This window comes from Saccostrea cucullata, unplaced genomic scaffold (assembly GCF_032062105.1).
Source record: "Saccostrea cucullata isolate Sc308-1 unplaced genomic scaffold, CSIRO_AGI_Scuc_v1 ctg3936, whole genome shotgun sequence".
Classification (NCBI taxonomy): Eukaryota; Metazoa; Mollusca; class Bivalvia; order Ostreida; family Ostreidae; genus Saccostrea; species Saccostrea cuccullata.
This window is the reverse complement of record NW_026919176.1, coordinates 3,812-70,772: the sequence shown is the minus strand read 5'-3', so window position 1 is coordinate 70,772 and position 66,961 is coordinate 3,812. Positions and strand designations below refer to the sequence as shown.

General features: G+C 34.9%; 4 protein-coding genes across 4 annotated transcripts; 1 reads left to right on the top strand and 3 right to left on the bottom strand.

Moving 5' to 3' along the window:
- Positions 1–7,742: 7,742 nt before the first annotated feature.
- LOC134281516 (toll-like receptor 4) lies at positions 7,743–12,398 on the bottom strand. Its single transcript, XM_062763975.1, has 2 exons — positions 12,240–12,398; positions 7,743–10,514 (listed from the first exon to the last, which is right to left on the bottom strand). Exon 2 carries the CDS (start codon positions 10,505–10,507, stop codon positions 8,177–8,179), a length of 2,331 nt encoding a protein of 776 aa, XP_062619959.1. The 5' UTR covers positions 10,508–10,514; positions 12,240–12,398; the 3' UTR covers positions 7,743–8,176.
- A 14,080-nt stretch (positions 12,399–26,478) lies between these two features.
- On the bottom strand, positions 26,479–28,112 carry LOC134281503 (toll-like receptor 4). Its single transcript, XM_062763966.1, has one exon. It carries the CDS (start codon positions 27,956–27,958, stop codon positions 26,618–26,620), a length of 1,341 nt encoding a protein of 446 aa, XP_062619950.1. The 5' UTR covers positions 27,959–28,112; the 3' UTR covers positions 26,479–26,617.
- Positions 28,113–37,785: 9,673 nt separating this feature from the next.
- Positions 37,786–40,755, bottom strand: LOC134281585 (uncharacterized). Its single transcript, XM_062764025.1, has 3 exons — positions 40,720–40,755; positions 38,877–39,434; positions 37,786–37,850 (listed from the first exon to the last, which is right to left on the bottom strand). The coding sequence occupies exons 2-3, from the start codon at positions 39,190–39,192 to the stop codon at positions 37,786–37,788; spliced, it is 381 nt and encodes a 126-aa protein (XP_062620009.1). The 5' UTR covers positions 39,193–39,434; positions 40,720–40,755.
- A 9,138-nt stretch (positions 40,756–49,893) lies between these two features.
- Positions 49,894–58,283, top strand: LOC134281493 (uncharacterized metal-dependent hydrolase HI_0081-like). Its single transcript, XM_062763959.1, has 2 exons — positions 49,894–49,924; positions 57,218–58,283. Exon 2 carries the CDS (start codon positions 57,249–57,251, stop codon positions 57,699–57,701), a length of 453 nt encoding a protein of 150 aa, XP_062619943.1. The 5' UTR covers positions 49,894–49,924; positions 57,218–57,248; the 3' UTR covers positions 57,702–58,283.
- Positions 58,284–66,961: the final 8,678 nt, after the last annotated feature.

Sequence of the window (66,961 nt, the reverse complement as noted above, 5' to 3'; positions counted from 1 at the left end):
TTAACAAGCATATCAACTTTTTTGATATAGACGAAGCGCACCACCTAAAAATAAAAAAAAAACATAATAAACAGAATAAAATGAAGAATGTTTACAGCATATTCTAAAACATTCTAAAGCAACATGAGCTGCAACTTAGATGTCGGAAATTCTTGTTGAAAAAGTGTAAGTAACTAATTTAATAATAGAAAATAAGAACATTTATAAACTTCTGTCGTTCGTATTTGCGATGGAAGAACTATTTATGTGCTTAGATTGAAGCAAAAATACATTATTGTTGTCCTGTACAAATATTGATTTCTTATATAATACGATACATTCCAATGCACAGAAATCAATTTTTGAAACAATATAATACTTTCTTTAGACTTACTTATTATAAAGGTTTAATTACACACATATTTATCGTACCAGCACATTTTAACAGCAAAATAAATTTCTCAAAAATGCAGCTCATATTGCTTTAAGATTTTGTATTGATGTTATACCTACATATCGTACTTCTATTCATTAAACTATTTATCTTATTAGAAATAACCTGTTTATTGTAACAATCCCTATTATTAAAAATCAATATATTTTCTGTCTTTATATTATATTCATATCATTATCAACATCACTTACTCTTTATTTTACATTAAAGTTCTCATAATATATTCTTTTAAATAGCTACAAACTTTACTTTGTTTCTGTTGTTAAATCCATTGTTTACTTTATTATATGTTTTGATCATTATTACAGGTGAATTTTAACAGACGGGAAATCCCCCCAAATGTCCTAAATGTGAAATTCAAACATCGCGTCAATAAGGCTAATTCTATGTAAAACGCATCTCATTATTAAATAAGATGTTATCGACTAAGCTTGCACCAATTATGCCCAAGTTTTCATTCTATATATAGTCATCCGGTTTCTATTGGAGATCAGATATTTATCTTGCTGCAGAAGGATTTGCCACTCTAAATGTATATAGCTTTTGTGAACTAACTTTGTTAATGATTGGACAGTTTTCTGCAATTTTATTTTGACAGTTACAAAACATGAATGCAGCTACAAGGGTTGTCCCAGAAAAACGTGAACGTTTTGAATATTTCATAAGCTACCGGACCAAATTTATTCATTCAGGCACAATGTTGGAAAATGATCTTTTCGTCAATTTGGCTTAATGATTTAAGGTTGTGACATAACATGCATCAAGAAACAACATTTAAAGGATATTAAATATCGGTAGTCTATTAGTTAGATATTGCCAAAAACGGCAACCTCGGGCGATAATGCGGCGCACCAATTTTTAACTCTGTGGTACATTGTATGCCCAGCAGGCACACAACGTTGTTTAAACGTTGAATATTAGTTGAAGTTGGGTTTAGACGTTGATAAATCTAGATACAATATTGATTCAACGTTGGCTTTTCAACGTTGAAAATTTAACGTTGAATCAACATTGAATTCAAATTGAGTTAAATTGCCAACATTGATTCAACGTCGGATCTTCGCTGAGCGGGACATTATCCTTTTTTTCGCTGATAGATAATTTGGATGATAGTGTCGGAACTGTAACACTGTCGGACCATAACGAGGTCGGACTTGACAAAGTCGCACTACCGTATGTCATTACTAACTATTATAACTAACAAGGATGGTAAATATAGAAATTTTACACATTCAATGATAAATATGAATTCAGTACGAATTTGCCAGAGTACGTAAGAGGATACGCAGTAGGACATCTGGAAAATATTCAAAAAGACAGCGTAACACAACCCTCAGGACTCAACACCAAGGTTTAATGATAAAAATACTCTTTAAAGAAAACATTTCGGCATGTCAGAGTACTAGTATCATTGAAGAGACATAATTTGTCGAAATGCATATCTGGTGCATCAAAAGTGATACCGTATAAGATTTGCATCTTACCTTGGAATGGTTTCATGTTCTGGACTATTTCATGACCACATATGAAAATACAAAACGTTTGTAAATACTCGGGTTTTGTAACATGATTAATTCATAAAATGTATTTTGGTGAAAATTATTGTAAAATAATTAATTATTGATAAAAAATTAAACACCTACTGTTTACAATATATATATATATATATATATATATATATATATATATATATATATATATATATATATATATATATATATATATATATATATATATATATATATATATATATATATATATATATATATATATATATATATATATATATATATATATATATATATATATATATATATATATATATATATATATATATATATATATATATATATATATATATATATATTTCATATAGTGATATATAGGGGGTCCTGACCCTCTGCTAAAAATTTCACTTTTAAATAAAGTTTTGAAATAAACAACAATAACATTAGAGACACATGGAAATTAGTTTGAAATATAAAGCGCTGCTTTTTTTCAGAAATGATTTTTATGTGCAGATCATGAAATGAAGAAATTGAACACAGAGAATAGAAAGAGTAACGATTTATTACCACAATATTAAATATATAATATATGAGGTGCATATGAAAATAAAACTGACTATTATACCTATTTAAATCATGTTAGAAAACATCATGGAGCGATGTTTCTTAAGTCCGAAAATCACAATGTTGTATGTGGTTGTAAGAAAAAAATATATCTGTGGTGAGGAGTTATCTTTCTTCTAAATATTTCTTCATGTGAAAAAAAGTCATTCTAATTAAGATACTGTATTAAGTACTTGAAATATTAAACAATTTTTAAAATGGTACTTAAAAAGATACAACTTATTCAATTTATAAGGCATTTGATGTTGGATTTAAATGTTTTATTGTTAAATATAATAAAAAAAATTTACAAAGAAATTTGCAAAAGAAATATTAAGTAATGTTTCCATCATATGTTTGATCTCATCAAAGTGACTACTCCGAGGTCTCAGAAAACTGATTAAGAAAACTGCGAGTAGTATTCTTTAAAGTTATCTGTCTTATCAGAAGGTCGCTATCCCTTCAACAATTATGAAGGCATTTTAGCAACTGTGCAATAAAACAGTTGACATTTAAAGAAAGCATATTATTATTATATGACACCTCCTTTCCAAAATAAATAATTGAATAAATGTTGAATCAACTGTTTTTTTTTTTCAACATATAATCAACGTTGATTATCAATGTTGATTCAATGTTAAGACTTTCACATTGATACAAATTTTCAAAATTTAACATAAAATCAATGTTGAATCAACATAGAAAAACAACGTTGATTCAAAGTTTATTCAATGTTGTGTGCCTGCTGGGATGACCCCTTTTCATACAGGATAAGAGCTGGGAACCAGGAAACGACACAAATATATGAATCGAAAACTGGTTTATACACAGTAGAAGAGTTTCAAAGATTAATTATCGAGTTATACTATGGAAGAAGAGTTTAGTAGACCTACAAAAATCACAACTAAAAGGTCTAGAGATGGACGTCATAAATGGAGATCACCGCAAACTATGCGAGTTGTTTAATTTATGATTAGAAAATTGCCTATTAAAAGAATAATTCCTTGATTTGTAGCATTTGTGAAGCGTAAAACTCGATAACTGAAAGAAAATCAAATGCAGTGACAAATTTATGCTTCGATTTTTTTTTAAAGGCACGTTTCCTGAACAAATCAGAAAAAAACAATTATAAACTCCTTACGAAGAATAGATTTATGCAAAAAATACTCGTAATGATTCTTTGTGATATTTAATCTTCCAATGTCTGTTGTTTCTTATAGACATTAAAGTATCCGCTTATAACATGTGCTTTTAATTTCTGAAGTTTCTTAATTTACTCTTTTTACTCTTACTCTTTAACTCGACCGCATAATCAGACTTGTATTATTTTTTTAATAATGACAGCAAGTTTATAGAATGACTAATGAATCAAAAAATTAAAGTTTTCGCCATCAATCCGTATCAGTTACTGTATGCGAAATATTCTATATTCATATAATAAATCCGTGAATTTGAATAATTTTTCAATATCTCCATGTTTTATTTGGAAATTTGAGAATGGACTACGATAGGTTTAAATACATATACAATAGTACATGGTCATTTCAGTAATTACGAGTAGTACTTGTCATTCAATTATTTTAATTAGCACGCTTTACATTAATTCAAATCAACAGATAATAACCTGTATTTGTTAAAAGGCTTATAAATAGCCAACGCTACATGTTTCATCAATCAAATCACGTGGGACATGAGTTTTGATTATGCATGCGTAACTAATGTTACCACGCACGGTGTGTGCATTACCTGCATGTATTATCATGTATATTCTAGTTTTTATCGACATTTTGATTTTAAAGAATCATTCAAATAACTATCGAACTTACTGAAGATTTGGAAGGATATTATTTCATCGACCTTCATTAACACATTTATTACCGTCCAGTAATTTTTCGCCGCGATGTATTGAAGATCTTGGGGTGTACATGCACTCATCGTAATAGAGTTATTTGACGTTTATAGTCAAGGACTTTTGATAACTGCACCTGTTTAAATTAATCGTCAATTATTTATTAAGTCTAACTATTTCATATTAACCTACCCTGTTGTTCGTGAAATAAAGACATAACAGTGAAGAATGTCGTTTACATGTAGCTATGGATTAAACGGATATAGACAAGGGAGGTAAATTCTATAACATAAGAATTCCGCGAATTCAAGAAACCGCGATCGTGTCCGATGAGGGAAAACCGTGAAAATTACAACCCGTGAAATTAATCCCCTATACAGTAATGCGATTTCTTATATAAATGTTTTAAATTTGATGTAGTTTTTCTCTGAATTCTTTGATCCACGCGTCGGCCGCAGAGGATCTTTACACACGCGCTGACCTAGTTAGAAGTCTGACCATCATTTACGTGATAGCCAAGAAGACTATATATATGAGAACATAAGTACTGCGCACATGCATATTTCGAAGAACCCCCACCACCTAGGCGATGTGTGTCTGACTCTCTATGATTTCTCTGCAGCTTGTTTTCTTTCTCAATAATAATCAAGATCGTTATTTACATCTCGATCTATATTTAGAAAAAATCGCACCATCATCAAACTGACAAGTCGGTAATCCTCGGGTGGCCTCGCACTTTTTGTATGGTGCATAGTGGAGTCAGTCGAGGATTGCCGATTGATAAATGGCAGCTTACACTGGGGCTTCACATCCGGAAATCAAACTTAATGTGTCATGATGACAAAAAACACTAGCGGTGTTGCACCGAAAGCTATTTTGAATGATTCGTCGATCAAAGATAAAGAATATTATCTATAGAGATATTTCATTGAAATTTCTTTGAATTAGGTTACAAATGTTGATTATGACGTATACCAGTCTTTAAACTTTATCATATTACTTTTATCTGAAATTTAGAATTTAACCTTATACCTGACACAAAATTAAGGCTGAATTACTGTTGACATCTTTTTAAAAAATTGTTTACATTGTTGAAATTCTATAAGAACGAAACGAAAAAAAAATCAGAAATGAACAAAACACACCATGATACGTAATCTTGTGCTAATTCATGTTTTTCCTTTAAATTCTTTATAGAAAAGAAACTATGTCATCACCTGCAAGTCGGATGAATCTACTTTTCAAAGCCAACCGCTTGAATTTAAAAGTATTGATTAAAACGTTACTTATTCTACAGATAGATAGATTTCAGTAGACCCTAATTAAGAAGACGTATTTCCCGTTGGCCTTCATATTGGGGGTCAGCATGCTCATATTCCTTCATTATTCAACCAACTTCAACGTTTTATACTGGCAATTGTGGGATGTGAAGCATTGATTTTCTTGGACATATACGTTAGAGCCTCTTTTCTTTCATAAAGACCCCCCCCCCCAAAAAAAAAAAATTATGCTACACCCTCATATATTTGGTAGGACAGAAAGGGAAAATTACCAGGTTGACCACCAAGATGGCGGCCAAGAGGAAATAACTTTTGTTTATTTGGGTCTACTGAATACTATCTATATAGAATTCTCCGATCTGACAATATCAATGTAGACTTATTAAAACTGGAAAGACTTTTGAAATGTATGAAGATAACAAATGGTATTAAAACTCATGTTCATTAAACAATACAAAATAGGAGCATAGTAAACATGAACCTACAAATAAATCAGAAGTGGGATAAGGTTTCATGGAAGTGTGAGTATCCCTTGCCAACTGGCCACACTCGCCGTGTGCTCCGTGCCATGATCGGGAAATAACGGACAATCCGTCGACATTTCAGTATATAGATAATGATCCAACACTAATTTTGAAAACGTAAGTCAGCAATTGTCTTAATGATGAATTATATTTGTTGACAAGGTCATTGTATCGACCATATTACTTTCTAACTGCAGAAATATATCTCCCTGAAAATATTAACAAACCGGAGAGCTACAGTGCCACCCATTGAAAAAACTGTATCTTTATTGCGCATAAAAATGTGAAGTTTCCCAATTCATTTGTCTTTTTTTTTAAACTGCTCACATATTACTTATGATGTGTTGCTAACATATTCGTTAACTATTTTCTCAGCAAAACAATCTTTACAACCCTTGTAAATGGCCTTTTTGGGCCATACATTGCAGAAGTCGAAAATTAAGATAATTTGGTACAACGCGCTTTATGCAGATATCAAATGTGAGAGAACTTGACAGTGTTCAAGTGCATATTTACATATCGAGCTTTAAATTTGTTTAGATGAGGTGTGAATTTGCACATGTTAATTCAAAATGAGTGCAACTTTTTGTGCGTTATAAATAACCAGTTTTTTTCTATAGGTGGCACTGTACCTCTCTGGTCATCCATCCCAATTTTTTTTTCAAACCAAAGAGCTACAGATCTGCAGCTAAGATTTTAAGATACGATGACTTTAAAGGAGACTGCTGATATTATTATTTCAGCAATTTGTCTTGCATTAATTCTCTTCATTTAGAAACTGGTTTCACATTTAGGTGCTCTAGCATATCGAATCAACTACATGTAAGAGCTAAAAACACAGTATGATATCAGTAACGATCAACTCTATCAATGATTTGGATAAAATCATTACTGATTTGTCACGTGCTCATAATATAATTACATTCTTCAAGTAAATTTTATTTAATCAGAAAACCTTGTAATTGGAAATAACCCGTTTTATGTTTAGACTTGTCACATGGTATGGCACGTAATTTTGGTTAATATATTTGCAGTATAGAAGACATTTAAAAATTATTCTGAATATCAAGGAGGAGACTAACCAAATCACTGAGCTAACTTAGCTTAGTTTATAGATATCAGACATCCCCCTATCATATTATTGTATTTTGTTAAAAATGGTGTGTTCCCATATTTGTATCTTTTGCCATTTTGCATTTTACAATTCAATACTGTCAGACTCGCATATACGGAACTCACTTGGACTAAGTTTTATTTCTCTATAACCAAGATTTTAAATATTCACAAGAACTATGTGAAATGTTGTATGTTGAGCCCATTTAAAATTCTTCATAATTGAGAACTGAAGAACCTAGTTTAAGTGTAAATGAACTTTTTTTTCTTTATTCAATTGTATTATATCTACGACGTAAAGAAAGTATATAGATGTGAAAAAATTTTACTTTTATCATATTAGAAACTAGTTACATTTAGTTGTAATATACTTACAATAAAAAATAACAGATTTAGAGATAATTCAAAATCATTTTAACACATATCCTCAAACATATAAACATTTACATTGATTTCAAGGAAGGCTTTATTGGTTTTCCATTCTCCTAATTAATACACACTTTACTATGTGTTGAGCATATTGCAAATGATATAAAATGCTTGAAAAAATAAATTGTGAACACCGTCAATTAGCACCAAATTTACGATTATAAAACAATATATTTTATAGAAATATATTAAGCATCTACCCGACAATATGTAATACACGGTAAAATCATAAATTCATAAAAAGAGAAACTAAAATCTATAGGCATTAGATTAAAATAGAACTGATTAATGTAAAATAAAGTTTCCGCTGACAAATCTTGCAGAAAAGAATCAACCAGGTTCAGAATAAGTACTAAAAATCTGTGCTGTTTAAGCTGTTTAATGCAATTTTCAAAAACATCAACTCGAGTTTTAGCTTGAAATATCCGTCCTTGTCCTTAGGATAAAAATTCATCATTGATACTATTACAAAGTCTCCTCCAGAAAATTGAATCCGCGTGTTCATCGTTAGGAAATTCAATGTACGACCTCTGATTGATAAGGTCCATGATACTCAAGGGTATTTTATCTACAGGAACAGCATCATAAAATACCAAAAGGAGAACGCCTTCATTTTCTCGAGAATAGATGTCTTCCATCTTTGCAATATGTAGCTCATACATACACCAACTGGATTTGATGAAGTTTGGAGACAATATAGCAATGGTCTTTTTACTTTTATTGACGGCAGTGATAATATTTTCGCATATATCATATCCCGGAACAAAATCTCGATGGTGAATACATAAACGTATCCCATTATTTTCTTCTAATTCCAACATCATTTTCTGAACAAACGGAAAATCGTCATCGGCATAGGAAACAAAGGCATCATATTTAAAATCTGATTGGCTTTCACTTCTCACAGCTTTATATCCATGGTATCGACTTTTAGTCATAAAGTAAAAATAACGAAGTTTCCATCTATATCTGTATAGCAGCCCACACAAAAGGATGACAAAGAACAGGAGAATGATGAATGACAAAATAATGATCAAATACGTGTAGGAATTGCATTCTTTTTCTAGTTTTTGCATATAGTCTTTAATTTTTGAAAACATTATTGGTTTGCCCTGGGATGAAGTCGCGCAGGAATACTTTTCAAATGACTTAAAACTGATTTTCTTAGTGTCATGCCTTTTAATCATCCACTGTAGAAATGACAGTGTTTTACAATTACATGAAATCGGGTTTCTTAATAGATTTAATGTAAAACTGACTTTATCTGCCTGTTGGTCAACATCTTTCATGTTTGTTTCGGAAAGAAATTCGATTTGGTTTCCAGATACATCAAGAAATTGTAAGTTCTTTAAAGTCGAAATACTAAAATCTATAGTGCTAAGCGTATTATCAGCCAGTACTAAATCCTTTATGCTTCGAAGTCCTTTAAAAATCTGATTTGGCAGATGTGTAATTCTGTTTGCTCTCAGCTCTAAATGAGTCAAGTTTTTCAGACTTGCAAATATTTCACCTTCCGTATCCGGTGATAAACTAAAACCCAACAAATTATCACTTAGGTATAATTCTGAAAGATTACCAAGATGCTTAAAGAAACTTTTGGAAACTGAAGAACAGAAATTGTTTGACATATTCAGTACTCGAAGTCTTTCCATTCCTAGTACAGGACCTGTCCATGAATATAAAATGTTGTCCTGTATGTATAACTCTTCCAGCTTGTTTTCATTCGATTTCAACCTTGGAATCTCAAAGCGCAATGCACTTTTGTTGTAAAAAACCGTTTTTATATTTGGTGGTAATGGTTGGACTTCATTTTTGCTATTTAATAATTCGTTTCGTTGACTAGATCTTGTAAAATTTCCTCCAGTTTTATTTTTGTATCTCACCAACAACTTTGCCGTCTCATTTGTCTTATGCACGCGACCATATGAATAATCTTGGGTGTTTATTAAATATTCTTTTCTTCTTTCATCTCGACATATTTTGTTGCTGATAATAATATCAATGGGACTGTGGGAAAGATATTGTAAACTTGCGTTTATCCATTCCAGATCCTTTAATGCTCCAAGGTGTAAAACGTATAAACCAAATGTAAGTCGGTTTTCAGCTATTGATATTCTCTTAACTGTTTTAGGGAAATAATCAGAAGTTCCGTTTTCCAATAATTCAATTCTGTTGCTTGACAAATGAATTTCTGTTAGATTTGTATTATTTAGATACCTTATATCATCTTTTTTTATTTCAGTACCCAGTCCAAATGTGCAGTGGATTTTGTTCAATGAAAGGGTCGAAATTGTTGAAAATTGAAGACCGTATGCCAAAAATGGCAAAATTCGAAAAGTCAACTCTGTATTTTCAGATAAGTCCAACGTTTTAATATTGATCAAATCTGCAAAAACATTTATACTTAGTTTGTTAGTTAACCGAAACTTGTTTGAATTTAATTTCAAAACTGTAAGCTTGAACAGTCCTTTGAATGAAAAGTTTCTAAATGCACTTATGGAGTTATGGGAGAGGTCCAGATGAGTTAAGTTATCTGGTATTTTTTTCCTGTCAGGGAGCTGTGTTAGATTGTTATGACTGAGATCTATTCGTGTTACATTCGCCCAGAAATCGGGTGACAGTTTTAAGCCCAGATTCGAGCAGTCAGCATGAATATTATTAGAAAAGTTGAAACATCTACACCTTTTTTCAAATGGACAGCGCTCCACATTTTCCCCGATCTGTATCAGAACACTCAAAACTGCTACTGCGAAAAACCTCAGTTCCATTTCCAAGCTGAAATAAAACATAACAATTGAAACCCTACATTAAGATTGAATAAAGTTATTTGTTTTATTAATAAAAATACGTCTTGGTCAAGAATTATACGATCATGACAAGGAGCACACGGAGGGTGTGACCGCTCGGCAGGAGATGCTAACTCCCCCATGGCACCTCATTTCACCTCTGATGATTTGGAGGTCGGTGTTTTCTCTGCTCCTGTTTCTCTATTGTTTTATGGTCTTTTGATCTTGAATACTGTTCGTTATCTCCATATGTTTAATAAGCACTAAATACGATGCTGTTTTTAAAATAAAGTCAAATATAGTATGTTACAAAGTGAAAATTTGTATTTTAAACTTAGTAATTAAATACCGTAGAAGGAGAATGTTTAGCAAGTTTAAATATTGGTATTAACAGCTAGGGTTCTGAGATCACTAAAATTAAATACCGCTAAAAACTTATTGCGTTTTAGTTGTAAAAGCCTGCATTTGAAAATCGCAAAATTACTTCTCGCTAAAATATAAAATACTGTAAACATGGAAATTTTGACGATGTGCTAATTTTGACTATATTGACGATTTTTCTTTCCTCGTTAAAATTTACACTCGTCAAACTTCAAATTATATACATTGTATATACAGTGTATAGCGTAACAACAGCTATTGACCATTGTACAACTTTACCACTAAATTTTCACGACTTCCACCTATTCAAACTAGACCAAAGTTACAGTTATTTTCCTTTGTAATTAATTATGAAAAACAGTGATATATAATCACACTTTTTAAAAAATCATTGAATCTAAGCTAGTGTATCCAATATTTGCATCTGTAACTTAGCGTAATTATCACGCCATGCTTGACCAAGTTTGTAACCTCGGGCAATTAATCGCTTAAACATTGTTTACAATTATTTACATTTATAAATAGGAAAAAATGAAAACATTTTGGTGTGTACCCTTTCAATTTTAAAGCATGCAGTGAATTTGAAAATATTGGCCTTTGTAGAACAGGTGACGGTAGAAAGCTGCAAAAGAAATTTTAAAAGATCTTGTGGCCTTGATTTCTTACAGCCTTTATACATTTTGGTGTGTACTTTCAATTTTAAAGAAGGTTTTGGTTTCGAGTACGCGACTTGTATTTCTTAGGTCACTTCCGAAGGTTTCATGAGTACAAAACTTCCTGCTCCGTGAATCTAGGGAGAATGCTCTATCTTCTGTGCAATAGCTCAAACAAACGACAGTACATTATTTAGAAGTTCAAGGTTACGTTAACATGCTTGACTGAAGACAAAAGTTGTAAAAAAAAATCACAATATTTGCAAATGCACACAATGAATTTGAAACAAAGTGTCAGTGTAGTATTTTTTTGTGTGTCAATGCCTTAAATTAGAATTTTTGATTATACTAAAATATGAATGCAGCGATTTTGTAACTTCAGCGATATCTTGATCTAAATTCGTTCATTCTTTGCCTGCAGACTTTTCAGTTCCTGATTGAAACGGTGTATTTCGTTTATTAATGTACTTAATAAATTATGCCATCGATTTAATTATTGCACTTTATTAATCATGTACCATAAATACAACAGCTACACAAATATTTAGGCCGTTAAATAACCAACAAGAAAAAATTATTCAAATTATTCTTTAACTTTACAAAAGTAAATAAATAAATAAAATGAATGCAAGATTCAAATAATCATAAAAACTAAGAGTATTAAATATATGTGTACTAACCCTCCCCCTTGAGTCTTCTTTCACATTTATATTTTTGCATCAATTAAAATGTTATACTGACAAACGATTTGAAGGATCAATCCACCAAATCTTATGTAGAAAGTATATCAAAAGTCACTATTATATAATAGACCAGAAGAACAGCAGAAAGAAGATGATCATAACGGCAACTACCTTAAGCTTAAAATGTACTGCGTACCGAATTTCGGTTCATAAGCTTATTTTTCATTGGGTCGACATAAACTCATTAAAAATCAAATGACCCACTTTATAGAATGTTTTATTCACAATTTGGGGGGAAAGGAGGGTTTGTGAAGAAAACCATGGCAATAACTTGATTAAAGTTTATAGAAAAGTTATTTTTTAAGATACACAGGTAAACGTGATGAGACTTTTAAAACTCTTTTAAGCTTTAAACATTAATTTTACAATATCTATTCTGAATAAATTTAATGTCGCATAACTTTTATGATTATGTAAAGTTTTATTAATCACACAGTACACTGAAAATGCATTGAAGTATCTTGTGAGATGAACATTATGAATTAATTCTCTATCCTTTCAATAGAAAATTTTCATTCATATAATGATTTTTGCAGGTACTTTTAAATGAGATCTGTAAGAATATATACTGAAACGCAAAAGAAATGCAACATCCCATTTTAGTGGGTAATTATTACAAATAGTAAAGAATTTTATAATTAAAAAGTATGGATAGTTTCATTTTTATTTTTGTTATTTTTTTAATGGTCGAACAATTTTCATTCCAATACCGGAAGTTAAGTTTGATTCTGCTAAACAGAAATAAAACAAACTGTATGTTTAACAAAACATTTGGCAATATTATGGAGTACCAAGGGTTTGTCACTGTTCATTTATGCAGCAATATCACGTAAAATAAATTAATATTTCGTTTCCCGTAGAGATGAAAATGCTTCCTGAAAATGACTTTAGTACGCATTTCCATTGCTTTAGCTTGAAAATCTCAAAATATAGGTAATGTAGGGTTTCTGATGCAAAAATTAACTACATTACGCCTCATCAGGGATATAATTATATATTATATGCATTAATGACAGTGTCTCAATAGTTTCTTATGTGTTATATGCATTAATGACAGTTCAAGTGTTTCTTCACTGCGCTAGGTTAGAGAAAATTCGATCTTATCTTCTGAAAAATGGGTATTTGAAAATGGCTTCCTCAGATTTCGATAGAGTTGAAACTTTTGCATCGTAGAAATTATATAAGCTGCAATTGTTATGTTGGGCAGTCTTGCACGCTTTATTTGAATGGCTGGGAAGTGGTGTTTTAACAGTGATGTGTTACGTGTACTGTATTTTCTAAAATTAAAAGATAATGAATTAACATTTTTATCAAATTTCTGATGTATTTTCTAAAATTAAAAGATAATGAATTAATGTTTTTATCAAATTTCTGATTTTTTAAAAAATAAGTTTAGCCTTACAGTATTAATTTTTGAAAATCATTGGATAAAAAATCCATATATTTGTAGATTACTGCATATTTCGTTTCTGTTGCGTTTCAGTATACAACTTCTCATTCTGAATTTTGAGTCAATCAATCTTTACAATATAGATTTCACATACGATTTAACCCAACAGAAATAACTATATATTTTTTCTGTCAAATCTGTTTAGGATGATATAAACTGCGGTAATGCTTTACAGCTGATCTTTTCTTTTGGTAAAGGTTAGCTAAAAGGCTAGGTTACGTTTTCCTATAAAATTGTGCTGGCCATATACACCGATTGCATAAAAAAGATCATACGCCTTATTTCAAACATCAATATAAAGAAAATATTGTTCCATTTCAGTTCCTTTCACAATTTCTTTTGAAATTTTAGACATTTAAAAGCAGACTTTTACTGCAATAATCTAGAATTTTGCAGAAAATGGGTGAATTAGAAATACTTTAGCAAATCAAAAAATTAAATTATAGTCCAAACTTTTGAAAAAAAAAAAACTTCTTTACTTTTTTTTTACCCAGTGTTAAATCTGAATATTCTTTTTCTTTCAGAGGTACTGAATTGCTTTTCATCATATTAAATAAGGTTTTCGTGTTTGTTCCAGTATCTCTTATCATGGATATGTTCTTATTGATAGAAATCTGAGTGAAATTGATAGTTTAAACCTTTTAGATCGAGTAGGGTAGTTTCTTGGAGTACGTCATGGAAAAAAAATTTACAGTCTTTTTGTCCAGTTCCGAATGTGGATCAGTTCCGAATAATTATTAATTTAAGAGCCGATTATCAATACATTAAAAGTGTAAACATACCTTGATATGAGGACTTATTAATGAGTGTTTGGTTTATATGAGGCATTGTGTTCGATATAGTAATTGAAACATTTTGCACACATTTACAATGCAGCAAATCTGAATCCCTCCGACGTGTATGTTTGCAAAATACCTCTGTATAGACGTCAATTTTTCACATTAACCAGCATTGCAGGTATCAAAAGTAAATTTGATGTGTATTTTAACAAATACCAAAATCTTGTTAGAAATAAATAATTAGAACATTGGATGATATCGGAATTTTCTAACATTGTCATTTTACTAGTTCTGCCTACCCATAATAGACACTATAATATGTTCTTTCTTATTTTTTTTCAATGCAATCGTGACTGTTATTATACGAGGGGTGATCAAGAAGTTCGCGAACTAATTGAATGGCTTTTAAAATATTTTTCAACTTGATATTTTGAGTTTAGTCCTTTCCAAAATAGGTCTCTCTAGCTTTTATGCTTTTTTCTCATCTGTCTGCCCAAGCCCGAAACAAGTGATCCAAGCCATCACGTGACAAGACTCTTAACCTTAGCATCTTGTTCACAGCAGTACCAAGATCTTCCCGGGGCCCATATATCTCTCCCTGTAGGTTATATTTCAAAACTAGAAATTGCCAAAAGCCGGTGAGTTGGGTTTTCTATAGTGTCCATCATAACCCGACTTTTATGGCTAGGTGCGTTATCTTGGTGCACAGTGAATCCAGCTTGTATCAGATCTGGGCGCTTTCTCTTTACTGCTCTCATTAAATCTAATTTGATAACCCGTGCATAGTAGTCTCTAGTAACTGGAATTTTAGGTGGTACCATGTACATCATATGTAATAATTCTATTCATGAAGAAACGTCCTTCTTTTTCATAGGTTTAATTATGTTCGACCCGTACACATTCACCCTCATCCTCATTTGTTCTCACTGGCAGAAGGAAATGAGGGGTCCACCTTGCACAACCTTACTGCATTTTAAGGGTACTTACCACAAACAAAAAATGGATGCACCGGTTGATGTATATTTTTTGACTGATTTTGATTTGAAATTACATAAATAATAAATTTCTGAAATAAAAAGAAATCGTAGGTTTTCCTCCGTGCTTAGATATAAGATTTTGTTTTGCCTTCTATATAATTCCATACAAAGTTTTGCGCAATTTTTTAACTTTATGACAAAATCTTACATAAATCTCCCATTCTACTTGGTAAACATTATTCAAGTTACCAATTTGAATATAAATCTATTAGAAATAATGCTGATTTCTGAAAAAAAGTTTGTTTGTGTTATTTATCCTTAAGCTTATTCGTTCAAATATTTTGAAGTGTAATTTCAAATGACATGCTCAGATAATATGCTATATCCCTAATCGTAATTTTTCGATGTTTCAACATATATTTTCAACCTCCAACACGTTTGCCTCACTACTAACGTTCAGCGGGCACCCAGATCGATCATCATCTTTCACCAATTCCCTTCCTTCAATAAAACGTTTCATCCACTGACTCATTGTACTTTTTGCAAACCCACTATCCTCATAAACTTTATGTAAATCATTGTATATAACCATAAAAGATTTACCTAGTTTTACATATAACTTTATCATGGTTCTCAGCTCAAGTAAGATTGACTCATCCATTTTCGTCACATTCGTCTCTATATTGACTTTATTTTTAGATCACGACGTCATAATTATGACACATTTTTCAACAAAACTGATACTATACATGACTTGTGTGGGACTATATATAGGCCAAGGGTATGTGAAGATTTAATGTCTCATTACTATTTCCACGGCATCAGATAACGTATGTTTCTACCAACGCTAGGGATTATAAATACATGTAATTGAAACATCGCTTCAATCCATCATCGAATTCAATGATCAACGGGTAAACTCTATGAAAATTTCTTTCCTTCTATATTTAGTATTTATAGTGGAGACTTTTTAATTCGAACTCAGAAAATTTCTCAGAAATTATTAGAACGATTTGCACTGGAACACAAACGTCCGGGTCAAAAAGACTAAAAAGATTATTAAAATACTGGTTTCAATGAATCTATTTTCATTTCACAGCTTTTTTTATTATTCAACATTTTCAGGGTTTCATAAATCATTGAAGGACTACTTTTAGATACATTCAGAAAGAAAGAGCATGTGCAGAAATACGAGTTTTTATGAAAATCATCCTTAGGGTAAAAGGAAGAAATTTTTCACTCATTCTATGAAAACAGACGTTTTTTACTACAAATTTGCGAAAAAAAAAAATAAACTTTTTTATATTTCATACACACCTATCTAGTTATTTTTTTCAAATAATTTTTACTCGGTGCACCTTCTCATTGTGTACACAATATGGTTTTTTTTCCTCCGAATAATAACTTTGTGATGCAAAGTTTTTTTTTTAATTTGATGCTTCGTACATTTCTTTAAAAAAAACAGAGCTGAAACTACTCTACGTGAAGATGGATACATATAATGACCACATAGGAATGTGGAGTTGAATATTTGAAATGTGTGTTTTTCAATTTTCCTTCATGAATCTTTGAATTGTGAAACTGTGTCTTCTTAGGCATAGACAGAAAGAAAGCCCATAATGCATTGACCAAGTCTATAACATGAAGTAGACTTTTGCAAGTCCAATATGCATGAACCACATAACATCGAAAGATGCTGGGAGATTCATCATTGTTAGAATGTTTATGAAATAGAATATGAAATTTGAATATCTGTTATGACAGTTTCTTTGCCATTTTACAAAAAACAGAATGGTATAATTTTTTTCAAATCTGTTAAAGTAAGGTTTTAACAAGGGAAAACGTTAACATAAAAAATCGACAACATGAAAAATACAAAGTGGGGGAGGGCAATATGAAATGAGTCCATACACACAAACTCGTACTTTACCATGATATTTGAAGATAATGAACAGTTTTCTTATACTCAAACGTACATTGAGTTAAATCGAGAACAGAAAGCTTGGTTCAGGTGTAATAGAGACTATTACAGAAAAAAAATCATATTTGAAAGATTCTGGGACCGAGGAATTTACTTGACTGTACTCGTAGTTCATTTAGTCAGTGCATGTATAATGATCATGAGTTCTTTTATTATAATTATTTTTAGTAAATTTACATTAAATACTTAACTTGGTATGACTTTCAAATACTGTAGAATTACTTTTTTCCGCGTTGTATTATTTTACGCTATGTACACGGTCACAAATTTTCCGCGGAAATTTATCCAAGCGTACTTAATATAAATGCAAGGCATATAGTGACAGTCTGAGAAATCCGCGTAATTTTCAACCCGCGGATTAAACAGAAATTGAGATTCCGCGAAATTATGACCCCGTGGAAAAAAGTACGTCTACAGTATGTTCGGGTAGTAATGAAAATGGTTTTCTAGAAATACGAACGTTTTTCTGATGAATGATCTTTCAAATATGAATATACAAAATTATTTGACCTCAGTTTTCCAATTTGCACAAAAGAAAACGTTAACTTTGTGAAATGTTTAAAGGTAATAATCTACAAGAGAGGAATTTGATAGTCAAATGCTCGTCAGTGTTTAAAAGGTTAAACCTAATAGGTGCTTTGATCGATGAGTACCAAAAACAATAGATAGTCAATTTCTTTTGATTTATGTCATGAATCAGCCATGAATCTTTCACAATTCTAACGAATGAAAAGATTTCAAAATTGTGTTAAAGACACAGTGCAAATCCCGATGAAACACAATCCCCTTCTTGCAATCAAAGCTTAAGTGATTCTCGATTGATTATTGATTTGGTTCTGAATATTAACTGCACTGACAACCTATATATAACTGATATCAAGCAAAAAGCGGATAAATACAAATTGAATGCTGATGTTATGCTAGGAAAATAAATACTACAGTAAAAATGGAGATATGTTATTTGCTTGTACTGAACATAATTTCTACCAAATTTTGTGGCGCAAATGGCCTAAGCCAATCAGATTTACACAAATATATATAACGGCTTCCAGATCCCTTGGCTCCGCCAATGGAACATGGCAAGAAAATATTAAATACCACGTTAAATTTCTATATATTCTCCATTAATAGTTCGAGTGAAAGACTCAAATTCTATCTCTGACAATGGGAACAGTGATCAACTGGGTAGACAAACGGTTAAAATGGAATGCATTTGAATACAATAACATTACAAACATTACTCTACCGTCAGGGAAAGTATGGTTTCCGAGATCAATTTGTATTCATAATGAGGTTTTGAATGACCATTGCTTTTCTTAAGACTCAACGTCAATTGTATCATCTGGTGGAGCAGTTGTTATGTCAGTTTCTCACAGTATTTTAGTATCATACAGGATTTGGAATATTATCCCTTTGTTAAACAAATATGTACGGTTATATATTGAAATCGTTTCCCAGGTATTGTAAAGCTTTGTTTCCAGTTAATGCAAAATGATATCTAGGGATATTTTACGAAACACATAGAACGATCACTTACAAACGCTACAGCAGCTTTACAAGATATTTTTGGTATTGGACAAGACAAAAAACAGGCATTGCTCATTTTTCGCCTTACAAGAAAACCGTTGTTTGCAGTGTGCTCACACCTTATAATTGTATGGATTTTATCTGCATTAAATGTAGTATGCTTCTTGATTTCCGCAAAATCAGGAGAAAAATGAGTACCTGTATGGCTATTTTCCTAACCTTTGCTGTCTTTTTGACTATGATAAAGCACTTTATGCCACAGACATCTGATGAAGTCTCGTACTTCTCGTCTACTTATTCACGCAGTTAACAGTCAGTGGAATGGTTGTAATACTGGAAGCCATTGTTTTACATGTTTATTATCAAACAGAGATTCCAGCGGAAGTGAAAGCGAAACGATGACAAAGCTTGAGAAATCTGATATTAGTAACAAGGAAATAAATCTAAACAGAGCAATTTATTTTTGTTCAAGTCGCAAATTAGATAAAATATTTGGGATGTTAGTTATTTTTATTAATCTTTCGTTTCTAGCTGCATACCTCTTGTGTTCAGTATTTCTTTAGAAATTATATTTCTGCAGATAATTGTGGTTAAGAAATGATGTATTTAATTTGAAATTATTGCATATTTTGTCTTAAAATATAAAGTTCTATTTGAAGTTAGGGATATAGGCAGTGAACACAATGTTTTTGTTTTATTCCGTATTTGAAATAAATGAAAATTAACAGTCAAAGGACGTGTTTATTAAAAGATAATTTGGCACTTTTTGTTAAGATAATTGTATGTTTGGATTTTTTATGGCCTAATCAGCCATTTATCAAATCAAAATCTTTTCAAATACTTATAATAAAATAAATATGCTTTGTAAGAGATTGCATACGAACACCATTTAAATATTCTTACTGAGAGTTATTTTATTAATCTGGATTAGTTATTGAGAGGATTATTATCGACATTAACTCTAATAGACTCTTCTTTTAAGGTTAAATTATTAAACGTGTGCTCGATTGTTCATGGTGTCGACTTATTTCTACTTTCATATTTATTTTATGCTAATAGTATAGTCCATTATGTTTTAAACGATTTTAATTCTCAAAAAACAATTGAATAATCGCTTTCAATGCTCAGTTCAAAAATTAAGATCTGAATAACAATGTAACATGGAAATGACTGAAACCGTATGCGTTTATTTTTTTCAAATCAAGAAAATTTAGTTCAACTGAATCAACTATGTGTACTTAGATTATTGCTCCTTATATGTCCTCGGGGTATACGTGAGTCGCCATTAAGCTCTATCCCCGTCAGTTGTAAATATTTTTATTTTTTTATCATAAATTGCGAAACCTATTTCATTTATTTTTGGTATATAGTATGAATGAGTGTAACCGAGAAAAACTGTGAAACTTTTATGGCATTTGCTCACCATATGATGTTAAGACCCATGTAAAGTCAATCAATATTTATAATTATCATATTTCCTCACGGGGTTATAGAATTCAAACCAAGACATTTTTTTTGTGAACAAGGACGGTTAGTGAAATGATTCAGGACTATATAGGAAGAGATCTATTAATGAAGCAATATTTTTACTTTACCTCGAGAGAAGAACCTAAATTCAATTTGATTTTTTACATTATTTTCTTAAATTTACATGTATCACTGTGATTGTTTGTTAGTTCTTTTGTATAAATTCTATTTCGAAAGTGCTCACCAGGGTTGAAATGCTAAGCAACTACTTGGCAGACTGCAAATTTAGACCTATACTCGGTAATCGGGCCAATGTATACCTTTAAACACCAATTATTATCAAAATTACTTAGTCTTTATATTCTCATTATAGTTATCATAATATTTTCAATATGAATAGCTGCAAAATTTGAACAGATGATAAATATACTTTGCATCGTCTGTAAATTCATTTTTCTTACTTTATGATATGTTTTGATCATTATTAAAGGTGAATTTTTACAGACGGGAAATCCCCCCAAATTTCCTAAATGTGTAATCAAACATTGTGTCAATAAAGCTATTTCTATGTAAAACGCATCTCATGATTAAATAGATGTTATCGACTTAGCTTGCACCAAATGCCCTAGTTTTCATTCTATAGCCATCCGGTGTCTATTGGAGATTGGATATCAATCATGCTGCAGAAGGATTTTCCACTCTTTATAAATATAAATTTTGTGTTCTAACTTGGTTAATAATTGCACAGCTTTCTACAATTTTTATTTTTACAGTAAAAAAGCATGAACGCTGCTATTTAGAATTTATTCTTTTTATCTGAAATTTTGGATGTATGTTAAAAAAAAACATGAATACAACTATTACTATTAATACTTTTTATTTGTTATTTCGAAATAAGGTTACCTGATACAAAATTGAGGCTAAATTAATATTGATATCTTGTAAAAACATTGTTTACATTGTTGAAGTTTTAGGAGAACAAAACGAAATAGGATTGATACAAAATACCATGGTTCATAAGCTATTTCATGCTTGTTTAATTCTTTCATTATAGAAAAGAAATTATGTCATCACCTGGAAGTCGGATAAAATAACTTTTCAAAGCCAACCGCTAAAATTTAGAAGTACAATATAAAACGTAACTTTTCATGACTAATTTACGCCAACTTCGTATTTTTCGATCTGGCAATACCAATGTACACACACTAAAACTGGAACGACTTTTGAAATACATGGAGATAACAAACGATTTTCAAGCTCAAATTTTCATTAAATAATACAAAATAGGATCAAAGTGAGCATCCCCTGCCGACTGGCCACACCCACTGTTGGCTCTTTGTCATTATTGGGTAATGACGGAAAATTCATCGACATTTCAGTATATAGATAATGGTCCAACAATAAGTTTGAAAAAGTTAGTCAGCAATTGACTTAATGATGAATTATATATACTGACAAGGTCATTGTTTCGACCATAGAATTTACCAACTTCAGAACTGTGGCTCTCCGGAAAAAAATATTAACAGACCGGACAGCTACAGTGCCACCCATTGAAAAAAGGAGTAAATTTATTGCACATAAAAATGTGAGCAATTTTCGGATTTATTTCTTCTTTTTTTCAAACTGCTCAAATATTACTAGCCGTGCGTCGTTAACATATTCTTACAACTTATTCTTGAAATATTTCCTCAGCAAAACATTTTTTCAAGCATTGTAAATGACCCTATTATGCCTTACATTGAAAAGTCGAGAGAGAAAAAAAATGCCCATTTACACTGCCATTTTCGACGGTAAGATAGTTCGGATCAACGCGCATTATGCAGCCATCACATGCGAGGGAATTAGATAGAGGTCAAAGGCATATTTAGATATCGAGCTTTTGTTCAGTTGAGATTAGAATATTTGCACAATTTAAACCGATATAAAGTGCAACTTTTGTGCGTTACAAATAATCAGGTTTTTTCTATGGGTGGCACTGTAGTTCTCTGATCCATCCATCCCAATTTTTTTTCAGACCAGTGAGCTACAGATCGGCAGCTAAAAGCTTACGAAATAAGATAAGTGATGACTTTATAGAAGATTGGTGATATTCTTGTTTCTGCAATTTGTCTGTCAATAATTAACCTCGTTTTAGAAATTGGCCATATGTAGAGCATGCTTTTACGTATCGAACTCACTAAGAGCTATAACGAAGTACCGTATGATACCAGTAATGATCAACTTTAATTAGATTTGGGAAATATCATGTGCACGTGGTCATGATATTATAAACGACATTTATCACGTAAATTTATTATTCAATCAAAAAAGCTAATAATTGAAAATTATCTGATTTTCTGTTTGGACTTGTTTAGACTTGTTGTCACGTGGTATGACAGCCATGTAATTTTAGTTAAATATATTTGCCGTATTGAAGATATTTGTAAAAAATCTAACTATAAGGATAAAACCATTTAAATCACTGAGTTAACTCAGTTTAGTTTATAGATATCTGACATGCTCCTACCTCATAATTGTATTTTGTACGCGGCCGCAAAGAGGCGGTCGGTTATCTGATTTGAAAGTTTGAAGTCGTCGTGCATTTCTGCGGAGTTAAAACAATTTAAATAAAAATATTTAGCATTCATATTATAGAATATTAAACAAAGATTGTCTAAATGTTTAACAAAAAGAACAATAACTATAAAATATATTTTTTTATAAATAATGGGGTAAATGTTTCATCCAATCCTGATTGACAAACTCTGACATGAATGAAGTTCGGAGAAAATTAGCATGAGTGTTAAGCATAGTCTAAAGCAGTGACCACCGTTGTATATCAACAATTTTACTTTCTCCTTTTTAACCACTTCTGTGCCACAGGGCCGATTTTGGGCCGATCACACAGTTGCGTAGAGTGCCACGGGGCCGATTTTGGGCCGATTTTATTGAAATGAATTGTGACTTTGTATTTCTTTTACTTCTATTCAACGTAAATAATTATTGAACTTTTATATCTTCTTATTGCATAACATTAAAGTTTTTATGGCTTATTAGTAGAATATCATGAAAATTTCAGGCAAATATATGGATAAACAAAGTAATACTAGTTTCATTCCAGCGATGACGCCATGATTTTTCGAAATAAATTAGTTGTAGCTTATAGTATCGGTATTATTACTATTGAATATGCTCAATGAACACGATTTCATTTCAAATGTATATTTTCATAATATTATAAATTCAGTATATTAAGGTAATACTCGTCTATTTAGCAGCAACGGTTAGAATCAACGTCATTTTACGTACATGACGTCATAATAACAAGTACATGTACGTGCAAGCCAAACCTTCAGAAAACGTTCCGAGTTTACAGATTACCACTAACTCTTGAGGCATTTAAATTGATTGACTGATTGTTTAATTCCGTGATTTAATATTGTCATGTTTATTTATTTTATTTTGTTGCGTATGAACAAATTAAAATTTATTTCCTGTTTCGTTTTGTTTCCTGTGTTCGATGTATTTTTTGTAAATTTTCTAAATGCAGATTTTACATGCTGCTACTCAACTAAAAGCACCTGATAATTAAACATATTGAATAGATATTGAAAAGATAACCAAAGCTAATAAGTTTAAATGTTTGTTTTTGCTTTAATTGTATTCCGAAATTTTAATTTTAATCAATATTTCTTTTTTATTTGTTCCGTATTGACTTTATTTATTACATACCTGTATAACTTTCCATATTTCATAATTTTTTTAACAAAACACATGAATTCAATGTATTACAGTGAAAGGGGTAATCATGATCAGTTTGATATGACCATTTTTCTTCCAGAATTTTAATGGAAAATAAATGACGCAATTTTATTGAAATTTCTAATGAGAAAAAACACATATATCGCAAATGAATGTGACAATCGATTTTCGAAAAAAGATTTTTTTTTTATTTATTTTGTTACAATGCTATTGATCTTTCTATTTTCATTGTGTAGGATATATCCTAAATATATTCCTTACACTAGTGTGTCAATTTGAACAGGAGTACAGATTATTTAGATTTTTGCTAGGAAAGTAAAAATTGCGTCTCCCTCTGATGATGACTATACAAAATCAAGTTTACGTGATCAAATAATACAAAATGTTGTCATATATATTTCTGATTTTGTTGTATTTATTTAAGGAATGTTTTTAAGTTTTGTGTGAGTTATGAGAAATATGCTTACGGACAAGTCTGTGTGATTCATACACCAATAATTCACACTAAACTTAAAAACATTTCTTATATTTATATTTTACATGTTTGGAAGAAACTAATATATACTCAATATTTGAATTTCTCGCTGCCCTATATCGTTGCATTTTTACTAACGTCGCTGCAGCCTCATTGTGACGTCACGTTTACGCACGTTTCTCTGTGTATATTTCTACGCGTGAGTATACACGAAAATGGTTTTCATATCAATTTCACAGTTGGCTTAGCAGAAAAACACAGCGAATGTAAATATTTTAAAACGGCGTGTACATTTACACATTTCTAATGGAAAATTAAAAAAAATATTATGAAATATTGATTTCTTAAAAGCTCAGAATCTTACGAAATTTTTTTCCTGGAGACTAGGATAAAGCGCGTTTTACAAAGTGACAAGCATTTTCCTGCCGCATCTCAACACCAAAACAAAAAGAAATGTAGTGTTGGTTCTAGAGGGAATTGGAGGGGGGTTAACATCCTCTGAGAGAGAGCGAGCAGGCCCAGATATTTGTTGCATTTTTATTAAAGTAAAACTGTCTATAGTTAAAGCTTACACTTTAGTTTTGTACTTTTTATGTAAAAACTACTTAAAGATCAAACCACCAGAATTCGTTTGTACCAAACTGATTGTTGAGACGCAGAGGACTATGGATAGTTTGCTTAAACATGTAATATTGTACATGTATTATACATGAAGAAAATCAGCAATGTCGCATGCAAGTGTTTCATGTTACGGGGATATTTTAACAGATAAATATAAGAAATTTTAATATTAACAGATCACGCAAATTTCAGTTCCTATTTATTTTATGAAAGGAATTTTTATTGGTTTGCGGCCGATTTTTGACGCTTGTGTCAGTTTACTGTAAATGTATTATATTTAGCATGTACGATAATTGGCGGAAATCGATTTTTGAGCAAGTTGGCGTAGATTTGATTTAGTGCATTTCTTCATATTCTTATTTATGTGTTTATGTACAAGACATTTAGTGTTGTACTTGATTTAGCGGTTGCTGGATTCCGCCAAAGCCGCTAAAAAGAATACACGGCCAAATGTAATACATTTACAGTATGTTTCTTGTAAGTGGTGTGTTCCCATATTTACATTTTATAATTTATCACTGTCAGGCCTGATTTTAAAGAACTCAGCTTGACTACGATTTATTTCTCTTTATAACCAAGATTCTAAATATTTGCACACAAGAACTAAGTGAATGGTGTATTTGGGCCTATCAAAAATTCTTTATAAACAGGTGGTTCCTTTAATTGAGAGCTTTAAAACCTAGATTAACTGCATTTTTGATTTTTGTTTTCTTAAGTCAGCTGTAATTCATCTAAGACGTATAGAAAGTACATAAATGTGAGGAACTCTTGATTTACTCGTATCAGAAGCTAGTTTCTTAAAATAAGAAATGACGGATTTGGAGAAAATTAAAAACTCTGTTAACACATACCCTCAGTCATATAAACATGCACAAAATTGATTTTAAGAACGCCTTTTTTTATTTCCGGATCTCATGTATGTACATTTTATTATGTGTCAAGTATATAGCAAATTATATAAAACATGTAAAGAAAAAATGAACACCTTCAATTAGCACCAAATTTGCGATTATAAAACAAAATTTTTTATACAAATATATGTAGCGTCCATCCTACAATATGCAATACACTGTAAAGTCATAAATTCATAAAAATTGAAACTTATATGTATATTAGGCATTAAAAAATAGATTGATTAAAATATAATCATGTTTCCGCTAACACATCTTGCAGAAAAATATCAATCAAGTTCCCGAAAAAAAGAACTTTTGACCTCTACTCTCAAATGTGTTTGATACAACATTCAAAAAACATTCATTTTAGCTAGCTGTGAAATATTCATCCCCTGTGGTTAGTATTAGAATTCATCGTGAATGCTTTTGCAAACTCTCCTCCAGAAAACTGAATCCCCGTGTTCATCGTTCGGAAATTCAATGTATGACCTTTGAATGATAAGGTCCATGATACCCAAGGGTATTTTATCTACGGGAACAACATCATAAAATACCAAAAGGAGAACGCCTTCATTTTCTCGAGAATAGATGTCTTCCATCTTTGCAATGTGTAGCTCATACATACACCAACTGGATTTGATGAAGTTTGGAGACAATATAGCGATAGTCTTTTTACTTTTGTTGACGGCAGTGATAATATTTTCGCATATATCATATCCTGGAACAAAATCTCGATGGTGAATACATAAACGTATTCCATTGTTTTCTTCTAATTCCAACATCATTTTCTGAACAAACGGAAAATCGTCATCGGCATAGGAAACAAAGGCATCATATTTAAAATCTGATTGGCTATCACTTCTTACAGCTTTATATCCATGGTAACGGCTTTTAGTCATATAGTAAAAATAACGAAGTTTCCATCTGTATCTGTATAGTAGCCCACATAGTAGAATGACAAAGAACAGGAGAATGATGAATGACAAAGTGATGATCAAATACGTGTATGAATTGCATTCTTTTTTTAGTTTGTCGATATTTTCTTTAATTTTTGAAAACACGAATTGGTCAACCTGTGATGAAGCCGTGCAGGAATAATTTTCAAATGACTCAAAACTGATTCTTTTAGTTTCCTGACTTTTAACCATCCACTGAAGAAATGACAGTGTTTTACAAGTACATGCAATTGGGTTTCTGAAAAGATTTAGAGTTAAACTGACTTTATCTGTTTGTCGGTCAATGTCTTCCATATTTGTATCGGAAAGAAACTGGATTTGGTTTCCAGATAAATCAAGGAATTGTAATTGTTTTAAGTTAAATAGATGAAAACCCACTGCACTAAGTGCATTATCGGCAAGATTCAAATATTTTAGGTTTTGGAGGTCTTTGAAAACTTGTTTTGGTAGATTTGAAATTTTGTTTCCTCTAAGATCTAAGCGAATTAAGTTTGTAAGATTTTCCAATATTTGACCTTTGGTATCTAGTTGCAAACTAGAGCCCAAGAAGTTATCGCTTAAATATAACTCTGAGAGATTGCTGAAGAAATTAAAAAATGATTTGGATACTGAGCTGCAAAAATTGTTTGACAAGTTCAGTATTCGGAGTTTTTCAGCTCCTCTGATGGGCCCTTTCCAGGAAAAGAAGGCATTGCCCTGCAGATATAACTCCTCCACATGGTTTTTCTTACAATGTATGGCTGGTATTTCATATCGTGCTCCGCTTTCGTTGTAAAAAATCTTTTTCATATTTGGCGGTACTGGCAAAATGTATACTTCATTTGTACTGCTTTGAAAACTTTTCTGTAGATATCTCGTAAAATGTGTCCTTTTTCTTTTCTTATATACTTTTAACAACTTTGGCAACTCACTTGCCTTTTGGATGCAAGCATGAGAGAAATGAAAGATGTTTGTTAAATGATTGTCTTTCTTTTCATGCCGACAAATTACGTTGTTGATCTTTTTATTGGGAGCATGAGAGAAATGTTGCAAACTTGCATTAATCCATTCTAAACTTTTCAAAGTTTCAAGTTCTAAAACATATTGACCATAAGTCAGTCTGTTGTCAGCAATCGAAATTTTCCGCAGGGTTTTTGGAATATGTGCTACGGTTCCTTCTTCAAGAGCTTCAATTCTGTTGCTTGACACGTGTACTTCTGTAAGGTTGGTATGTTTCAGATATTCAATATCTTTAATTTTGACTTCTGTACTTAATCCGAATGTGTCGTGAATTTTATTCAAGGAAATGGTCGAAATAGTTGAATTTTGAAGACCGTATGTCAAAACTGGCATAATTCTGAAAGTCAATTCATTATTGTTCGATAAATCAATCTTTTTGATATTGATTAAATCTGAAAAAAGATTCCTACTTAAATTTTCAGTCATCCGAAATTTATTGGAGTTCAGTTTTAAAACTGACAGCTGCCGCAGTCCCTTGAAAGAGTCGTTTCTAAATTTCTTGATAAGGTTGTAGGAAAGATCCAAATGGATAACGTTGTCTGGAAGCATTGTCCTATATGGGAGTTGTGTTAATCGGTTGTGGCTGAGATTAATTCTTGTTACATTTGACCAGAAATAGGGCGATCTTCTCAGGCCAAGATTAGAACAATCGGTTTGGATATTATTAAAATAATAAAAACATCTACACTTTGGTTCAAACGGACAGTTATGCGCATTTCCTCCAGTCAGCAGAAAAACACCGAAAGCTATAATTACCTGATATCCGGCACCCATTTCCATAATACTGAAATAAATTTATAGAATCAAATATTGATGCATGAACGTTAGAATGTAAAAAGCATTGTTGTTTCATTGGTAAAAATATGTTATGACATACAATATTAAACATGTTTACTACGTTTAGCTTTACTTTTGCCTCATCTGCTTATAACACAGGGTTGTTTGCCATGAAGATACTCTTGATACACTCGATATAGCTAAGCCAGTGAAGGTGTTGAACATATTTTTAGTAATTTTGATAAATTTTCTTAATTGTTTTTTGCATGTGTCTGTTTCCGGGAGGATTTCCCACTTTTGCTAACTTATAACATAACATATATTGATTTTCTTGATTATGAGTTTTCACAAGAAAAAGATTCTGCTGCTCAGAAAAATTACTCTCCATTTTTCATCGTGAAAAATACCGTACAAAACTATCACGTTTATGCCATCTTTTAAATTTGTTATAATTTTTTAAAAATAAAATTGATGGCTTCACTTGACCCTCGAATCTCTCAATCTCTTGCACAAATATAAGAGGATTATTGCAAGCGATTGATTTGAGTCTCCTTCATTTGAAGTTACCGTAAGTGTGATTATTCATACCATGACTGAACTGAATTGGTCAGAGAATTTGTCCTTCGACATATGACTATGAGATAATTTGAAATACATTTCATTCGAGATTTGATATTAAGTGTGAACAACATGTTGAGAAATAGAAATATTTATTTGGACAGACAACATATATTAGGCCTTCCAACTAATTTTTCAAGTTGCACATATGGTAAAAAAAAAACATTGCATAAATAGATTTATAGGTACATGAAATTATCAAAAAAGGTAATAACTTATGCATACTTTTCATTACATCATTAAAAAGTTTAATAATTCATAACTGACTTTTCCGATGTTGTGACACTTGGGAAATGCTAAATACTGCTTTGCGAAGAAACAATTATTAGATACCCTGTGCCTGCTCTAAACATGTTTCTGCAGTGAGTTATCGTTTATAAAACCGAACCCTAGCGGCAGTTAAAAGGCCTACATATATGCCACGCTGCAGATTGTAAAAAGCATTAAAAAAATAAGTCTACATGCAGAATGTAAACATTTAAACGGAGTATATTTATGATGAGATAAGAAAAACTCACCAAAGCAAGTGATTTTTTTTAGGATAATGTATTGCAGTACTGTTGTATTTTTCCCTCTTTCCCCATCGACATTTCGATATCATTGAAAAAATGAAAAGAAAAGCCTGAGATAAAAAGAAAATATTGAGAATAAAGTGAATGTTTGCTGATTGGATGAAAATGTCGGTTAGATTTAAATGGATATTTTTAATAATAAAAGTATTAAGCAGAGAATTTAAACTTCCTTATTCTATATAAAATGTTGTTGCTATAGAACTGTGCTTTTTATACACGAAATAAACATGCATACATAAAGTATAAGATGTTGATGGAAATAAAAACTTTGTTTTGATATAATGTTTACACAATTGTTCTTTTGTATGAATTACCTGTCCCTTGAACAAATAGTCAAAAAACAAAATACGAACATAACAAAGGTTTTGAAAAAGATCTTGTTATTTCGTTAAACTCTCGACGTAAGTGCTACTGCATTAAAGCGAACAGTGTCAGAATCTTCATTAAGGTATCCGATCCATAATAGCCTCAGATTCAATGAATTTGAATGCATAACAAATATATATTGGCTGTATACTCAGTATATGTAGACTTAATCTTTATATCTTAGACTCAATATGTAAGAGCGGAATGTGTCCTAATTTTTTACCTTGGCCCGTCCTTGAAGAGTTATCCCCCTTTGCTTTTGATCAATAAAATTTATTTCTAAAAAAATCGATCTGGTGAAAAATTATTTTTTAATTGTTTTTCTATTCTTAATAATAATATGCATCTATTCACCAAAGCATTTTTTTGATATTCATAGTATTTAATTTTTTATTTTAAAAAATATGCTTTTTCCCATAAACTTCAATGCATTCTTAATTAATTACTGCTCGGGTAATTATATTTTTGAAAATTTCTCCTGGTAAATCCTTTTCTACTCTAAACTGCTTTGAATTAGTCATAGAATATTTCATATAGGATGGATATTTAAGGTTAGAAAATTTTGTCCTTTTATGGATTGGATACCTTAAATTATTACAATTTTGATTCTATAAATTTCAAAAGCCAACGACTTTATTGTTCATTGCATATTTATGCTTATACTCATTAGCGCAAGCGATTATACACCTTTTTGACACACTTAGTGTATTTAAAGAAGGAAAGTCTTTTTAAAAATGCATATTAAAGTATTTACCTGTCCTAAAAAAGATTTTGATAGATTAGAAGAGCTGGGTATAATTAAAGTCCAATGTAATCAAAATAGAAGATCGAGCCAATGAGGAAAGGTTCAAGATTATATCCAAAAGAATAAATTAAAGAGGTGGTGACGAAAATGCTTGCTTTCCAACGACAAAAGACTCTCCAGCAAAATAAATATAAAAACGTATTTATACATGTATACAGGATACAGTAATTAAGGTAGGACACAATAAATTGGACAAATTTTTTCCTCAAATTCAATTTTTCTGAAACTTTGACATATCGTTCTAGGATACAAAATCACTCTTTATATATGATATGAAAGAAATTCAACTACATATTTTTTGCCCCTACAGTCTGAAATATGGCCTATCAGGCCCCTGTAAGAAGGTTGTGAAATCCGACATTCGATTTGAGAATTAGCCTTATTTTAGAAATATCAATTGATCTATTACAAATTTGTGTAATACTTTTAATAAAGATAACCTTTTTGGTACTTGAAATCAGTAAGTCATATTGATACGTGGAAATTTGAGTACAAATATGAAGTAAAAAAAGAACATACAAAGCGTTGGAATTGAAAATTCACATGTAAATTTCCAACAGTTTAAGTTTTCTTAACAGAAAATGTATGATTCAATTTTTACAAAAAATCAACAGAATGATTCAAATGGATCTTAGAATAAAATGTGTAAAAATAAAATAAATTGAACCGGTGGCTTCAGATATTTTGGCGATTTAAAAAAAAATCAATGGCAAAAAAACTAAAAGATTCAGTAGATGACGTCACAATATATGACCTGTGACCTTTTGATATGACATTGACCTTTGTAGTACATAAAGAATGAAGACTCCTTATATATGTGTCCAAATATCAAACCTCTACTATTTATTGAACAAAAGTTACACTTCATTTTATAACAGACTCTTACATGCTTGTTTTTTGCACTAAGATAGCGTAAACACATTCCAAAATGTAAGCTCCCAAGTGACCAAAATATAGGATTCTCTGAATTTTTCAAAAAGTATGACGCAAACATGCCGAAACTTATCATTTTTCTTACAGGGTTCATTCATTGCTGTCAGTGTAGTATTATTCTTCTTTTTTTCTCTAGTACGTTTTAAGAAATGGGTTAAAATAGAATCCACGGTTGTTTTGTCCTACCTTAAGTTGTCGTGTTAGCTGGAGTTTTTAGGTCACTTTGTTTTGTTGTTGACTTTCTTATTTTTGTATTGGGGAAACACACGGTGGCTAAATATTCGACAATTTCTTTCTTTTTTTTTTAGTGTTTTAGGAAAATTTTTATTCGTGACAATGTATATTTTGAAGAAGATCAGATATAATTTAGTGTATAGTGTTTTTTTAAATTTAAATTGAAGGAAATAGAAAAGGGTAAAGTCGTACAGACATCCCTTTCAGAGTAATTATTTTCATATATTACAAACAAAATATAAACCCAAACCACTCTGTCCAACTTGGTTTTTCATACTGGTTGTTAATTCTTGAAAGTAATATCAAAGACAATTAAAAACTAAAACATAAATTAGTAAATCGTGGGGTAAGGGTGATCCAGATATCAACATTCCAACGGCTTTCCCTTCTTTCTCAATGGTCATTGTGGTAATGTTTGTGTTTTTTAGTGAAACCAGTTTTTAAAATTTTATAATTATCACAAAAATATGCTTATTACACAAATACGTGCCGCAAAGTTCAGATTTTTTGTTTTAAAGCTTCGTCATAGAACATTGGTTTTCATCGGTGATATTTAATTTTCTTTCAACAATTGTTGAGAAGAGTCATTTGTTGTAATGATTTTAAAGTGTCATACCATTCTATCGAGTAGTTTTTAAATAAATACATTTATTAGAGTGAACACCTAGATTTTTTTTAAATGTAGTTAAATTTATTTATTTTGCTTATTAGAGTATATAACAATGAATTTATTTGTTATTCTATAATATATAAAGAAAACTTGTTTCTTCCATCTGTTTTAAAGGGAAAAAAGATGTGAAGGATGACTCATTTTTAAGTTCTGCTGACCCCAGATAGCTACATTATACAGGTATGTCCTTACACATAGTACGAAGTAGAGCAATTTGTGGGGGCTTCGTAATTACTCTACAGACAACTTGGTATCACATGCCCATATGGTGAACTGCCAAGACTACCAATCTATCTTTCTCATCAATTATCATGAATATTTTTGGATATATATCACAATGAAAGAAAGTATTTCCTTGTCTAATTCTTGATCATATACCATGCCTATCATTATCTTGGCGGTTTTTTTTTCCATAAATTATAGAGTAGTAATTAGTAATTAAGAAACATTTTTGTCTCTTCATGGTAAACAATATATTATGGTTTGAAATTGCAGACTTGGTTTGAAAGAAAATTGTGCTTAAAGTTTCATCACCAAGTATTTCGGTGGTAATGATCAGAGATGATTAATGTGTCTTGAAAAAATTATATTTTGATATAGTTTGTACTCAATTGTTTTACTGATTCTATGTAATTTGTTTTGATTACTATCTTTTCGCAAGCTTTTTCTTCTTAGGTTTTGATTGTCTTTTTGATGTACCATCTTTTTGCCAACTTTTTTTTGTGATGTTGCCTTTTTTGTTTTGATGTGCCATCTTTTTGCTAACTTTTTAATATGGTGTTTTGATTGTCTTGTCTTGCAGATACTTTTTTCTAGTCATTTTTGGGGATCATACATTATCATATAATATATATTTTACGTAACTGATAAGCAAAGCTTGTGAATCTGCTCCCCTTCTTGTTTGTTAAATTGTTCACATTTATAACGTCATTTTAATAATTGACATTATTCATCTACATGAAAGTGTTTTATTTGACTTTTACAAGATTAGCAAAAACAAGCTGCGGTGATCTTGCATATAAGCATCAGAAGACATAAACTCATTTGATTGCTCAAGACCGGTATAAAATGTTCCAATTTAAATAGACATAACGAAAGTGAGATATTCAGTTTAGAAAAACATAGCAAAAGGGGGTTCTTTTTTAAAGCCACTCGATATTTTAAGTTTTCAACTGTACTTTACGGTGTGTTATGTTCTTTTTAGCTCACCTGAGCCGAAGGCTCAAGTGAGCTTTTCTGATCAAAATTTGTCCGTCGTCTGTCGTTGTCGTCGTTGTCGTTGTTGTCGTAAACTTTTCACATTTTCATCTTCTTCTCAAGAACCACTGGGCCGATTTCAACCAAACTTGGCACAAAGTATCCCTGGGTGAAGGGAATTCAAGTTTGTTCAAATGAAGGGCCACGCCCTTTTCCAAGGGGAGATAATCATAAATTTGTTAAAAATTAATGGCATTTTTAAAAAATCTTCTTCTCCAGAACCGATGGGCCAAGAAAGATGAAACTCATGTGGAAGCATCCTCAGGTAGTGTAAATTCAAGTTTGTTCATATCATGACCCCCGGGGCAAGGGTGGGGCCAAAATGGCCGACCCAAATTTTACATAGGAATATATAGGAAAAATCTTTAAAAATCTTCTTCTCCAGAACCACTGGGCCAGGAAAGATGAAACTCATGTGGAATCATCCTCAGGTAGTGTAGATTCAAATTTGTTCAAATCATGACCCCTGGGGCAAGGGTGGGGCCAAAATGGCTGACCCAAGTTTTACATAGGAACATATAGGAAAAATCTTTAAAAATCTTCTTCTCCAGAACCACTGGGCCAAAAAAGATGAAACTCATGTGGAATCATCCTCAGGTAGTGTAGATACAAGTTTGTTCAAATCATGACCCCCGGGGCAAGGATGGGGCAAAAATGGCTGACCCAAATTTTACATAGGAATATATAGGGAAATTTTTTAAAAATCTTCTTCTCCAGAACCACTGGGCCAGGAAAGATGAAATTCATGTGGAATCCTCAGGTAGTGTAGATTCAAGTTTGTTCAAATCATGAACCCCGGGGCAAGGGTGGGGCCAAAATGGCCGACCCAAGTTTTACATAGGAATATATAGGAAAAATCTTTAAAAATCTTCTTCTCCAAAACCACTGGGCCAGGAACGATGAAACTCATGTGGAATCATCCTCAGGTAGTGTAGATTCAAGATTGTTCAAATCATGACCCCCGGGGCAAGAGTGGGGCCAAAATGGCCGACCCAAGTTTTACATAGGAATATATAGGAAATATCTTTAAAAATCCTTCTGAAGATCCACTGGGCCAGGAAAAATGAAACTCATGTGGAATCATCCTCAGGTAGTGTAGATTCAAGTTTGTTCAAATCATGACCCCCGTGGCTAGGGTGGGGCCAAAATGGCTGACCCAAGTTTTACATAGGGATATATAGGGAAACCATTTAAAATCTTCTTTTCAAGTACTTCAAAGCTATGATTAGTGATATTTATATGGAATCATCCTCAGGTAGTGTAGATTCTAGTTTGTTCAAATGATGAACGCCTGGAGGGGGGGGGGGAGTAAATTCAAGCCTGATGTGCTCAGGTGAGCGCTGTGGCCCCTGGGCCTCTTGTTGTACATTTTGTCGTCGGCAACAATACAGTCCTAACCTTACTGCACATACTGTTGACAAATGTTATCGTTGGCTGCAAAAGTATAAAAGTTCATGATTGCGCCCGTGAAAATTTGTGCCTACCCTATGTCGCATAATCATTATTGCTTCCATTAACATAAAAAACGATGTAATTTTGACTAAACTTGGTACAAAGCATTCTTGGGTAAATGGGGATCTAAATTGTTAAAATGAAGGGCCAAGTCCCCTCACAAGGGGAGATAATCAAGAAAAGACAAAATAGGGTGGGGTCATTAAAACATCTTCTTCTCAAGAACCACTGGGCCAATAAAACTGAAACTTATGTGGAGGCACCCTGGGATAGTGTAAATTCTAATTTGTTCAAATCATGACCCCCGGGGGTAGGGCGGAGCCACAATGGGGCATCAATGTTTTACATAGAAATATATAGGAAAAATCTTTAAAAATCTTCTTCTCAAGAACCACTGGGCCAGAAAAGCTGAAACTGATGTGGAAGCATTGTGGGGTAGCGTAGATTCTAAATTGTGCAAATCATGACTCCCGGGGGTAGGGCGGGGCCACAATGGTGAATCAAAGTTTTACATAGAAATATATAGGAAAAATCTTTGAAAATCTTCTTCTCGAGAACCACTGGGCCAATAAAGCTGAAACTGATGTGGAAGCACCCTGGGGTAGTGTAGATTCTAATTTGTTCAAATCATGACCCCCGGGGGTAGGGCGGGGCCACAATGGGGCATCAATGTTTTACATAGAAATATATAGGAAAAATCTTTGAAAATCTTCTTCTCAAGAACCACTGGGCCAGAAAAGCTGAAACTGATGTGGAAGCATTGTGGGGTAGCGTAGATTCTAAATTGTGCAAATCATGACCCCCGAGGGAAGGGCGGGGCCACAATGGGGAATCAAAGTTTTACATAGAAATATTTAGGGAAAATCTTTGAAAATCTTCTTCTCAAGAACCACTGGGCCAGAAAAGCTGAAACTGATGTGGAAGCACCCTGGGGTTGTGTAAATTCTAAATTGTTCAAATCATGACCCCCGGGGTAGCGCGGCCACAATGGGGCATCAATGTTTTGCATAGAAATATATAGGAAAAATCTTTGAAAATCTTCTTCTCAAGAACCACTGGGCAGAAAAGCTGAAACTGATGTGGAAGTACCCTGGGGTAGTGTAGATTCTAAGTTGTTCAAATCATGACCCCCGGGGGTAGGGCGGGACCACAATATGTATTACAAGAACAATATGACAAAAGATTCTCAGGTGAGCGATGTGGCCCATGGGCCTCTTGTTTTAAGTTTATTATCAGCAAATAGCACAACAATGTAAGTTTGTATTATTGGTTTGAACAAACCAATGTTTTTTGCAATAAATAAATCAGTAGACACGTTATAAAAAATTTAATTTGCTCCATCCCTACATGTTATTTTCAAAATAAATTGAACTAGATGTGTCCCACAGTTTGTTCATTATAAATTTATTCTCTACGTAGATATATACTTGTCAAAATTTCTAAATCCCCATTTGTGACACGATAACGGTATTTTACTTTGAAGTTTACTGTTCTGAATTAGCAATACAGAACGGGACTGTGGTGGGCGTTCTGTATTAGTTCTGTATTAGCCCTGTATACAGTATTGTATTTGCCAACTATTCTGTTTCTAAAATACAGCACGGTCTAAAAATAAATCTGATTCAATATAGCAAATTACGTACAAATAGTAAATGCTGATGTTTTTCTATTATAAATTTTGGAAAAATACCCGGTATTTTCCTGAGAATGTAAAATGCCAAAATTTCTCAATAACTTTTTAAAAATGTATTCCACACAGAATCTACACGTAATTTCGATCCGAAGTAAAAGGAAAATTCGCAATAACGGAAAACATCCTCTACACGTAATATCGATCCTAACGAAACGGAAAATTCGCTGTAAACTGTAATTTTTTCATTGAATAAAAATGATATCCTATCATAGTGTGAAAGGATATCAAAATGATATCCTGTCACAGTGTGACGAATATCAGAAGTTCAGGAAAACTCTCCACTTCTCTTCCCATAATGAAGACTGCTGTAAAAAAACCAATAAAACAGTCAAAATTACCAAAAATATGTTGTTAAATCAATGTTCAGTGTTTTTTACCTCTCATAGATATGATGTCTCAATCGCTCAACTATGACATCACGAGCCTATGACTGTATGACAAAAAGACAGAGGCAAAGAAAAAATAGAAGAATTCTTTTTTAATGTAAAATTCAATGTTTTCTAGTTGAATATGGAGTTTATTTCACTCGTGAGACAGGATTTTTTATGTTTTCATGAGTGCGAAGCACTTGTGAAAATATCAACAATCCTGTCCAACTCGTGAAAAAAATAATATTCAACTACAAAACATTGAATATCCTCTATATACTTGAGCATCACAGCATTATATAATTATACATTTCGAAGACTTGATGTTATGACAATAAATTATATAAGATGATTATTTTCGTAATTCTCATTGGCTGAAAGGACGTCACATGATATTCCTCCTTTTGCGATAGCGACGTGAAAGCGCATCGGCGGAAAATGACATCGCACAACATACCGTTCGAATCCATTGAAGTTACGTAGAACGTGACGTCATAATATTAGAAGCATGTTTTTAACCATTGTGACATAATGGCAGTAAAGTCCATTTAGTTAGGACTGTGTTAGTGCATTTACTTTGAGTTGTTATATTATATATCTATTATGAACTTTAGTGAACGGTAAATATGTGGTTATAAGGACTCATGGCAATTGATATTGACCTCAGGCACAGAAAATGATAGCGACCTTGTAGGCTCGGTCGCCATCATTTTCTGTGTCTGAGGTCAATATCAATTGGCATGAGTTCTTATAACCACATATCGACACTCAAGTCAATAATGGTATAATATCTTACATTTGTAACGTCTTGATATCACTTTTCCTGTCTTACCTTTGTTAGTCTTGATATCATGACATTATGTCTTACTTTTGCAATGTCTCCATATCAGTGAAATACTCTGGAGAGGGACGTTAAACAGTATATAATCAACAATAATCTTGATATCACTTTTCCTGTCTTACCTTTATAAGTCCAAACAGAGAAGATTGATCCTTCCTGGTTATCTTTCTCTTTACTGACAACATCTTCAAACCTCCTGGTCATGTCCAACACAAGGATGAAGAAGGCCTTTGGTGTTACATAAATTTGGTGGCAAGCATAATATGCTAATTGCCCAGCAAAGTCCAACATGCTTACTGTTGGTAACTTTTCTATTTCAGACAAGATTTTTTCAAAAAGTCCATCCTTAACCATTGCTTGTGCCTCTGAGGAGAGAGCACTGGCCATTATTTCTACTCTATTCTCTTCTTCTTTTCCTTCAGTTAGTGACCTAGACATTTCGATTTTCTCTTCTTTCTGTTCGTTTTTGCCTTCAATTGGAGAACTCGACCTCTCAACATTTTTTTCTTTCTTTTCTTCTCTGCTATAAATTACTTCAGTGCTTTTATCAGTACTTCCTAGCCTCAAATTGTCTTCTTGTTCATTTGTATCGGAGATGTCAAATGCACTAGATGGGTCTGGTATCAAATCTGCAGTGTTTATCCTGATAAATGTCTTCAATGGTGAGTCATCATCTGCCACTATAAAAAAAAATTAAAGATTTTTTTTAAAGCACATCATTTAGTGGTTATATTTCTTTTTAATCAAAACTTATGATTAAGAAGATAAATTTTACTGAATGTATCATATTTTTTTTCGAATAAAGTATTCAATGCAAACTAGAACTGTCAAGACGGGACAATATATCCCCCGCTGGGTTTTTCAGAAGTGAGTTTTCCTTTATAAAGATATGTATCAAACACAAATTATGAAATTTTCTTCCAGTGACCTTGAATTCCCCAAATGACCTTGGGTCAAGATCATGACACACCCTTGGGTCATGGGCAATCTTTGTGTAAAGGGGAACCTACCAAGTTTATCCATTAGAAGGATATGGACCGGACACGAATTATGAAATTTTTCTTCCGATGACCTTGAACTTCCCCAAATGACCTTGGGTCAAGGTCTTGACACACCCTTGAGTCATGGGCAATCTTTGTGTGAAATAAAAACCTACCAAGTTTATCAATAAGAAAGATATGGACCGGACACGAATTATGACATTTTTCTTCCAGTGACCTTGAAGTTCCCCAAATGACCTTGGATCAAGGTCATGACACACCCTTAGGTCATAGACAATCTTTGTGTGGAGTAGTAGATTCTAATGTCCCTCTGTAAGAAAGATATGGACCGGACACGATTGCACAGACAGACGGACAGGCGGACGGACGGACAGATAGACAGTTAGACAGACAAGGTGATTCCTATATACCCCCCCCACCCAAACTTCGTTTTGGGGGGTACAATAAAGAAATACAAAATCCAACATCCTTTTTACAGTTTATAATTTTTTTTTCATATATCTTCACAGATTATTGATGGAGTAATTTTAGTTTAAGAAGCAGATTTCAAAGCATTAATTCATTTAATTAGAGCCCCCACTTTATCTTCTACCTTACCCCTGATCCAGGAGCCTTTAAATTCACAAGAAAAAGGATCCTTGTTAATTATCACTATGTACTATGTAGTTCATCTGCTAAATACCAATGAGCAGAGGAGATTTTCATAGAAATAATGCAGTTTCGCCTTATAATTAAAATAGCACCACCCTAAAATCCTAACTCCTGACCCAGGTGCCATGAATTTCATAATTTTCAAAGAGGCACCTTTCTTTATAGGGTTTGTATGGGAAATACCAGTGGTGGGCATTTTTGATTTTTTTTTTTAATACTTGGAATGGCAATTATGTTTGTGATTCACAAAAAAGCTTTATGTTCCAAACAAGCATCTTTCCTAAAGAGCAAATGTACAGAAATTGTTTTAAACCTTCTAAAATTCCATTTCTAACAATGAATAGATGTTGGTGGACTTCCAGTTCTGTTGACCCCCCCCCCCCCCCCCCGGGCCTCCTTATAATTTTAGTTGATAGCATTTATTATAACTTATCTATAAAAGCATGTGTGCTTGATTATGTTTATTTCTTTGGAAAAGCTAAGTGTCAGTGTGTAAAACTAGGTTTCATATTTTAAGACCACGGAACGTTAAATGACAAGATTGGAAAGATGCAGCTAACGTCATTTCCATCTGTTACAATCAAAACATTTAATGAAAGACAATGAAATAGGCGAGTACAATATTCGGACGGTCGAGGAAACATTGGATTGAAATTCGAGGATGAAATTTATTTTCAATCCACCTAAGCTACGCTAGAAGGCAAATTCTTACTGATTGACCCAGATGACAATTATATTCAATATCAGTATAGTTTGAAAATAATATATAATTATATAAGAATTTTCTGTCCAGTCTTTAAAGGAAATATATGAAGGGGCAAATATCTTATTTTTGTTTGATTTAATTTATGTATGTGTGCGGGAGTGGTTTTAACGATCTTGGAAATAAATAAGAAAGTTGTCAAACATTTTTAAATGAAGACGAATCTAAAGAAGCTCTTGTCATCCTAAAAATAAGTGGTACAAAGCATGATCTGACTCAACAATTTCTGACATCCCCTTGAATAAAATGGCCGTCACCTGACAAAAAAATGTCCTCTGTGACTTTTACCAGTCCTTAAGATTGTATTATAGGGTTAGGCTCATGTCAATATAAATTTCAACAACCAACATAAAAGAGGTTTTTTAAAAACATTATTTTAGTATATTTCAGTGTGATATCTTTCAGCAACATTGAATCATGATATTATTCAGATAATTTAAGAAAATCAAATAGATCTACAAATATGTGCCCTAGCTCTATTAACCCTGTATTATTGTAATTGTTCACTGCAAGCAACCTCCCTAACACTCACTGTGTTTGTAGGAGTATAGTCATGTACACCCAAAATAGATTTGTTAAAATATTTCCTTTCTATCCACAACATAGGATTTGGAGTTTGATCATTACTCTTTTTGCCCTAATCTAAAATTGTTCACGTAAACTGCCACTCTCCTTCCCTTGTGGAATAAAAAAAAATCTATATTAGCTGAGAAAGAAGATATACTTCTGAATCAGTGGTTATTCTGTGACTTTAATGAAGCCAACAAAATGACATTTCAGGCTTTCTGGAAAGCCAAGCTTGTATTTAAATCATTTTGAAAACAATGTAGAAATCAGAAGACAATGACAAATATGAATATTTTTTCATATAATACCAAGAGATTAAAAAAAACCATATTTGTAAGGAATGTGTCGTCTGTTCTTAATATTGCAGATAAATAAAATGTATATCAAAATTATTGATTTACGTTACTGATAAAATAAAATATCACTGATGGTGGATTGAAATGCGACTGTAAGAATTGCGTATGACCATAAAAACGTTTACGTCTTAGGCTTTCAAAACTTACTATTAATTAATCAGTACACTGTACTAATGGTGCATAAGTAGTGTCAATGCTGTCTATTTAGGTTTCGATTACCTTTTTGTGACTTTATCTCTGGCTTAGTTCTTAGGCTGTGTCAGACCATAATTCAGGATATACTGTAGTTACATTTACACAGCCACGTAGCATCGTTTTAGAAAATTGGGGTGCCAGCCAGAGAATTTTTTTTACTTACCTGAAAAAGTTGAGAAGGGAAAAATGAAAAGTTGCACAAAGTCGAAAATCCTTTTTCGTGGGGTGTTGAGAGTTTGGACCAACTCTTTTCAATTCCAACTTTCTTTTGTACCAATTTTCGACCTACAATACTACATTATCTAAAAGGAGGAAGGGGTAGAAAGTTCAAGGTTTCTCATTCCACATCACTATGTCCACTACTATAAATATCGCTTTGATATAAAAGTCTTCAAGTTCTAAATGTAGAGTTTTGGCAGGTCATACTTGAATCATTTATCACTTTTTCTGTTGTTTATCTGTTCTTAGAATCCATGTTTTCCCACACAAATAAATCAGTCCCTTCCATATAGAGAAAATGCCACATCAATAGTCTCAGAGTGAAGAAGGTTTTTCCATCCCGCCAATTCCTGTAAACGTTAAGATCGTCATCAATTAAGATGGTATTTTCAAATGTTCATCAGCATCAAACAAATTTTTAAAGCAATCCTTTAGATTGAATTTCAGAATCATTAATAACAAATACAAAAAGTTACTTACATTTCACTGGTTAAAATTCTTGCGTTCACTTACAGATCAGGACATATCTGCTTTGTTCAAGCACGCTAATTCCTATAAAAGTAAAGATCGTCATCAATTACAATTGTTTAATCAGCATCCCGGTATCGATAATTTGAAAGCCTACATGCATGTCATTACAATGTTGTGCATTTCACATTATAATTATTTCAATAACAAATACTATACTCACATTGAAAGGATTAAAATTCTTGCTTTCACTTAAACAGACTTATACGCTTTGAATTGTTCAAATGCGCGGTTAAAAAATAACTGTTTCCTTGGAGACCTATGAGTCACCTGCCGAGCCAGTGAATTTCACCAGTGACCTATTTATTTTGGAGCCCAAAACACAGCACTTTAAATTTGATTCAATGATGCTAAATATAGAATCTACCAAGATACAGAATTACTATACGTAATTCACAGACTTACAAGGATTGTCTCATAATTTCCATTCAATATAACATAGATCACATGTTTATATAATGGGTTGCTTATTACATTACCATCGATTTACAACAGATAAACCTAAATTGAGGAGTACTTTTCGCAATATTGGGCCAACGTTGAACCAGCATTTCATCTCAAACATTACATGCCATCTGTACGTGTAATCCCAATATTCCTACTATTGGCCCAACTCCAGTTCAGTCCAGCACGCCCAACACAGAGCAATGCATCATTTGATTGTCAACATTTATTAAGTTGGGCCAACGTTGGGCTAACATTGAATAACCAACAATAAGTGGCCACGTTTTGTGTCAACATGTACTCAGTTAGACCTACGTTGGGCCAACATTTCATACCCAACACACAATGGTCTTGATCCATGTCAACATTTACTCGGTTGGACCTATGTTGGGCCAACATCTTAATGTCCAACACAAAGTCGCTATATTTCTTGTCAACATGTTACTACAATGGGCCAACATTGGGCCAACATCACATGCCCAACACCGTTGGTTTAGCTTTTATGCCAACGTAAGTGAACGTTGGACCAACGTTGGGCCTACATTTGTTCCCCAACGCCAACACTCTACCAACCATACAACCAAAAACCAACGTTGGCCCAACGGAGTCATGCTATCTGGGCTGTTGCTATGTGTAATAAATACAACAAAAAGTAAACGAAACCTAAATGGACAATTCATCGAATGTTTCAGTGTCGCCGAAATATGGCTAAAATATTTTGGTACCAATTCTTGTACCGTTATTAGCAGATCTATTTTTGTACTCATATGAAACAGAATTTTTGAAAAATATTATGCGTGAAAATAAGAAATAATTGTTGTGGCTTTATGGGAGACTTACTGTCAATTAACAGTTGTAATTTCCATTGTTATGTCGACACGATATACCACAGAGTCTTGCACATCTGTTTCATATTTTGATATTTTACTTGAAGAAGCCATTAATGGTGATCCAACAACCAAGCTCTGTGATAAACGTGTTGACTTGAACTTTTTCTGTATTCTTACTTATGCAACAATATACATTCATCACCTGCATATGGAGTTAATAGATATGCAAAAGCATTCTCTATGTATAAACAATTTCTAAAACGGCTAAATTATTGACAAACAAGGTGATGAAACAAGTATCTCAGATGTCTCGTTTAAAGTCATTTTTTCGTTCTATGACTACATAAGTTCTATGGTCAATACAATGACCTTGTCAGCAAATACAATTTATCATTCAGTCAAATGCTGACTGACGTTTTTGATATAAATTGTTTGTCCATTATTTATTAACTTAATTGACGACGGATTTTTTTCGTTATTAACCGATCATGCAAAATGTTGACCCTACACGCAATGATTGATATTTTTGATGAAGGATTCATTCTTACTATGAAGGATATGGAGATAACGAACAGTATTGAATATCAAAGTCCATAAAACAATACAAAATAGGAGCAGAATAAACACGGACCTCCGAAACTCAGAGGTGGGATCAGGTGCCATGGAGGAGTTTTTAGTCATTAGCATATCCCGAAATTGTTCGAGCATAGAACATGCTCTTGCAAATCAAATCAATTCAGAAACATAAACCCCGTATGCTGGTGAAAAAGTACAGTACTGTGCAAGTAAGGGACTTTAATAAAAGAAAAAAAAAAATAAAGATATCATGTTTGTTATAGAGCGTTGTGTTAGATTACCATTTATGTCTTTTTCAAGTTCAAAATAAAAAACAGTGAAACAAACGTGTCAATTTCCTGTGTAAACGTTTGATCGTCAAAAGTAGTCAAACTCCATATCTAGGCATTGTTCTCCCTGATATTTTCAAATATTTTTTCATGAATATTTCTGCATCAACTATTTTATCCGTTTTTTGAACAATATAAAATATTTAATTTATGTTGCCTTAAAAAGATCTCAAATCAATTTAAGCTCCTATTTTCCAGTGCTCTTTGAGGATTTTTTTGTTTTCTCTAATACAAGGTACAGAATGCAAGTAGGGTCGGTCAGCAGGGGATGCTCACTTCTGCATGGTACCTAATCCTACCTCTGATTTTTAGAAGTCGGTGTTTGGTCTGCTTTATAGATATCAACAAACGGACTTTAAGGTTGAATAATGTTTGCTATCTCCATATTTTTCAATTATTTGAAACTTTATTTCCCCACTGTAACCCCATCTTGTCTTAAGGGACCAATTTCGGAAAATTTAGAATTTACACAATCTCAGTAAACTTCTTAAGTTTCACCTTTGCTGACACAGTGAATGTTGAGATTCTTTTTAGATAAGCCATCCTATTTTTCCTTCTCAGCTGTTTTGATTATCTCCCTTGCAAAGGGACTTGGTCCTTTATTTTTGGTCCTTTATATCTTGGTCCCCAGGTTTCAACTCAGGTGAGCTTAAAACAAAGTAGTGAACCAAAGTGCTGTCTTCCTTTCATACATTCTATTAAAGATGACATTCATCAAAACTAAAAAGAATATATCCCAGGTTAAGCAAGATATAAAGGACATAGCAAACGAAGAAAAAATCAATCTAGTTCACAAGCATATAAACATGTACCGATACTGACAGACATACAGTATACAATCAGCTCAACTTACTTCGGGTTCTGTTAAAGGTTTAACAATAAGTATGAATTGAAATTATTACTTTAAGATATATCATAATATACAAAACAAAAAAAGATTAAAATTGAAATCATTAAAAGAATAAAAATGTACAAAACACTGGCTGTAAACATGCAGGTTGATCTCAGTGATGTATACATTGTGATGTTATTACAATATACGAGTACTTCAAAATTCAACCAGCATGAGTTCATAAAACAGAATTTTATGATTTTTTTACATTGATATTTCTATCAATTTTGGGTTGCAAGTTGTGTAGTAGAATTGATAGAAATATTTCTTATTTATAAACTACATAAATTAAATATATTTCATCAGCTTAATAAACAACATTTATTACATAAACTACAAAGATGAATCGGAAATCTGTTTCTGAGAACTGTATATAATGCCTTAAATAACGATATATGTGTCTAATACAATCAACAATTAAAATGTGTCTGACGAATGTTATCAGGCATAAGATAATTAAGTTATGTGACCGATATACATGTACTTCTATACAGATCTGTACTTACAGCTACTCTAATTCAGTACAAGTGGTCGATACACAGGTCATTGATACACAATAGTTTAAATCAACTCTAATTCAGTACAAGTGGTAATAACACATAATAATGATTCATTACTATTTAAAACAATTTTAATTCAGGACAAGGGTAGTGAAACATAGCATTGATACACAAATATTAATAACAGCTCTTATTCAGTACAAGTGGTAGAACAAACATGGCGCTGATGCACATTTTTTTAAAAACAACCCTAACTCAGTACAGGTAGTAGTAACACAGACAATTGATACACAATTAAATTGTGTAAAACATCTCTTATTCAGTACAAGTAGTAGTTTAATAGATCCCAAATTAATTTAAAGGCAGGTTTTACAAGTAGACTTTAAATGACCATCGAGGAATTTTAATTCCATTTAAAAACCCAATTTAAAAGAGAAAACACACAATAAGATAATTTAGAACTACATCTTAGATATTGTTGCACAGCAACGCAACGGGATTTTACACAGTATATTAACATGACAATGATGGGTTTGGATACAAGTTATAGGCACTTTAATTTCAGGATTACATGTATACATGCATGCTACAAATCAAAATCTTTTGAAACATCCAACATAAACTATAATTGGATTTTGTAATAATTCCATGATGGCTCTAATCTTTTAACCTCAAGTATTTCAAAACATAAGCCTCTTTCTATATTTCATTTTTAAATATCATCCATGCAAAGACATTTGTATTTTATATCTATCATTATCTAAAATCATTTTAAATCTTGAATTCAGAGTGATCAGTAGGCAAATTAGATTTTTGAACAAGATAAACAAATATCAATTCATCATATCAAGTCCCCTGAATTCAATCATTTAAATTTCATTGTTGATTCTCTTTCAAGTAAAACATACAATTCTTTAGAATTCTGCATCATTTCATGAGTTTCTTATTTATACAAAATGTAAGACCCTTGTTAACCTTGAACACTATTTCGAATTCTAACATATTAAAGTTGTCTTAAATTTCTCTCAATGTTCTTGTATTTTAAACATCCTCAACTTCCTTTCTCAAGGAGAGTGTTTTAGTATCCTTAAGGATGTCCAAGTTCTTTTTTCCAGTAACTATCTATATTCTTTGGAAAATTGTTTCAAATGACACTCGTTTTTTAAATCTCACATGGTTTGACCACTTTTGGGCATACATTCTTGTCGTGTTCAATTTTGCTTTAATTTCGTCATATCTGACTTAATGTCTTGTACATCTGACACTAATTTCTTCAACATTTCATATTGTTCCCTTGCATCTTCATCTTTTAAAGTAAGAGTGTAGATGCTATTAAGGTTATCAAAGTACTTCTTTTTAGTAAAGACTTCCAATCTTCGGCAGATATCTGACATCGTCGACCAGATGTCATCGAATTCTGTCTGAGAGGTGGAGGCTGAGCTCACATGTGCAGTCAAACTGTTTCGGATTAACCTAATTCTCTCGATATCGTCACCAACTGTCACCTCTCCTGCTGCAGGCTCTTCTCCCCAATTTCCTTTTGTTGGTTTAGGGATCGTTGAACAAATGTTTCTTATCATCTTGTATGTTAATGAAATATCAAATTTCTTATAACCAGAAGTTTTTGCTTTTTTCAAGAGATCCTCTTGATCTGAGTTCAACTTCAGATTCGTTCTCTTTTTGTTCGATAATAAATTCACCTTGTTTTCAATATCAGAAGGGGGTACTTCTGACTCTAGTATATCTCTGTAAGCGTGATTTAACACGTCGTTCATTGCCATTCCAAGTTTTGCAAATCTTGATCTACCCTCGAGGTCTTGTCCACCAGAGGCCACTGGAGACCTTGAATCAATCATCTCTCTCTGAAATACAGGTACACATAGTTATCATGTCTATAATAATGAAGTAAACTTTGCAGAAAGATGATAACAGTGTAGAATGATTCTTTATGTACATGTATGTAGCAAAGCAAGAAAAAAGAAATAAGTTTATAATATTTTTTTCAGAAATACATGTTTGAGAAAGTTTCCAACAATTTAATTTGAATCATGTTTTAAACCAGAGGCCAAAGTTTAAAGATTTTAAAAGAGCACTATTGCTAGTTTTAACTATACACTAACATGATTATTGTAATAACGTAGCGCTCACTAAGAAGCTGATCAAAGGAACAAAAACAAAAAAAAAAAAAACAAGAGGCCCATGGGTCACATCGCTAATCAGAGCACAGTAGCTAGGAATAAAGCAAAACAAGAGGTCCATGGGTCTAATCAGAGCTAGGAATAAAACAAAATTCACATCAGTATTGAAGCGCTTTCATGGAAAGGGGGGGGGGGGGTAAAATAAAATTATCTGATAATGCTCTCATATGAATACATGTATAACACTATACAATTAATTACCCCTTGTGAGGTCAACATGGTGAAATAAGGACCCGAGACCTGACCCATGAGGTGACCTGACCTGACCGAGGCCGCGTAGCGGCCGAGGTCAGGTCAGGTCAGGTCATCGAGTGGGCCAGGTCGAGGGTCCTTATTTCACCATGTTGAACTCACAAGGGGTAATTAATTGTTTTATTATACCGATATATATATAGAAAAGATTGAATTTCGAACCGTTGTCAATTCTTCTTTTCATCGGGATCGGGATTCGCTACAGACCGGATAGTGAAGTTGTTTACACTGACGTCTGCAAGTCGTGTAAGTGTTTGCATAATGCTTTACTGATTAAAACAATATTTGGTTGATAGCGACATACATTGTTATAACTAACGATTACTTTTCCTCTACACAGTCAAAATCTAACATAGAATTCAACTCTTTAAAGAGCCGCCTCTACATTCTATTGAACTGAATTTTAACGATATATTGAAACGATATATTGTAACGATAAAATTTTACCGTATTCTGTATGTAATGCAAAACAGACCATGCACAATTTTAAAAACGTTTTTTCTTTCCGAATAATTAGTATTTTATGCATTAACTTCACTCAAAAACAAATTTTTGATTAAGCGGTCATTAAAAATAATGACCGGGTCATTATATCCCACGTGCAATGATTCCTAGGTCAGAATTGCTGTAAACAGTACCATTTGGAGTCATTGTTGTGTTTTAAAGTTTTCTTACCAGCCAATCAAATTCGAGTATTATCAATAAAGGTATAATAAATAGTTTTGCTGTTGTAGTGGTCCTGGAGGAGCCGGGGACGAATTCCCCGATAGCCTCCGATCACGTGTCCAGTAATGATGCGGACTATGACGTAACCCTCTCTCTCTCTTGTGCTGATTGTTGAACCGACCGGACGTGTCATCTCATTGTCTGTTAGTCACTGTATTATTGTTGATATATATTTGGCGACCACTAACTTATTAAACGTGCGGAATTTACCATAGTGTTTCTGATATCCGCCATCACAGATATATGTAGCCAAAAAAACACTATATTGACGCTGTGATCCAGGGTTTTTTGTCTGGGCAGCGGGGTGCCGGCCTAACCACGTGTTGTTAGTGCCGTCGCCATCTTGAATTTTTTGTGACTTTTTATTATGTAAGGCAAATTTATAAGGTTGAAGTCTTTGTGCATTTAGTTAATTGTTGTGTACTTTCAGCGGATTAGCCGCGAGGTATTTTTATGTGTTTTTAATAAATTTATCTTGTGGTTTGGTGTGTATTATGGACCGTGAGATTAGCTCGTTTGGTCTGGGTAGGGGGACTTTGAGACCCGAGGGGGGCTGGTATGCTCGCGGAGGGGGAGGAGACCGGATTGGTCTGATAGGTACCCCGTTAGAGTGCAGTCCAGGGAAAGTCCCGCCTGCTAAGAGTGTGAAGTCCGTCCCTGGTGTTGCTAGTACACCAATGCCCCAGGGGGGGGAGTGCCCCGGATAATATCACTCAGTATGGGGAGGGGGACATGTCACTCACTCAGGGAGCTATTTCGGAGGGTCCAGGGGAAACACCCGGATGGTCCGCATTTTATTCCCTCCTCCAGGAACGACAGCAGATACTGGAGGGAGCGGTTGACCGAATCCAAGGGGAAATGGGTACAGTACATAGAAGGATGGACACCCTAGGTCAAGATATTGGTATAGTACATAAAAGGGTGGATACCCTAGGTCAAGATATCGGGGCCCTGAGAGGGGATATAGATACCCTGGGAACCAATGTGTCAGAGCAGCTGGGGTCTATGGGATCCCACATAGGTGCCTTGGAGACAAATATGTCAAAACAGGTTGGGTCTTTGGAGACAAATATGGGGGGCCAGTTGGGTAATATCACACTAATGTTGGCTGGAATGATGAAGGCCAGTCAGCCCCAGTCACCCCCGCCCATGCAGGATAATAGAGTCAGTCAGTCAGTAGTGACTAGTAGCCAGGGGAGTCCTTGGGTCCCTAGCGCACTACCCGGACATCAGATGCCTGCAAGTACCCCAGTAGTGTCCGCACATAGCGGAGAGTCTATATCTGTCTCTGTGGGGGGACCCAATGTACACATGTCTCAAGGTCATTCCCTATCATCATTTGGCAATGACAGTTTAGCCTCGGGACTTCCGAGTACTATTACTTTGGGTTCATTCGCGTCAGGGGGGACCGATTACCCAGTGCTTCCCAGCACGGTCCCACCGGTTCCGGGTCAGGTTGCATGGTGCACCCGAGTGGGTACTTCCGCGACATTGCCCTTAGCGTTCGCGCATCCTAGTGTTTCTAACTCGAGTGGTCAGGGCGCTGGCCACTATGGTAGGTTGGTTGGGGAGTCAGTTACATTAGGGGGTAGTTCGTCGTTTGTACCTAGTTATGGGGGTTTGCATAATGCAGGACAGGGTCATTCGCTAATGACCACCGAGTATCAGAGCCCACTGCCAAGTTTACTTCCCGCTGCCTGGTACCCGTAGCTGTGTCAGTAAGAATATTCCGGCCGAGGTCAAAGGGGTGAGATATAACGGGGATGTAGAATGGGGACCCTTCTACTCAAAGTTCTCCACTATTGCCGAATATCATCAGTGGAGCGATCCCGACTCTCTGTTTGCCCTAAGTCTCACGCTAGAGGGGGCAGCTCTTAAGTACTTTGATATCCTCAGACGCCGAGGCGCGCTGTTAAGTTTCCGAGAGGTCGTTCTCCGGATGGAGGAGAGATTCGGTAAAACTTCCCTCAGAGCCGCCTCACAGCTGGAATTCAATTCTATCTGCCAGCGAGCGGACGAAGCTATAGAGCAATGGGGGGACCGAGTTATGGACACTGCCCAGAAAGCGTTTGGTGGCGGTACTTCGCCAGAGGTCTTCCAAGAGCAGATAATCGTTCGTTTTGCTCTTGGGTGTAATGACGGCGAGGCGGGGCAGCAGTTAATAAATAAACCCCCGGGGACTCTAGAAGAAGCGATTAAGAGAGTTAAAACTTATCAGCTTAGTCGCAGAGCTTTAGCCCGCCGGCCGAGAGCGGTAAGGTCGCTCTCTAGAGACCGTCATAATGACCGGAGTCAGTCGCCAAATCCGAGTTATTATCGGGCCAGATCAGATTCTGAGTGTCAAGATCTTTACGTGGCACGCAGAGAGCGCTCGGAGTCAAGGGACCGCTCTAATCGTGCCAGCGGGGACCGTCCTTATCGTGCCAGCAGGGGCCGTTCCCCTGATCGTGCCAGCAGGGACCGTTCCTATGATCGTGCCAGCGAGGACCGTCCTCGCCGTGCCAGCAGAGACCGTTCTGATCGCCGTGCCAGCAGGGACCGCTCCGAGTCGCCGGATTGGGCCTCAGGTAAGAAACATTACTCCAGTGACTCGGAGGACCGCACCCGAGGATCAAGTCCCGAGCGAGGATCCTCGAAGGATCCGTCACCGAATAGGGGCCGTTCTCGCGCACCGAAGCCTATTATATGCTTTGAATGTCAAGAGCCAGGGCACTTGCTTCGCGACTGCCCGATCCGCCAGCGAAGGCGTAGATCGGGGACCCCGAAGCCTTGTCTGAAGTCATCGAGTAACAAAACTAAAGACAAACATAATGCGTCAGACCATGAAACAGATGTCAAGTTCTATGAACCGAATGTGAACGCGACCTATGTAATTCCGTCTGTTAGGTCCGGTAGTCAAACCATTGGTTCAGGGGCGTGGCGTATTCCGATAAGAGTAGGAGGCCAACAAGTGAAAGCAACCATCGACACAGCAGCCGATATAACCATAATATCAAGCGAAGTTTACAAGTCTTTGAGGCCGCAGCCCGAAGTTATAAGCGATACTAATGTTAGGCTAGCTGGCGAGGGAGCTGGTATGACCGCTCAGTATCTCGGTTGTCTTAACATACGCATCGGGGATTATGATTTTGCTCACCCGATCTATGTTGGTTCTCTGCAGGATGAGATGCTCTTAGGAATAGATTTCCTGCGTAAGCATGGTGTAGAAATTTCATGTGAAGCCGGTACTTTAAGGGTCAAGGGCATCGACACTACATTTGCTATGAGTGTTGATGAATCAGTACCAGTACTCGATGCGGTTTCAGTCCGCAGAGTGCGGATCCCCCCGCACACTGCTCAGATCATCGAGAGTACCCTTAGTTCCGATATGCCAGAGTTTATGCTGGAGCCAGCCAGCATATTTCCGCCTGGTATAGTAGCTTCGCGGACATACAACAGTGCAGGAAACAGAGCCAAGCTGTGCATCTTGAACTTGACAGACCGAAGTCATATTGTTAAGACAGGCACTAAGGTGGGGAAAGCAGTCCCCGCCGATCTAGTTGATGATGCTAGACCCACAGTGCGGCGTGTAACCTTTGAGGGGGATAAGACTTATGACCATATCACCCCACTCTTAGAGCAGTTAAATAAGACCGCGCCTGTGGAAGTCAGATCTCAGGCAGCGGAGCTAGTCAAGAAATTTGCCGACGTCTTTGCTACTGATGACCTTGATCTCGGAATTTTTTCCGAGATCGAACACCGAATAGACACCAGTAACGCGTCTCCTGTCAAGCAGCGGATACGACGCACCCCCGCTGTTTTTCAAGGGGAGGAAGAGGGTCATCTCGATAAGATGTTGAAAGCCGGCGTCATCCAGCCATCTTCTTCAGACTGGGCGTCCGCCCCAGTTCTGGTCCGGAAGAAGGATGGCAGCGTCCGCTGGTGCGTGGATCATAGAGCCTTGAATAAGGTGACAGTCAAGGACACGTACCCTCTGCCACTCATCGAGGAGTGCATGGACACGCTAGCGGGAAACCGCTGGTTCTCCAAGCTTGACGCTAATGCGGCTTACTGGCAGGTTAAGATAGCTCCGGAAGACCGGAAAAAGACTGCCTTTATAACAAAATACGGCTTATTTGAATTTACTAGAATGGGATTTGGTCTGTGTAATGCCCCCGCGACCTTCGCTCGAGCCATAAATTTGGTGTTACACAGACTTAACTGGAAGATCGCCTTAGCTTTCTTAGACGATATCCTGGTCCTAGGATCTTCCGCACATGCTCACCTTGATAACCTGCGACAAGTGTTTGAGCGGTTCCGAGCATATGGCCTTAAATTCAAGCCTCGGAAATGCGAGCTGTTTAAGACTAAGGTCGAGTTCCTTGGTAGAACCGTTAGCGAGCACGGAGTTGAGATGGGGGATCAGTACATCGAGTCAGTGCGTGACTGGCCAGTTCCGCGTGATGTTAAGGGCGTAGAGCGCTTTCTTGGCTTCGCCAATTATCACCGTAGTTTTATCCCTCACTTCTCCAGAATTGCGGCTCCGCTATATGCGGTTACCGGAAAAAGTGGTTTCCGGTGGGGTGACGAGCAACATAATGCTTTCGAGGAACTCATTCAGTTAATGACTAGACCTCCAGTTCTAGCGATACCGAACAGTACAGGTCATTTCATCCTGGATACTGACGCCTCGGATTATGCCGTAGGCGGGGAATTAAGCCAAGTCCAGGGTGGGAAAGAAAGAACAATAGGGTATGGCAGTGCTGTGCTATCCGCAGAGCAGCGCAGGTATTGTACTACTCGTAAAGAGCTATTGGCGGTTATTAAGTTTACCAGACAATTCCGCCATTACCTGCTGGGTCGCGAGTTCACAGTCAGGACCGATCATCAAAGCCTGGTCTGGCTAATGAACTTCAAGCATCCGCAGAACCAGATTGCTCGATGGCTCGAGGAATTGAGCCAGTACAACATGCGGATCGTACACCGCCCGGGAAAGAAGCATGTGAATGCTGACGCTCTGTCCCGGGACATACCCGATTCATGCCAGGGGTACTCGACGAGAATTAGGGTCGAAGACTTGCCCTGCGGCGGATGCCGTTATTGCCGCCGAGCCCACGAGCGCTGGCATGACTTTGACACCGAAATAGACGATGTAATTCCTTTGTCCCAACTCTTTGACGAAGCGCCTGTGCCAGCGGAAAGTCCGTCCGCTGAGGGGGGTAACTGTGATTCGTTACATCCCACTCTTCGTCAGGCCATTGTGTCTAGTTCTTGGGAAGATACTCCCTCGACTGCGAGTGCTTCTGCACTTCCCAGTTTTCAGATTAATGTCAGTGGGGTGTCGAGTCTAGATCCCAAGATTGAGGCAGTTAGTCCTCAAGTCTCTCAGTTAACAGGTGACACTGCGGGAATTTCCCTATCTTCATACAGTCCCGCAGACCTAGCTCAGAAACAGAAAAATGACAAAGCTATAGTATACCTAAGACAGTACTTAGAGTCTGGAGACTTACCTACCGAAAGTGACTTAATTATCTGTAGTCCGGAAGAGAAGTGCTATCTTCTGGAGCGAGACTGTTTTTATCTCGACGAGACAGGGGTTGTTTGGCGAGAACCGGATGACTCGGATGCGCCCCGTCGGCTCCTAGTGCCGCGGAGTCACCGATCCGAGATCATGCACCTATGCCATGACATACCGTCCTCTGGTCACCAGGGAATTCAGAGAACTAAAGAACGACTTAAGCAACAGTTCTACTGGTGGCGCATGACAAAGGACATTAAGTTATATGTCAAGACTTGCGACGTATGTGCGAGGAATAAGCGAGGTTCGTTGCCGAACAGATCAGAGCTCAAGAGCTACCAAGCCGGAAGCCCGATGGAGAGGGTACATTTAGACTTTCTCGGGCCGCTTCCCCGAACTGATAGCGGGAACGAATACATACTTATGATGGTAGATAACTTTACCAAGTGGGTAGAATGTATTCCGCTTCCGTCTCAGACAGCGGAAGTTACCGCCCGTTCCGCTATCAATGACTTTTTTTCTCGATTTGGCTATCCTTACGAAATCTTTACAGATCAGGGCCGTAACTTCGAGAGTGAGCTGTTCTGTAAGATTTGTGCCATGTTAGGGATCCATAAAGCCAGGACCACACCCTACCGTCCGTCAGGGAATGGCCAGGTAGAGCGCTACAACCGCACTCTAATGGACGCGGTTCGTTGCTACGTAGATGGCCAGCCCAAGTCATGGGATAAGTACCTAGGCCCATTGGCTGGAGCGTTGCGGTCCGCGGTAAACCGCCATACTGGATACACTCCAAATCGTCTCATGCTGGGTAGAGAAGTAAATATACCAGCAACCTTGATGTTCGCCCCACCGCCTTCCACGTCTTTTCAAAATGGGGAGGAGGGTGAGGTCGACAAGTATGTACGTGATCTAGAAGAGAATGTTCAGAGCGCGCACGACATTGCCCGCGGAAAACTAAAAGTCGCGCAAAAGGCAATGAAAAGGTCTCATGACATTAAGGTCCTTACCAGTAAGTTCAAGGTCGGAGATTTGGTCTACTGGCGCCGCAATGCGGGAAAAAAGGTAGAGTCAGTATGGAGGGGTCCTGGGATAATAACCGAAGCTAAATCGGACACGATATTTGTTGTAAAATCTCGGCGCGAGGTGAAGGTCATGCACCATGACAAGCTTAAAAGGTGCGAGTCCAGGCAACTCCCCAAATGGTTAATAAACTATAAGAATAGGTTGCCCGGACAGTCAGTAGCCCGAGATGGGGATAGTTCTCCTACGCATGATGTGGTAGCACCGCTGGGGACCGCAGACTCAGGAATTAGTCCTGAGAGCCCGGGGAGTGGGGGTCACTCAAAATCTAGCCCCAAACCAGCGGAGTCATTAGGTCCGTATATGGGTACTCGCAAACGGGCTAGGGAAAGATTAGATCAATCTAAACAACCCCAATCGCCCAAGAGACCTAGAGCCACTAGGTGGACTAGAACCAAGAAAGATTGTGTTTGCGTAAAGTCTAATCCCAAGGGGATGATGGTGCAGTGCGACAACTGTCGGGACTGGTTTCACCCAGGGTGTGTAGGGATAAGTGAGGACTATGCCAAGTCGATACCTCAATATATCTGCCCCGAATGTAGTCCCGTCGGAGTCGACACTGGTTAGTTAGAGTAGTTAGGTTTCCGCAATGATGCGGAAGCATGTGCAAGTCTCAGTTGGGTTTACATCAGGTTAAGGTAGACTTGTACATGAATTAGTAAGTTAGACATAGGTTGAATAATCTTACCTGTCTTTGTAGGTTCATAAGTGATGTCTAAGGAAGTTGATGAGTTTGTCTTTGAGGGCGGAAGCTCCGCCGAGGTAGAGATGCGGGAACGCAGCGACGCGGATTCAGAAGTGGCCGCACCGGCGAGTGATGCTGAAGTGCAGGAAGGGAACCTCAGAGGTGCCAGAGGTTCGTGCTGGCGGAGTTCTTCCGCCAGGCGATGTTCAGTACCGGGATGATATTGGTTGTGAAGGGAACAGCGGATGACCCTTTGGACCGCGTCCCTCCACAAGATTGCCTTACCCTGATGGACGGGATGTTTGTTCCCATCCTAGTACCTATCTTTGTCCGTGGTTTCACTGGTGGACCGGAGCAAGTGAAGCTCAGGGTGGAGTCTGGCAGACCCGTATTCTTTGGAATAGGAGGTCAAATCGCGGATATGTCCGCGACACAGTTATCGGGAGTCAGAGCTATTCCTATGGACCGACTGTTAGTCGAGTCGGACAGTCCTGATTTTCCTTGTGGGGTTGAAGCGCCGATGGGCCCCAGGCACATCGGAGAAGTGTACCGTCGAATCGCCGCAGCGAGGGGACAGGACGTCGCCTTGCTAGCGGGTCTTGTCTTCAGGAACTTTAGAGTGTTCTTTGGACCCCAGTTGAGGGGATTCTTATAAACTAGTGCTGTTATAGCCGGGACGTATAGCCCGAATTACTTACCTGAGTTTACCTGAATCGGGAGCAGATAGTTCTGATGTCTTAGCCGCACTATAGATGTCGCCTTAGATGTACTAAGCAGAGCCTATCCAGATGTATCAACGTTGGACCACTTGGTAGACGACATGAGTAGGATGGTAACAACGAGGGACCTCGTGGTGTTCCGAGACGACGCGGAGGATGAGTGACTGTGTGATATGAAGTGTTAAATCTGTGATTTTTATTATTATAGAGACATTAATGTTTAAAGCTTTATTATTGTGTGAATGCATGTGTATGTATGTGAGATAGGCCCTGTTAGGTGTTAACTTTTATTGATTGTACATCTTAGTTGTTCCATTGTATATATAGTACGGGCTGGGACGCCCTGTTATAAAATGGGGAGGAGTGTAGTGGTCCTGGAGGAGCCGGGGACGAATTCCCCGGTAGCCTCCGATCACGTGTCCAGCAATGATGCGGACTATGACGTAACCCTCTCTCTCTCTTGTGCTGATTGTTGAACCGACCGGACGTGTCATCTCATTGTCTGTAAGCCACTGTATTATTGTTGATACATATTTGGCGACCACTAACTTATTAAACGTGCGGAATTTACCGTAGTGTTTCTGATATCCGCCATCACAGCTATATGTAGCCAAAGAAACACTATACTGTTCTTGAACAGTATATTTTTCCTATTTATAGGGGTATTCATTTGAAAAAGATTTGGCCCCCATTGTGGCCCCCAGCACTACCTCCTGGGGCCTCATTTTAACCAGTTTGACTTTACAGTACCCGTGGATGCCTTAATGTGATATAACTAATCATTTATTGTTCCTATGTAAAACATGAATATTTACACTACCTGAGTATGCTTCAATTAAGATACCACTAATCATAAATTTGCTGTTCTTAGAAAGAAGACTTTTACAGAATTTCCTATGTATTCATATGTTAAACTTTGAACACTTATCGCAGCCCAACCTTATCCCCCGGGGTCATAATTCGAAAAAAATTAAATTTATACAAACTGATGATGCTTCCATGTAAATAAATAATCAGTGATGGCTTTGGAGTCCTTGAAAAGGCATTTTTTCCTATATATGTCTATTTTCAAACTTTAATCCCTTATTGTGGCGGCACCTTTACCAAGGGGTCCTAATTTTAACAAGCTTTAATCTACACTACCCGAAGATAATTCCATATAAATATGACCAATCATGGCTTTGCTTTTCCTAGCACAAGACTTGAAGAGTTTCCCTATGTATTTCCTATATTTCGAATTGTATTCTTTATGTTAAAATCAATCATCCATTGTGGCTGCACACTATCCACTGAGGCTCATGAAGTAAGCAGATTTGAATTTACCCATCTACTCCGGTTTTTTTGCTTCCATATGAATATGATCAACGATGGCTTTGCTGTTCTTGTTTATTTTTTGTTGTTTATTATTTTTTTGTTGTATTTTATTATTTATTGTTTAGTTTTTGTGTGAATGTATGGTTGTTTAGTTTCTGTTTATTATTTTTTTGTTGACTATGTTTTGACGGTAGTGGGTTACCATAGACGGGTGTAGTGTGTAAACTATTTTTAGCGTGAGGCGTGAGTATAAAAGTGACCGGTTAGGCCAGAGTGGTCAGATAAGGGAGCGGTAACAACACCAGCCGTATGCCACGTTTGTACTTGTCCTATACGTTCTCAGGGTGTGGCGAATTCTACAGTTTATAGGGACTGTTTAACTGGTAGCCATAAGAATAAGAAAGGCTTGTTTAAACTGGCATATTTTTCTGTCTTCCCTATCTCACTAGCCGGTAAGCGTATTTGTTTTGTTGGTCAGTTTTCACTGCTTTAAGTATGTTCTTTTGTTTTGTTTTTTCTCTGTGTAAAGTTATTCTAGGGTTAGTTAAACGTATGATATTTTCAGTGCGTACAGCGTAATTAGACGCGAGGAGTGTTTAGTAAATACTCGACGACTAAGGTTTTATTTGTCTTTAAATTACAAAGCTTAATTGTCATACTAATTTAACACTTTATATGGTTCACGATTTGAGTAATTTGATCGTATGTTTTGTACATTTATTGTGTGAAGTTCTAAAATTGGATTCACAACTTTTCATGTCATCGTATGCAAAGTGAAAGTAGAACGAGTACATGTAATACATGCATATCCTTTCGTATTTAATTATGCCCTTGTTGAAATAATTGCATAAATGTTGTTAAAAGAGTATGAACCATTAGATGTTTTGTTTAAATTACGTTTTTCACCAGTAGTTTACCTGTATTGTGCAGACATGTGTTGTAGGCTTGCAGACAGTCTATTTTTCTATTTACATGGCAGCGCATTGCATTATGGTATACCTCCGGTTTATTTTACTCTTGATCAGCGGTGTATATTTATACACCCTTGGGGTTTTGTAATGAAGCAAAAATGAACAGTTATAAGGTAATTAATTAATTAATTATTGTTGAATGAATTCAAGTCAGGTTATTTTATGGTGAAATACTTATTTTTGATCTAAATATTTGAATGGAACTATTTTCCGTATAAGATTTTCCGTATTTTTCGTATATTCCGTAAGAATTTATACGAATTCGTAAGAGTTTTGTATACGAATTTTTACTAGAGTATAAAAGGGGAGATTCTTCCGTAAATCGGGGAGTCTGCTATTTTTGATGTTAGGGTTAACGTAATTATTTTGGGCTTTTAGACAAAATTGGTAATTATTTGCTAATTCTTAAATCAGTTAATTGTAATTCGGTAATTGGTTTAATTTAATTGGGGAAAGTTTATTTTTACCAGCTTTGGGGATTTATTTACGATCATATGTCTTGATTATTTCAGGATCCAATCGTATCTGAATTTCCAGTTGTTAATAATCTTTTATTCATCATGTTCATTGATAATTAAGTTTAAAAGATAGGTTTTAGCCATATATTTCGATTATTTCGAGATCCGGCTGTTTATTAGAATTTATTTAATATTGTGAAATTTGTCAGTAAAAAGGGTGGGTAAAAGGCCTGGATATTATTATTATTTTTTTTTTTTTTGCATTCAAATTGTTCATGTTGGTTTTGCAGACTCAATAAATTTATAAAAAAAATAATATCGAGTTTAGAGTTGTTTACTCAGGGTTTAAAAAGGGAGTTAACTCCTGTCTTCTAGAACCACTATAGCAATACTTAAATGAGATAGTCATTGGACGCTATCTCGCTACACATACAAAATTCCAAAGAACTCATTACGATTGTGTACACAACATTTGAATTGTATAATTTCCATTTGTATTTTTTTTTTAAATATTTGTATTGTTTGAATTTTTTTGTATTCTAACTTTTATTTTCCATTTGAATAGTATTTTTTTTGAAAATTTGCATTCTATATTTTTCCATTTCAACTTAAAGGTACTTGGACACAGATTTGAAGTTATTATTTTCTCTATGATATTACAACTTATATATTTTAATAGCATTTCACACAAAAATTAATTAAAAATCTTATTTCGTTTAAAAGATATTGAAATTTCAAATTTTTCGGCGGGTTTGATTGACATTAGTTACCAAAAATGAATTTTTCTAGTAAAATATCAAAATATGAAACATGTGTGACTCTGTGGTCTTATATTTCAGGTTCACTGGGATGTATCGAGCCGATATATGAATCGAAGTACATGTGTAACAACTAGTATTTTTAATAGATAATACGTCGTCGAAATATCTAAATATTTAGCTGAAGCCACTGTAAGTATTTTTTCTCTCCATTTTATGCATAAGTTGTTTTAAAATTACTAGTATACTCTAATTCATATGAATACAAAATTGATATTAAAGGCACAGTTAGTACTTCCCCTCCATGCACTAGGCCTGGAGGACGCATGAGGCCGTTCAACAAAGAACGCCACCTTCGACCGTCATTGGCAACCATCCGCAACTCGTTCCAGCTCAGATATATATCTTTGTCTTTCATCAGAGCGTCGCCCATCGTCGGAATCCACGGATTTTCTTTCCGTTACACTGCAAACCCAGTGGGTTCCGACGATGAGCATCGCCAGTTTAATTTGGCCATCCTCTTCCTCCCTTTCCCTAAGGGGCCCATGTGAGAGCTGTGCTTTTATGTGACCTGGTTTCTCTTCGAAGGATGTGGCCATCTCCGGATCCACTCCTTCCTTTGATCACCCTTGATAGTGATACGAACCTTATTTTGTCGTACAATTTTTGGTTGAAGATCTTTTCTGTAAGTGTATTTTTAGGATCCTCCTACATGTAAGGCATTTTCTATGGAATGTGTCCAGCTTTTCATCGTCTTTCTCGATGGTCAGCAACACTGATAAAATATTCGTGTTAAAGATCCAATGTTTATTCTTTGTGTTGTATTGTTCTGACAATTGCATACTTAGAAAGGAATGCGAAAACAGTCCTGCCATGGCAAAGCCAATCCTCATTCCTATGTCTGTCTAAGTTCCTCTCGTCTTGTCCGTTGTGGCTTCCAGGTACAAGCAGAGGTATGTTTTAGAACGAATTCTAAGTCCTTGTTGTTTAACCTGATGGTATAAATCTTTTCCATTTATTTTCATGTTTTTTTACCACGTTAACATTAGTTTTCAAGCTCGTACTATCAACGACGTCATATATTTCGTCTTTTCTTGCATGCCGATGTGTTTGTTATCCAATCTACCACGACGATGAACAGAAACCCATACACACCCGGAACTGTCTCGCTCTTGTCTATACCTTAAACCTGACTATTGTTCTTCCATTTTCTATGACACAACTAGAACTTATCCGTCATATAATTTCCTGATTATGTGTACAATACATATATTTCAGGATCAAATCCCATACTGCCTTTATAGTATTTACCACCGTTTCTTTCTTATTTGATGTTATCTAAGGCTTTTTTTTAAAGTTTACAATGTATAAAACTTATTTACAGTGATGCTTGCCACTCTATGGATTGTTTTAATTAATAAATTTCTTAGGATATATATCTTTCGGATGTTCCTCCTTCTCTTCGATATGCAGCTTGCTCTGGTCTTTTCTGCTCTTGTCAGATCTCCTTTCTCATGTATTTTGACAATGAGCGATCTCTTCCAGTCGGTTGGTATTTCCTGTTCACTGATGATTCTGTTGAATAAATCTGTTAACTCTGATGTAGAATTTGATAAGCTCCCCTTTAGTTGTTCCTCATTGATGTTATCTATGCCAAGGCTCTTACCATATTTGATATTTTTTGGATTGTTTTTAACCTCCATTCTTATTGATAATGTGTCAATTGCAGTAATTTCAGCAATTGTGTTCTATTGCGTGATGCGTGATGGTTAATTCTGTTGTTTTTGTTGGAACATTATAAGGATCTCTTTTCTTTGCAATATTTTTTTCCGCTTTGATGATTAGCTAACCGTTTTTGAACCTTAAATGCCAATTAATTGTTCTGTTGTCTTTACTTCCATATACATATATCCTTGGTCAGTTGGTACAGGGAAACTTTTCCCAGGCGGTTTATGTTTGATATGTTTTCTGTTTTATTATTATATTCTTCAAATGTTTCCTTTTATGAGTTCTTGCTCTTCTTTTAACATCTTTGTCTTTTGTACTATATATATTCTCCTCTCTCAATTTTTCCAATACTCACCGGAGTAAAATTCCGAAAAATTGTTGGAAGATCGACATGATCTCCAAAAATTATATAAATATTTTCAGTAGGAAGCTCAAGAATATTTATACCCCTCGCTTGTCAAGTGGGAGGGTATATTGTGATCGGGTTGTCCGTCTGTTACGCTTTAGAGTACCCATCTTTCATCTGCAACTCCTTTTATACCACTGGATGAAACTTATGAGACGTTTTCAGAATCTTGGCTTCACAGTGCAATTGTGTAACTCCTATTAATTTTACTTTTTGATCGGACACATTTCGGGTTTCCCATAGCAAACATAACAAAACATGGACACTTCCATTCTTCTCTATTACATTGAAGGGTACCCATCTCTTATCTACAACTCCACTGTTGCGCCCCCCCCCCCCCTAAAATTTTCAAATTATGATATGACTTATATTAATAATGCCCATATTTTGGTACATAACTAACTAATACCACTATTATTGTGCCTAGTTTTACTCTTTTAAATACACCAAAAACCGAGCTTCCGGGGGTTTCTCCCCATGGCCCCCATCATTCATAGTACGATATGACTAGTGTTAATAATGCCGGACTTTGGTACATACAGTGTAACTAGCCAATACCACTATTAGTAGTATTAGTAAGTAAGTAAAACGTTTGTTATAGCAGGGACATAAATATATATACTAACGAGATAGGCATCTCCATCGCTATGTGTATTTACCCAAAACATCACGCACAACACTACAGGTTTTTCAAACTACGTTTATTCTCAGTAAATAGGGTGTTTTCTGATTAATATCACTTACTGAGTATTTATTTTATGTATTGGAATTGATTTTTAATAAATCAAAGCATAAATTATAATTTATAATTTAAGTATTAAGAAAACAAACACCGAAATTGGTTATTCCTCGGAAGTACGGCTGATCATGGGCATGTGATAATTTTGAATAAAACAAAATTATTATTAAGATAAGGAATATAATCCGTGCTAGAAAACAAATCTTGAATAAATTTTTGATAGATAATTAAAGGTTTTGATCTACAATATGTGATAGCATAAGAGATATTACAATAAATTAAAGTTGACTTACGAAATCCCATCAGTATATAGGTCCCTCATTATAGTGGCATGTGTTATAAATTTATAATACAATACAAAGAGAAACATTCAATAGAATTAATATACAAACAGCCGGACCTATGTCAATTTTAACAAAAATAAATAAAAAAAATACTCTATTAGAGTGCCTGGTTTACTCTTAAGATACACGAAAATCAGGGAGCTTCAGGGGGCTTCGCCCCTGAGCCCCCACCACGGCTTCGCCCTGGACCCACCGGGGGCCCTAAGGCGGCCCCCAGACCCCTTGCCTCAAAAAAAATATCCACCCCCCCCCCTAATGTCAAATCCTGTATCCGCCCATGAACTCCTCTTATACAAATGAATAAAATTTAATGATACTTTTACAGATTGTTTATCACACAATGCCATTGTGACCTTCTAGTTTACTTTTGGATTTTGGATTCGACAATTTTTTCTGATCTCATGCAGACTGATGATTATACTTTGCAATTATAGTCATTTGGGAGACGAGGTATCATTTGGTGAACTCAGTGCTCACTATACGTCTAGCTTAAATATACCAACTTCGGAGTTTTTCATGCAATCAGAATGTTTTTAAACAGATTTTGTCGCCCAGGGAGAAAGGCTGGTCTTAGCTGCAGATCTGTAGCTCTCCGAAAAAATATATTGATAGACCGGAGAGCTACAGTGCCACCCATTGAAAAAACTGTATATTTATTGCGCACAAAAAAGTGCGCTCGGTTCTCCATTTATTTCTCCATGTTTTTAAATTTGTAATCTCAAAGTATTACTATTCGTGTGTGCCTAACATATTCTTTCACTGTTTCCACAACCAAACATCCCTCATAATTGTTGTTAATAGTCCTCCCGACCCTGGTATTGTAATCATCGAAAATTTCGCTTATTTATACTGCCATTTTGATTTCAAAGATAATTTGGTCCAATATGTTTCGTTCAGATGTTAACTACGCGAGTATTTGACAGAGATAGGAATTTTTTGAAATATTCCATTTATTTTGCAATTGAGGTTAGAATTTTGATGAATTAATCAAGAACCGAGCGCACTTTTTTGTGCAATAAATATACAGTTTTTTTTCAATGGGTGGCACTGTAGCTCTCCGGTCTATCAATATATTTTTTCGGAGAGCTACAGATCTGCAGCTAGGCTGGTCTCAGCATATATTTGTCACCGTTGTCAATATGTACCGATGTTTAATGATGTGTGCGTTGACGGTGCACATTGTGCATTTTATGGTCGCGGCTTATATTTACAGGGTAACAAAACATATTTTAATGAGTTTTGTGCTAGTGCTTATAATATTGACTTGTAAAAACTCGTTACTCTCCGATAATTTTTTGCCAAAAAGTATCACGTATCCTTTGATATTATAAAACGCAGAAAGCTTACTAATATTAATCTCAGACAATCGAATTACGTATATATCAGATAAGGCAGTACTTCATGCACCGTGACTCACATAGTTGACATCTATAATAAATTCTTCATAGCACTGCATGGCTCAAATTTGGCCAAAGACACTTCGTTTAGAGCACAACTTTTATATATATGTATGTATCATATACTTAGTATTGGATTGAAAATCTGTGAACTTATCGTCGAATCGTGATAAAGGGTGTGTGTTCGTTAGTAAGGGGGTGTGCAGGTGAGGGTGTGTGTGTGTGAGAGGGTGTGTGTGTGTGTGTGACTACCATATCATCCTCACAATCGAGGTACCTGAGTTCTCTGGTTGCCCTGGATAAACTGAAATCAAGACCGCGAGCTTACTTTTTAAGGATACTAGGGATTTTCTTGAAAAAAAAATGTAGTGGGAAGAATAATGACAAAATTTTTTTTAGCTCTACTGGTCAGAGACCAGAAAAGCTTATGCCAGGCGCGGATCCAGAAATTTTTTCCAGGGGGGGTCCACCCCAGTCAAAAAAAAATTCCAATCCCAGAAATTTCTTGACAAGCAAAAAAAAAAAAAAAAAAAAAAAAACGAAAATCGCTCAAACGTCAAAAACCTATTTCGTGGGGGGGGGGGGGGGGGGGGGGGGGGGGGGGGGGGGGGGGGGTAGTGGTCACTTCTATTGCTTCAAATCTTTCACTTATCTTTCACAAAAGCAATAAATAAGATAGTGATTCTTGATTAAGTCTACAACTGTAGGGGTAGCTTTTAAAAAAAAAAACTTTACAGACTTTTTAATTTTAGTTACAGTGTACCATGGCAACATCAATCATCAAAATTAAAAACACAAAACTGAAGATTATATATTTCAGTGTAGTCTACATGCATGCTTCATTATATTATAATCAGATTAAACTGTTTTTCGAGTAGCATTTTTAAAGTATTTCACAGAAATTTCTATTTTTAGTAACCACAGCAACACCATTCGTCGAAATCAAAAACCGATATACAGAATAATGTTTCTTAATGTAGTCTATTTGCTTGTGTGCCAAGTTATATTGAAATTAGACCAAAACTGTAGGAAAAGTAGCATTTTAAAAGTATTTCACAGAGATTTCTATTTTTAGTTACCA

Bases quoted from the DNA above. Each gene is read 5' to 3' on its own strand.
- LOC134281516 (XM_062763975.1), bottom strand. From the start codon at position 10,507: ATGGAACTGAGGTTTTTCGCAGTAGCAGTTTTGAGTGTTCTGATACAG.
- LOC134281585 (XM_062764025.1), bottom strand. From the start codon at position 39,192: ATGTCTAGGTCACTAACTGAAGGAAAAGAAGAAGAGAATAGAGTAGAA. The intron at 37,851-38,876 runs GTAAGACAGGAA...GTTTTTTTACAG, and splicing joins CTCTGTTTGGACTTATAAAG to CAGTCTTCATTATGGGAAGA.
- LOC134281503 (XM_062763966.1), bottom strand. From the start codon at position 27,958: ATGAAAAAGATTTTTTACAACGAAAGCGGAGCACGATATGAAATACCA.
- LOC134281493 (XM_062763959.1), top strand. From the start codon at position 57,249: ATGTTCAGTACCGGGATGATATTGGTTGTGAAGGGAACAGCGGATGAC.